The sequence below is a fragment of the Otolemur garnettii genome, unplaced genomic scaffold (assembly GCF_000181295.1).
Source record: "Otolemur garnettii isolate 467f Iridium unplaced genomic scaffold, OtoGar3 scaffold00081, whole genome shotgun sequence".
NCBI lineage: Eukaryota > Metazoa > Chordata > Mammalia > Primates > Galagidae > Otolemur > Otolemur garnettii.
Window position 1 is genome coordinate 4,972,071 of NW_003852476.1, and position 72,089 is coordinate 5,044,159.

Here is a 72,089-nt window from a genome sequence, read left to right on the forward strand (position 1 = left end):
CTATTCTTTTAAATTTGCAGAGGTTAGATTTGTGACCTAAAATGTGGTCGATTTTGGAGTAAGTTCTGCAGGCTGATGAGAAAAATGTGTATTCAGTTTTGTTAGGATGAAATGTTCTGTAGTGTCTGTTAAATCCAAATGCTGAATGGTTAAGTTTAAATCTAAAATTTCTTTGCTAAGCTTCCTATTGGAGGATCTATCCAAGACTGCCAAAGGAGTATTAAAATCTCCAACTATGATGGAGCTGGGAGAAATCAGGTTGCTCATGTCAATTAGAGTATCTCTTATAATTTGATGTGCATTCTGGTTGGGTGCATAAATATTGATGATTGAAATCTCATCATATTGAGTATTACCCTTGGCAAATATAAAGTGTTCATCCTTATCCTTGATTACGTTTGTTGGTTTAAAGCCTATTATATCTGTGAATAAAATTGCAACACCTGCTTTTTTTCTGCTTTCCATTTGCCTGGAATATAGATGACCATCCCTTCAGCCTGAGTCTATATTTGTCTTTTAAGGTAAGATGGGATTCTCGTATGTAGCAGATATCTTGCCTGAGTTTTTGTATCCAGTCAGCCAACCTGTGCCTCTTTAGAGGGCAGTTTAAGCCATTCACATTGATTGAGAATATTGATAAGCCTGGTTTAATTTTATGTATTGAGTTGTTTGAAAGTCCAGTGGACATCTTTAATTCTTTCACCGCTGTGGAAGTTGGAATTTGATCAAAATTTTCTGTGTGAGTTTACTTATGTGGTGGAGGATTGCACTGGTCATTATGGAGGATAGGTTTGAGAATATCCTGGAGGGCTGGTCTAGTTATAGCAAATTTCTTTAATATGTGAATGTCATTAAAGTATTTAATTTCTCCATCATAAATGAAACTCAGTTTCACTGGATACAGGATCCTGGGTTGAAAGTTATTTTGTTTTAGGAGATCAAAAGTCAATGACCACCCTTTTCTAGCCTGAAAGGTTTCAGCAGAGAGATCTGGAGTCATTCTAATATTCTTTCCCTTGTAGGTTATTGTTTTCTTACATCTAGCTGCTTTGAGATTTTTCTCTTTCATAGTAACTTTAGTGAAGTTAATTATGATGTGCCTGTGGGATATCTTGTTCGGGTTGAGTCGTGCTGGGGTTTGGAAACTACTATCTGAATTTCAGGATCTCTTGGCATGTCTGGAAAGTTCTCTTTCATAATTTCATGAAAAGCCTCTGTGAAGAGGCTTCATGAAGAGTTGCTGTGAAGCAACTTTGTCTCCTTCAGGGATTCCTATAACATGAATATTAGTATGCTTCGAATTATCCCAGAGTTCTCTGAGCCAGTGATCCATTTTTGCTCTCCATTTCTCTTCATCCTTGAGTGCTTGGGGATGCTCAGAAGCTTTGTCTTCAATGTCAGAGATCTTTTCTTCTGTCTGCTCCATTCTGTTACTGAGGGATTCTACCGTATTTTTCAGATCTTTGAGGGCTGCCACCGCTTGCCTCACTGTTTCAAAATCTTTGGTCATTTTATCTTTGAAATCATTGAATTCTTGAGACAGCTTTTGAATAGTTTGAAATTCTAAATTCCTCCTTTTCTCCAATCTGTTAATCTTACTAGCTATCCAGATTCTGAACTTGATTTCTGTCATCTCAGTCACGTGTTTATGGATGGGATCTTCAATTGCAATTGCATCTGCCCCATCCTTCCTTGGGGGAGTTGATCTACTCTGGTTGTTCAGGTTACCAGAATTTTTCCACTAATTTCATCCCATGTTGAATTTGCACCATTTGAAGACCATCCCAAAACTGTTCTGCCAGTGAGTGCCACTGGAGAAGATGCTGGCTTCCTCTGGTTGTCTGGAGAGACAGAGTGTGTCTGCCCAGAAAAGCCTCAGGGGTGTGAGCCTTATTGTTCCTGCTGCTGTGGCTGCTGCTCTTTAACTTGGGGTATCACCGCTCCAATGTGGTTCCCTCTCAACTGACTGTCCTCTCACAGATCTCAGCCGCTGGGCCTTGATTGCCGGGAACACGGCTGGATCAATCTTCAGTGCGCGCCATTCTGGTTTCCTGGCAGGCAGGGGAGCACCCAGCAGTCTTGTGGGGAACACAGGGCTGGGTCAGTCCTCTGTACACTCCACTGGGGTTTCTGGGGTTGTAGGTGGGGGCAACCAGCAGCCTCGCAGGGAACATAGGGCTGGGTCAGTCCTCTGTATGCTCCACTGTGGTTTCCAGGGGGGTGAGGGGCAACCAGAAGCCCTACAAGAAACGCAGTGCTGGGTCAGTCCTCATTGCACGCCTCCAGGGCTTACCGGCAGGTGGGAGAGCAAGCAGCAGCCCTGCAGGGCAGTTTTGAGGATGCAGAGCCAGGACAGGGCCCTTGGTCCCACAGGGGTGGGGGAACACTGGTCTTGGGTCTCCTCTCACTGTCTCTGCAGGCAAGGTGGGAAGGGTGGAAATTCCAGATGGCAGTGAGAACGTTAGTTCTATTTTTCTGCCTGGAGAGAGGTTGTTTGGAGTCCATGCAGGGTCCCTCCAGGGTCCCTCCAGGGGAGTAGACCCCATTGTCTGTAGCTCTCACACATGGGGTAAGATACTAGGTCCTCAGTTTATCACTCGTGGAGAGACAACAAAGAGAAAAGCACAACTTTCTTGGGGGAGGGGACAGACACTTTTCCTTTGGGATGTATTATGTATCTGTAGATTGCTTTCTAGGAGTCACAGCTTGCCTCAGCAGAGGTGTCCTGCAGATATCACTCATCTCTCTCGACTGGGCTCCTAGTCTTCAACTTTGTTGGGTGTTTTCTGGACTTTATCCTTCCCTCTGTATGGGAGCTTCTGTTGGAGGCTGGTATCTGTCGGCCATCTTGCCTCTGCCCCCCCTAGTAATTTTCAACTGTAAAATCACACATGAAGCATACGTAGCAATACTTTTCCTATAAAATCAGAAATCATCAATACTTATTTCTTTATTCAGAGAAACTAACAATATTTTCCAAATTATTTTCCGGATTATTATGAAAACTAAACTCCACTACACCTTTTTACTGGGCTGTGCATTAAATGTCTTAATGAGGCTTGGGGATGGGGGGAACATTTTATCAATCTTTTTGGCTTGTAATTTTTATTATTTAAATACAAATATCTTTAAAATAAAAATAAAAAAATAAAATACAATAAAAATAAAAATAAAATAATCTATAAAAATAACAGATATGATTGTTTTAAATATGTATTAATAGCGTAAGACTGTAAGTTAAAAAGTAAAATTCCCCATAAAACTCGAGTAAACCTTTTAAGGTCAAGGTTTATCATAGTTTCTTATGTATCATTCAGAAACAAGCATATAGAAAATATGCCCACACAGTTTTACATAAATAAAATCATGATATACAGACCATAATTTTTAAATTTTTTATTTAATTTGGACAAAGTTACATAAAAGTAGATATGACTCCTTTTTTTACCTGTTCCTTATTGAAGAATTTTTTTTTGCTATTACAAATGTTATAAATACATCTTTTCTTGTTTTTTCTTTATTTCAGGTTAATATAAGGGTACTAATACCCAAGTTACAATACTTGAGTTTGTTAGGCAGAATCCCTCTTGTAGTTATGTCCTGCACCCAAAAGGTGTGCCATACACCCCTACGCCATGCCCATGACTTAAGTATACTTAGATATCTGTAAAGTATTTTTCTAGAGATGAAATTTCTGTGTCAAGGGGAACTGCATTTTAAATTTTGTTAAATAAAGCCAAGCTATGTTTCAAAATGTTTCCCTCTAGTCTACCATAACACTTTTTGTTGTTGTTGATATATGTATTTACATATTTTATATATTTTTTTTTAATTTTTTTTTATAAAGTCCAGGTCTCACTCTGTCACCCATGCTGGATGTTGGAACTCCTGTGCTCAAACAATCTGCCCGTCTAAGCCTCCCAAGGAGCTGGGATTCCTGGCACCAGCTCCTCATGTTGCCCAGGCTGGTCTCAAACTCTTGGGCTCAAGTGATCAATCCACTTGACCTCACAAACTGCTGAGATTATAGACATGAGCCACTATGCTACTACTTAGATTTAAATAGTAAATTTAAATTTTATTTGCTAAATGTGGTTTTGTTTCTCCCAAATGACGAATGTACATAACCTCTGGTTTTTATGTTTTTATATACACTAGAACCTCCATAGTTGACCACTTCCCTACACTGACCACTTCCTTAACTTGACCTAATATTCATAGACTGAACAGGCACACATGTACGTATCAGTACAGTAGGCCTAGTTCCTTATGCTGACTAGACCCATGAGTTACTCAGCTTGGATGGTCAACTTAGAAAAGTTAACCTAAAGAGGTCATCACAATGTACACTATAAGAAGTAATTCTAACCAATTGTGGACTTTTCCATCCAGCAGTAATGGGGAAGATTCTAAGAGGTCATATAGATTTTCCTCCACCATTAAGCAAATGACACCTAACTGTTCCCTCCATCCTTACATAATTACAATTGTCCTACCAAACAGAAATTCTCTCAGTTAACTTGTTCATTGCACTTTTCTACACATTCATGTTATAAATAGAGAAACTGTCAGGCAAATGCCAGGAAAAGGGCATCTACTTGAGGCTACTAACTTCAGTTCTAGCTTTAGAATTAATGATGATAATAATAATAATGTATTATATCCTTGGTAGCACTGTCATAGAAGAATTAATGTTACAATCTTAATACAGGATGCTAGCATAGACTAGGAAGTCTACATAATCAACTATAAATTATATGTGCCAAAATAAAGGAGAACTGCATTTAATTCAGATGAATGTAACTTCATTTTTGTAGACAAAAATTGTAAATATGCCTGTGGCTACTTACAAAGTTTTGTTACTGTTAAAATTTGATCTTTCAATGAAGTTATATTCACAAATTTTTATAAAGTATAACATAATTAAAAAAATTAAACTTTAAATATTCCAGTTAATGACTTTTCAGGCTACCAAATTCGACTGTGTTCTCTTTTTATCTTTTTTTGAGATAGAGCCTTACTCTATTGCCCTGGGCAGATGGCCCTGGCATCACAGCTCACAGCAACCTCAAACTCTTGGGCTTATGGATCCTCAGCCTCCTGCCACCACCCCTAGCTATTTTTTTTTTTTTTTAAAGCAGTGACAGAATCTCACTCTTGCTCAGGCTCCTGAGTCCAACCAAACCACTGGCCTTGGCCTCTCAGAGAGCTGGGTATACAGGCATGAGCCAGTATCCTCTTTCTTAAACACCTGTGTTCAATTTTTAAACTATCCAAAGTTTCCAGTAATAATACTGTTCTAAAACAATATTAATTGAAAAAGCCCTAAAATTATCCATTGATTCTGCAAAGTTACTGTTGTGAAATAATTGTGAAATTTAAGAGTTATACAAGATTCAAAATTCTTGATTATAACTAAAATCTGAGAAAACTATTTTTTCGCCTTACATGCCCCAACAGTAAATACTGTAAATTTTTCAAAACTATAATTTAAAATATACTGTGTATTAAAATAAAGCTTAAGAACAACTAATGGCAAAGCTATGATTACATTATACATTGTTTGATGGAAGTTCTATTTATATATGTTTGTGGAATATGAAATTTTCCACATTACAGGAAGTCTCAAAAAGAAATTTTTGAAATGAACTATTGATCACTCAGTTTCAATATTCTCATAACTCAGTGTCACTCAACCAACATGCTATGAACATACTGAGACATTAAAATTGTCTACCCACCACATGCCCATTCACATGATCTTTGCTTTTATATGCATGTAATGATTTGCGACATAAAGCAATGAGACAGATTTCAACAAGCCATATAAGAAACTGATCATCTTATCTCACAGTCCTTTTCATCTTTTCTGATGGTTTTCTTCTTGTTCTAAACCTTGGCATTCTGTTTCAATCTTAGGATGCCAACTTTTTTTTTTTTTTTAAGTATAGAATACTCCCAAATCTCTGTCCTGACCTCTCTCCAAAGATTCAATCATTTATTTCTAAATGGACATATTCACCTAAATATCACACCACTCCCTCAAACATGTCCCAAAGTGGAATCATTATCTTTCTTCCACAATTATTCTTCTTCCTTTGCTATTTTTTTTTTTTTTTTGAGACAGAGTCTCACTATGTCACCCTTAGTAGAGTGCCATGGCATCACATCTCATAGCAACCTCAAACTCTTGGGTTTAAGTGATTCTCTTGCCTCAGCCTCCCAAGTAAGTGGGACTACAGGCACTGGTCCCAATGCCTGGCTAATTTTTGGTTCTAGTTTTCATTGTTTGCCAGCCCTGCACTAGATTCCAACCCGCCAGCTCCAGTGTATGTGGCTGGCACCCTAGCCACTGAGCTGCCTATACTAATTTATTTTTTAGGTACTTGAAACTTTGTGGCTACCAAGCCTGACTCCACCCATCATATTTGGTGTTATACCTCTGCATTATTTTCATAGCTTCCTGGCCAGTGGTCTCTGGGCAATGGGACAGAGTATAAGTTTTATGGTGTTTCTGCTTTTCTACTTTTTAGCAAAAGAAATAACTGAGGTATATGTAAAAATAAGCATTATCATTACACAAAAACATGCATGTCACGATAATGCCCAGCTAACCACTTTCTCTGACTGAAGCAGCAATTTCAAATTCTTCACAATCTCTTTCATTTTACATAAGTTATCAAGATAGAAAAAAAACAGATGAATCTTAGAGATACAGAGATATGGGCTTAACTCCAGATCTCATCATTTATTTTACTCTCTTGTATTTGAAGTGAGAATAACAATATGCTACATAATAAGGTTAAGATTAAACAACATACACGAAGCACCGTTTCTATATATGCTCTTAATGTGTGTTACGTAAATTAATGAATGTTCCCCTACCATAAATACCTCCTCTCCCAAATCTTCACCTAGCTAACTTCTATTTGTCCTTTGACTCTAGATTGCAGTCATCTTTAATTTCCCCAGAATCATCTGTGTCTCACTTCTGTTTCTATATAACACACAACACTACTTACTGACCTCCTTGTTGTCCAAGTTACGCCCTTGCTGCCCAAGTTATATTTTGGTAAATTCCTTAAGCACCATGTTTTATTTGACTTTATATCTGCAAATAAGAGCCACAACTCCATTCACTTTTTCAATAAATGCTGAATGAGTATTTTATATGCAGATCATAGTCAAAGGCCTGGTACCACGAACTTTTACTACTTTTATGCTAAGTGCAATGTTCACATATATTTTAAAAATAAAGAACCAAAAAACCAAATGCCAACAGGTTTTTCAACAACAAAAACACAAATTCTGTTTGGGTCACACATATTGCCCTGTAAAAAGAATGGGCATTATGAACACAGTCACTCTACATGAAGATAATGGTTCATCCTTGCTAAGCACTTAAGCTGTGCTAGTTTCCATGCTAAGCAATTTACACGTATGTAGATTTATTTCAATCTACATAACTCTCTTTGGGTTATGTTTTACTAAGCTGTGCTAGCTTCGGTGCTAAGCAATTTACAGCTATGTAGATTTATTTCAATCTACATAACTCTCTGTGGGTTATGTTTTACTATTAATCTTATTTTACAAGATAAGTAACTGAGCACAGGAAAAAATAGGTAACCTCAAGATTACACGAATTACCACAGGTGTGTCTGCACTTCCTAACTCTGGAGCCTCTACTCAAAACCACAGTACACTTGAGCTTCTGAGCAGTAACTGATGCTTCAGAGATGCTGAATATAGTACTCTGTGGACGGACCAAGAGCACATTTTCCCATAATCTAATTGCGCAGACACCCAACTATAAAGGTTCTATCTGCAAATTGTCACCCAATATGCACATCATTGATACTACACAGGGTTTTCTTCCACCTGCTTTCAATAAAGTACGCTTATCCTTATCCTCTGAATAGCACTATATATATTTCTAATAAAACCGTGGCTTTAACATTAAAACAAGAATTTTTTCCCATTATGATTTTAAAATCTAAATGCTTAAATATTAAGCCACTCTCATCAGTGAGAAGGAAAATATGGCTTTTTGCGGTAAGTAGACCCAAACGAGACCGTCCTCTAGCCACTTAGGAGAATACCAAGTGCGAAGAACTGCTAGGTTGCCAATCACACAGGAAAACAAACCTCTTCATCGGTCCAAGTTGATCCTGTTAAAGCTCTCACTGTCAACTAGCAATCGATAAGGCATCCAAAACTTAGGAAGAAAACCAAATTTCCAAGAAAATAGAGAAGGTGGGCACAGGGCATAAGGATGACTTCTTAAGTGGCATAATTCGGGTCTCTGTGGCCAGCCTGAGAAAAACTCTTCCATCTGAAATTAATACCACGCTAGTAACAGCCACTGCGTTTTTATGGAACACGAGAACTTGGTCTTATTTTATTAACCGACACATTTCTAAGATGGGCATGTTGGTTCCTTGCATGGAAAAGTGCAGCCACAATTCCACTCACGGAAAAAAATGCACTAAAGGGGCGGCAGGAAGCTCGTGTATGCAGCTCCAAATTCTCCAAGCCAAAGAGGGCGCAGGAAGAACCAATTAAAAACATTCATTACTGTGGCTGTCGGTAATGGTGGAAGGGAGAAGCTGAGCAGTTAAAACCCACCACACCCACAAGCCCGCCATCAAACCTCAGGTAACCGGACATTCGCAAAATGGCGGATACTCGAGCTCAGACCAGGGAGCTCGGGCCCTGTGGAAGAACGTCACGTTACCACGACAACGACGCTCTTACGCAAAGGGGTGCGGCCCGGGTGAAAGTTCAGGAACTGCGCTGCGAGGCCTTTCTCCGCAGCAGATGTGACTCCCAGTCTCGGGGGAGGAGCCAGAGAAGGAGGGACTCCCGCATCCCGTTGCCCGGCGAGCTTTGGCCCAGCCCAAGCGCTAACAAAGCGAACCTCTCGCCCCGCTCCTCCCTGCCCGTACGGTGGTACGGCGGGGCGCTGAGGCTGGGGGCGGAGCGAGCCGGGCGCCCGGCCCCATCTCCGAGCGCGTTCCGCTCAGCTCTGCCCGGAGTTGACGTTAGCCATGGAAACCCGGAGCGGGTTTGGGAGGAACCGCGGTGAGCTGGTGGTTCGACTGCCGCAGCTTCTCTGCCTTCGCGTTCTGGTCACAGCCAGCCTCCCTGCGTGAGCGCCCCACCCGGCTTCACCTGCAGAAATGCAGTTCCTGGGATGCCTTCGCATCTCCTCGTCCCTTGGGTGACTTGAGGTAGGTTCGATCCGCGGCGCCCACCGCCCACCGCCCGCCTGGGACTAATTCGGCGCCTTAATTTCCCAGCCGGTGCATAGCTTTCGTTGCCAATAGAAACGAATTTTTTGTTCTTCGTCATAAAATGTTTAAGTGCGACTATTGCATTTTTTTCTAAGACATAAAATGAATTCAGTCGTTGGAAGTAGTAATCCAGTGTGATTTTAACTTTCCTTCGAAGGACTACTTTAACCTGTTGAGTTGTAGTATTTTGTTTATGAAAAACCCTTACGAAATGGAAAACAGCCCTTTGACCCTTGATTAAGACATCAGTAAAAGATAATACTGTTATCAGGTTTACCTTTTAGATAGCACTGTACTGTTTCTCTCCGTGTCTCCAACTAACCCTCTTTGCCGCAAATTATTCAACTCGTGTCCCCTTGAACATGAATTACTCCTTCTCCACTGATCTACACCGTCTCTGCACAACCCCTTGTTGTCAAGGACCGGAATTTGCTTAAAGTCTTCCCAATTGTAAATTGTTTGTCTTCCCTTTAAATTGATTATTTGCTCTACACCCATTGTTTTACAATTATTTTTCACTATTATTAGATTTTTCGTTTTCTTCATTAAGGCATTCCTACAATTAGGGCAAAACTGTCCTAGCTAATAATATGCACTGCAACCCACGCTAAATTTCCAAATTTGTATTACAGCATACAGTTCACATAATGCCCATTTTAGTAATTTAACTGTTGGAACACCTATTGGCAACTCTTTTCACTGGCTTATTTCACTAGCATAGTTTTCAAGGCCCATCTATGTGGTATCTATCAGTATGTAATTCCTATTTATAACCCAGTAGTTAATTGTGTGTTTTATTTATCCATCTATTGATGGGCAATTGAATGATTTCCACTTTTTTGACTAATGATATTTCTGCTATGAAATTCATGTACTAATCTTTCTGTATACATATATTTGTTTCTCTTGAGTTTGTACCTAAGAGTGGAATTGCTGGATTCTATGATAACTCTGTGTTTATTTAGCCTTTGAGGAACTGCCACAGTGTTTTCCAGAGCCACTGCCCCATTTTCCATGTCCTTGAGAGTTCTGGTTTCTCCGTGACCTCACCAGTATGTTTTATTGTCGTCTTTATTTTAGCCAGTCAAGGGAGTTTGAAATGGTATCTCACTGTAGTTTTGATTTGTATTTTCCTAATGATTTACGAAGTTGAATATCATTTCTTGTTCCTGTGGGCCACTCATGTTTTTGCAAAAATTTCTGTTAGATCTTTTTCTTATCTTAAAAAACATTGGGTTCTTTGATTGTTGTTGTTGTAAGGGTTTGTTTTATATTGTAGATATAAATCTTTCATATATATGATTTACAAAAATGTTTTTCCATTCTCGAGGTTGTTTTCATTTTGATGGTGATAACCTTTTCTTTTAAATGCTTTCCCACTTACCTCATCAGAAAATACTAGGTACCAGTCCTTTCATGCTTTTTGTAGAGTCCTCTCAGAGTTACCTTTTCTTGAAGAACCTTTCTCTCAAATTATCTTTCTAGTTCTCCAGGCTCAAAATAAAATTCCCTTTCATTTGGCAATAGCTTGATATGATTCAAAAACTCATTCTACCACCAACCAACATTGTGTCTTGGTTAAGTCACTTAATGTCACTGTTTCTTAGTTGTTCTTTTTTTTCTGTGAAATAAATTTGTTTATTTCTACTAATGCATGTGAGTGGCAGACTTAATTCATCTTCTGCTTGGTTTTGAAAGAAACAGTTGTCAACCCAGAGGTGTGGAAAGGGTAATTTGGAATAGGAACAGAAGTATTGGCTGGCCCTGGCATACATTTATGATGCTTTGATGTAATCTTCAGCTATTTCCTGCAGTTTTAATTGTCTATGAGTGATGGAATGCTATCAATTCATAATCTAGTGTTGAACCAACAAGTCATCATTCTACTTGTGAAGCATTGCCAGTACCAGTGATAGATCCTTCAAGCTTCAGGCATACTTTCCAGCCTGTCATACTTTTGTCTACAAACCAATTCCTGTGAACTTAAATAAATACCTTTTTGTAGCTCCAAGATGTTAATGTGCTTATTAACACATAATGTGCTTCTTTTTAAGATTTTCTTTTCAGGTACTTGGGTAGATTTTCTTTTCACTGGTGGAAGGAGGAGTTTGCTTACTAAATAATTTGTAAACCAAATCATGAAATACTGTATATATTTTATGTGTAAGCATCAGATGTTGAAGGCTCAAAATTTAGTTGTTTGTTCATGGCATGGCATTTAGTTAAGATTCCATAGAGATTTTCAGAATTATAGTGGTAGGTATATTTATGTCTCTGGATTTCTACTGTTAACCCTCAATAATTAGCACTTGGCCATCAAAAAAGTTCATGTGTAACACTTTTTAGATCTGCTTTGGTAAGTGGTTTTTATCCAGAGCAACTCAGAACTTGTTTTATATCATGCTTTGTGAGTTCTTAGATTGCAGGCTAGTTGGTGTGCTTATTTTTAAAGAAAAGGTCTTAGTCTATTTCCCAGGGTGGAGTGCAATGGTATGATCATAGCTCACTGCAGCCTTGAATTCCTGGGCTCAGGCAATCCTCCTGTCTTAGCCTCTGGAGTAGCTTGGACTGTAGGCACCTGCCACCAGGCCTGAATAATCTTTTTTCTTTCTTTTCTTTCTTTTTTTTTTTTTTTGTAGAAATGGAGTTTTGCTATGTTGCCTAGGCAAAACTCTCAGCCTCAAGTGATCTCTGACCTCAGCCTCCCAAAGTGATGTGATTATAGATATGAGCCACTGCACCCAGCCTCAGTTAAAATATAAGCAGGAGTCAGTTTTTGACAAGTTTAATTGTGTTTAATTGTGTTTAATTTAAGTTTAGATTATTTATAAATTAACTTTCTATTATAAACTAACTTTCTGTTAATTTATAAATACAAGCAGGCCTTATATTTTCAGTAATGAAAATTAAAAGAATTCCAAAGTTGCTTCTACTGTAAACAGTTATTCGAGGGGAAAATGATCTTTACTGGATTGTTACCTCCCCTGAGTCAGAGAGTAGCCTTATTATAATCACCTAGCACATTGTTGGTTTTCAAAAGGTATTAAGTATTAAGTACTATTATCTATTTCTCTATAAAAGGAAGGAGATAAAACATTTGGCCTATATTAACAGCTATCAAAGTATAATCTTTAATCTTCACTAACATCTTTCAACATTGCCTTAAGAACAAGGTAACAGAGAAAAAAAGATTGTAACATGTCAAAGAGTTAATGCCTTTCACATACAAAAAATTGTTTCAAATTAATAAGACTAACAAGTCATCATTGAATGAATGATGAGTGATATAGTTTAGATGTTTGTCTTCTCCAAATCTAATGTTGAAATTCAATCTTTAGTGTTGGAGGTGGGGCCAGATGGGAGGTGTTTGGGTCTTGGGATAGATCCTTCATGAATGGTTTGGTGCCCTCCATAAAGTAATGAGTTAACTCTTCTTGTACTTATTCACACCAAAGGTGCTTGTTTAAAAAGAGCCTGGCACTCCTTCCTCTCCCTTGCTCCTTCTCTGGCCATGTGACAGACCTCTTGCCCCTTTGCCTTCTGCTTGACTCTTACCAGAAGCAAGTGCTGACACCATGCTTTGTGTATAATCTGCAGAATTCTGAGCCAAATAAGCCTCTTTACAAATTACCCAACTTTGGGTATTATTTTAGAGCAGTGTAAAAATGGACTAACATACCACTCTAATAGAAATATAGGCAAAGAACATGAAGAGGCAATTTATAAAAAATAACAGCATTGGGTGGTGCTTGTGGCTCAGTAGGGGGCTGGGTGAGGGTGGTGGGTTGGAATCCAGCCCTGGCCAAACTGCAACAAAAACATAGCCGGGCGTTGTGGTGGGCAACTGTACTCCCAGCTACTCGGGAGGCTTAGACAAGAGAATCACCTAAGCCCAAGAGCTGGAGATTGCTGTGAGCTGTGACAGCACAGCACTCTACCGAGAGCGACATAGTGAGACTCTGTCTCTAAAGAAAAAATAAATAATAAAAAAACAGCGTTTATCTACATACATAACACATACATGGAAAGAATATTAAAAGAGAGATCATAATATAATAATAGGATTCCATAAAAAGGAAATTCAGAGATTAAAGAAAAGCTCTCAGAAATTAACAATAGGAAAGATATAATAAATGTTGACAGGTAAATTAGAAGATAGTAAATCCCCTAAAAGTACAATAGAAATACAATTGAGGCAAATGCCTCAGTGCAGAAGCACTCAGTAACTGAGTGTGGCTTCAATATCATCTCACCTGTTAGGCTGGCTGTTATCCAAAAAAGAAAAAGTTTTGGCAAGGATGTAAAGATATTGGGACTTCTTTGTATTCTTGGTAGGAATACAAAATGGTATGGCACTATGTAAAACAGTGTGGAGGTTCTTAAAAAAAAATAGAACTGCCATATGATTTATCAATCCTACTTCTAGATATTTATTTAAAAGAATTGAATCATGATTTCAAAGCAATATTTGCCCTCCCATGATCATTGCAGCATCATTGGCAATAGCCAAGATGTGGAAACAACCTAAGTGTCCAGCAACAGATGAGTAGTTAAAGAAAATGTGGCTCTGGAAATTCTGCCATTTATGACATCATAGATGAGCGTTGAAGACATTGCCGTAAGGGAAGTAAACTGGTCACAGAAAGACAGATAACACTTGATTTCATTTATGAAAAGTATCCAAAATAGTCAAACTGACAGATGTAAAATGTAGAATACTTATGTTCAGGGGTTAGGGAAATGAGGATTCACAATTTAGTGGGGTGTAAAGTTTTAGTTATGGAAGATAACAAATTTCTAGAGAGACGTACAACATTGTGCTGGGGTTAATGGTACTGCTACCCCATTGTACTGTTAAAAATGTACCGGCTGTAAATCTCTTATTAGTGTTCTTACCACAATACAAAATAAATCAAAATCAAATGGAACAATGAATGAAATCAATCAATAAAAATGTGGTAGTTTAGTTTAAGTAATCTTTACTAAACAAAAATTAGATCAATGCTAAAACTTTTATTTCTAGGATTTTTGAGTTGTTGTTGAACTAAGAGAACTGTATATTTGATATACTTCCCCCAAATTACAATTTTTTGTTACTTCTGTTTGATTTTTTTTGCATGCTCATATACTTAACATTTATTAATTAGAAAACATAGCTGTTTTATTGAACCAAAAATTTTAAACTCATCTTATTTACCAAAGATGCACCCAAGTCACATAAATTTGAAAGATGCTTGTGCTAGTTTCTATATATTTGGGAATTTTAAGAATACTTGATATAAACTATGATTTGTCTCTAAGCCGATTTAAATAGAAGTTCCTTAAGAGATTTTATGAATTAACTTAGTAATCCAGAGGTAGGAAAGTCTCAAATATACATAACATATAAACATGGATAAACATAGTCATTGATGCTAACAGATATTTTATAGCTTTCATTTTAAAGATTAGCCATGTGTCAGTAGTCTCTGCTTTATATAGAAGAGTTGAATCCTCTTTACACTACTTTACATTTTTATCCAAAGTCTGTTTCTGTCAAAAAAGAAAGTAAATTTACTTGTTGAACTCGAGAGCTGAAGTTTTTGTGGAGAATACCTTTGATATTGCATTGTCCTGATGGATAATTCAATGGTGGCTATGGACTACATTCTAGACCGATGACTAAAGAGGTATCAAGCAGCTGTTTAAATGTCCCCAAAGGCCATTGGAATGGATAAAATGTCAGTATATCTTCAGTTATCCTTTTGTCTAGTAAGCCTCAGGAACTTTTTTTTTTATTAAATCATAAACCCATAGATCATGTATACTTTAATGCATTTATAGGGTACAATGTGCTGGTTTCATATAGAATTATGCTTACATTCTATGCTTAGAATTAGTGCTTATATCACACTGGTAAATATATTCCTCATCTCATTTACTTAGTTATTGTGTTAAGACATTTATACTCTATACCAAGGGTCCTCAGACTTTTTAAACAGGGGGCCAGTTCACTGTCCCTCAGACCATTGGAGGGCCGGACTGTGGGCCCCAGGACAAGTCAGCTGCTAAGCAGGACAGGCAGCAAAAACACTTGGCAGGCCAGATAAATGTCCTAGGTAGGCTGCATGTGGCCCACAGGCCATAGTTTGAGGATGCCTGCTCTATACTAATAGATCCAACATATACCCTTGCATTATGCACCATAGGTGTGATCCCACCATTTACCTTCCCATCCCCCCTCCTTCATCTTGGGCTATAGTTGTGAACTATTCTTCATATGGAAGTGTGAGTGATTGTAAATTGGTTTCATGATAGTACTGAGTACATGGGATATTTTTTCTTCCATTCTTGATACTTTACTAAGTAGGATATGTTCCAGCTCCACCCATGGAAATGCAAAAGAGGTAAAGTCTCCCATCTTTTTTAAGGCTGCATAATATTCCATGGGATACATATACCACAGTTTATTAATCCATTCATAGGTCGATGGGCACTTGGGCTTCTTCCATACTTCTGTTTGTTTTAAGGAATGTTTATGATTGCTAAATTGAAGTTTTGGGAACTAAAAATTCCCTCACATTAGATTGTTAAGTAGTTCTCTGTTTCTTATCCTTCTGAATAATGTGTAAGAAATATAACTTAACTTCCAAATAAAGCAAAATTTCTGTGGCTGTTTTATTGGTCCATTTCAAAGTAGCATATGAAGAAAACATAGGGTCTAAATTAGTGTTGTGATGCCATCTATATCCCTTAAATTCTCTCTTCACAGTTTTTTTTTTTTTTTCCACTGAGTCTTAAGCCATATTTTATTTCAAGTGTCAGTAGCAGCCATATACATGCATCAGTCCTTTGAGGAATTAACAGTCTTCCACAAGTGTATGTGAAATTCTCACTTACGGAGTAAGTTTTCATTATTTTGATTTTACTTCCTATGCTAGTAATTCAGGTTAGCATTTAAAAGATTTCTGTATGTAAATGTAACTGTTGCCTCCTACATAGAAAACGTTTTTAAGTTCTTAAATATTTTTAAATATTTCAAGATCTGCAATTAAACTTAAAACCCAAATGTACAAGTTTATTACAATTGTTTTTATAGTTCCTTAATGAATTGCTAATATCTATTACGTAATCCTCTTTTATCCTTAAAAAGAAATTAGAGAAAAACACACAAAATGCTTTAAGTCTGCCGTTAAGTCTAATACTTTCTACTTACCAGATTTCCCTTGTAATGTTTTCTTGTGTACCTTTTTTCGTGGCATTCCTTCTTGACTGCTATACCCTTTCAGTTCTCCTTGGCTAAGCTCAAATCTTTGAGGTCCTGATAGAAGGGAAGCCCAACCAATATTTCTGAAAGTAGTTTCTGTAAAATACTAGTTATGTGATCTGTTATTAGATATCATGGTAAAAAGGGGTTCCCTGGTCAAGTAAGTTTGGAAAACTTGAATGATACATTTTAATTAGGTTTGCAGTAGTGTTTTTTTTTTTTAATTCGAACGATGTCTCAGGTCTTTAGTTTGCTAATATCCATTGTGAATATTCCAGACCACAGTCTACTGTGTAATTTTTTTTTTTTTTTTTGAGACAGGAGCCTCACTGTGTAATTTTTTAAACTTCTTTGATCATAGACCTCTTTTCAAGAAATATTTTATGGAATAAGTGATCCTTTATCTGTTAGCCTTTTTAAATATCCCATTAAAATAACTCAAATTACTATCCTAGTGTCCGCTCATATGTTTCGTAGGCTTCTTGAGGGAATTTTCTCTTTCTACTTCTTCGTCTGCTCTAACCTAATACCTCATTGGTCCTGCTTTATTTTGTCTAATGCACCCTGCTCTTCAATCTCTGCCCTTCTCTAAGCTTGCTCCTCCTTTCCTGATGAGGAGGAGATTCAAGTATAGTATAGGACAGGAAACAAATTAAAATTGGGCTTCTGACATCTTAAAATTATCCATCCATTTCCTTTTCCATAAAAGAAACCCAGCTAGGGCCGGGCACAGTAGCTCCAGCTTGTAATCCTAACACTCTGGGAGGCCCAGGAGTTCAGAAATTAGCCAGACATGGTGGTGGGTGCCTGTGGTTCCAGTTACTTGGGAGGCTAAGGCAGTATGATTACTTATACCCAAGAGTTTGAGGTTGCTATGAGCTGTGGTGATGCCAAGCACTCTACTCAGGGCCATAGGGTGAGACTCTTGTCTCAAAAAAATAAGAAAGAAAGAAAGAAGAACCCGACCATATTTCTCCCTTAGGCTCATCTCAGCTTCTATATTGCTTTGGGACATACTACTCTAGGCCAGATCTTCCCTGAACATTAGATACCATTATTTTATTCCATAATACAAATAAATGAAGATACTTTCCAAACCATTTAAAACTGTGAATAAATGGTTTATGGACCTACTGTTGTGAGTACATCAGAATATACTGCAAGAAATTTTCAAAAATGGCAAATAGCCCACCTTCCGTTTAAACCAGAAATATGTCATGTTTTCTAGCTTTAATTGTTTTATTTAAGCTATCTCATTAATGTATTACATGTTCTCCATGCCAAGGTATTTCACTAAATAGAGGTCCCTATCCACAAATAACTTATTAGGAGAGAAAAGAAATAAATGCAATAAGATAACAGATAAAGAGGCAAACTGTACAAGAAGTTACTGTAAGAAATGCCCTCTGTTATATGTATTACACAGTGAGTACGGGTTGAATGAGTATCCCTTATTCAAAATCTTTGGAATCAGAAGTTTTCAGATTTTGGATTTTTTTGGTTTTTGGAATATTGGCATTATATCAGTTAAGTTTCCCAAATCTGAAAATGGGTAGTCTGGTATGGCCCAGTGAGCATCTCCTGTACTCCTGTAAGTGTGATGTTGACATTCAAAATGTTTCACAGTTTGGAGTATTTTGGATTTTTGGATTTGACTTGCTCAGTTTGTAGTATGTAGAACAAGCAGTATTTTTGCTATACAGAGAGAAGAGAGACTACAGTCCAAATTGCTCTTGGAAGTTGACTAAAATTACTAATTAGGGAAGGGAAGAGAGGGCATCCTAGGCAGAGGGAGAGGGCAAGAGCAAAAGCACCCGGGAGGAAAAGAACAGGATATAGTTACAGGGTATGAGATTGAAAGTTCTAGAGAACATTTGGTAATTTGAAGAGGTGTCAAATATTAAAATACACAGATCTTAGCATCCCTTCTGAAATCCCTTGCCTGAGACTGAAAGTTTGAGGTTGCTGTGAGCTATGACTGACATCATGGCACACTACCCAGGGTGTTAAAGTGAGACTCTGGATCAAAAAAAAAAAAAAAAAAAAAAAACATCTTCAGAATATTCCACTGTTTGGAATATGATCAGTGAGTATTTTATTAAATGGATGAGAATAAAAGCAAATTTTACGAAAGACTCAGAAGTACTTAAAGGGAAATGAGTATGGACAGTAACATGCGCCAGATAATCTGGTCTGTAAGGTATCTTCACTTTCTGGCTGCTTTCCCAGTGAGCCATGCTACCTTGTTTTTGAGTTGCCTAAGGCAAGAGGGGGTCAGCTTTTATCTAACTCCCCGGGAAATTTCAGATACATCCAGATGCTTCAAAACCCAGGTCACTGAGCCAAGTTCATTTTCCTGTCTGATGGCATTTTCTGTAGATAATTGACATCAGAATGCTTACCGCTAACCACAGGAATATGACCTTACTCTTTGACTTTTGGTCATTTTGTCTTTGAATTCCTTGAATTCTTGAGACAACTTTTGAAATGCTCCTTGAATTTCTAATTCTAACTTTACCTCCATTCTTTTAATCTTACTTGCAATCCAAATTCTGAATTCGATTTTTGACATCTCAGCCATTTGTTTATGAGTGGGATCTTTTATTGAGTCCTCCATGTTGTTCCTTGGGGGAGCTGATCTATCCTGGTTATTCATGTTACCGGAGGTTTTCTGCTGATTCTGCCCCATGATTATTTTACACCCTTTGGCTAGATGAACAGATAAGGTGAAGTTGGGTTGGGGGCTCCTGGAGTAGTGATTAACCAGCCCTTTGCCCAAGACCTGGGACTGGTGTCTGTACCTTTTCCCCAAGAGCTTTGCAAAGGACCTATACAGTGCTACGGCCTGAGACACTGGGGGTCTGCTTGGTGTGGTGGAGTTAAGTGGCTCTGTCTTGTTTTCAGCTCGTCTCTGTCCTACCCTAGTGAATCAGTTACTCTGGGTCAAAGTCTCAGCTATGGTGAAATACCAGCAATTAAGTCACCCTTCCTCCCCATGTTCAACTTCTGGAAATGGAAAATCAAACCCACAACCACACACCCAGGGTACCACTTCATTTTGTCACCCTCAATAGAATACTGTTGCGTCATAGCTCACAGCAACCTCAAACTCTTGGGCTTAAGTGATTCTCTTGCCTTAGCCTCCCAAGTAGCTGGGACTACAAGTGCCCAGCTATTTTTTGGTTGTAGTTGTCATTATTTGGTGGGCCTGGGCTAGATTCAAACTTGCCAGCTCTGGTATATGTGGCTAGTACCTAGCTGCTTGAGCTACAGGCGCTGAGCCCCAAATATTAATTTCTAGATAAATTTTTAAAAAAACATAGCTAATCATATTTTATTTTGTTTTAAAAAGCCAATAATGTAGTGCCAAGTATGTGTCAGGCAATGGGAAGTAAAGTTATAAATCCTGCCTTTGAAGGAGCTAAGGAGGGAATATAGAAATGTGGGGACTTTTTCACCAGGTTTTAAGTATGAAATTTTCAAATAATAGCCTTTTTCTTTTTCTTAGAAACTGCTGTGTTACAGAAGAGGATGTGACTTTTCAGAATAATCCTGAGCAAGAAGGATGAGTCCAGATGTGCCTCTGCTGAATGATTACAAACAGGACTTCTTTCTGAAGCGCTTTCCACAGACTATTCTTGGAGGCCCTCGACTCAAATTAGGCTATCGTGCCCCTCCATACATATATGTTAATCAGATTATCCTTTTTCTACTGCCATGGGCTTGGGGTGGAACAGCAACACTTTTATATCAACTAGGCATCCTGAAAGACCATTCTACAGCAGCACTTTCAGGTGGATTAATGCTCTTCACTGCACTTGTCATCCAGTTCACAAGCTTATATGCCAGAAGCAAATCTGTGACAGTACAAAGAATACGAACCACAGATATCTTAGCAGAAGAAGATGAGTATGAATTTACAAGTTGTGCTAATGCTGAGACCGTCAAATTTCTAATTCCTGGCAAGAAATACATAGCCAATATACTTTTTCATTCTGTTCTCGCTGGATTAGTGTGTGGTCTTGGAACATTGTATATGCTCCCAGATAGAATAACCTCCCTGTATGGCAATTTAGTAGGCACTGCTCCACTATTTGTCTTTGGATGGATGACATTATGTATAGGAGAATATTCATTAATTGTAAATACAGCTACAGAGACTGCAACTTTTCAAACTCAGGATACTTATGAAATTACTCCTCTTATGAGACCTCTTTATATTTTGTTCTTCATTTCTGTGGATCTTGCTGACAGGTAAAAACCTACCAAGTGCTTTATGATTTGCTTTGTTTTTAAGTGTACATGGTAGGAGAACTTAGTATTAAAAAAAAAATGAATGTGTGATTAAAAATCATCAAGACCAAACCATTGGGTAATAGGCTGTTAGTGATTAATCTTTTAGGACTGATCTCTATAAAACATTCATACTAAAGCAGTACTGAAATCTTATTGAAGAGTTTTAAAAAACCCACCCTTTTAAGGATAATTATATAAGGAGTTTTTCAATGCTGTGTTTCACTTGATATAAGAAGCTGTAAATCTACAAGATAGCCTGGCTGAAACCTGTGTAAAGAGGGTGAACTCTCCTAGGGGCAAAAAATTAAGAATTTAAAATTTATACATAGAACTACCTAACAAATGCAAACAGTGTAACTTAACTGTACCTTCATATTAATCTGAAATTTAAAAAAATAAAATAGGGGCTCAGCAAATACTTGCTAATTGATTGATTAAAAAATAAAATTTATGTGTATATTTGCATATAGAGTGAATTTAAGATGAAAAATTATTTCCACTTTTATGATAGCAACAATATTAGAAGGAATACTGATTTTTTTAACCAATTTGTTACAGAAGAGAAATAGAAAATAGTTTTAACAGATAATCATTTACCAAATTGTTTGATAACTCCTTTTCTTTGCCTTTTCTAAATTTGACTTTTATTTCTCTGTTTCTATGGATTGCAGCTTTCTCATCCCTGGTTAGTGTCAAGGTAGAAATGTAAAGGCATGTTATGAACTGAATGTTTGTATTTCTCCTAAATTTATATATTGAAGTCCTAAACCCCAATACGATGGTATTTGGAGTTGGGGTATTTTGGGAGGTACTTAGGTCATGAAGGTGGGACCCTGGTGTGATGGGGTTAGCCTCTGTGAGGAAAGATACCAAAGAGCTTGATCTCTCTCTGCCATGTAAGGACACAGCAAGAGGACAGCCGTCTGTTAACCACAAAGAGAGCTCTCAGCAGAACCTGACTGTGCTAGCAGCCTGATCTTGGACTTTCAGTTCCTCCAGAACTGTTTTCTGTTATCTGAGCTGCTCAGTCTGTAGTATTTTGTTATGGCAGCCCAAGCTAAGATTTTGGTACTGAGAAGCAGGATGCCTAAAAATGTAGAAGCAATTTTGTAACTGTTGGTGATGTGTGGCTGCTGGAAGAGTTTGAGGTACGTGCTACAGACTAAGGGGGATTCTGATGAAGTCTGAGATGGAAGGAACATGTTATTGGAAACTGGAGGAAAGGCAGTCCTTGTTATAAAGAGTCATAGAGTCTAGCTGAACCCTTTTCTGGTGTTTTGTGGAAGGTAGAACTTTTAAGTGTTTAAATTGCATATAAGGAAATTTCAAAGCAGAGTATTACAGGATTAGCTTCGTTTCTCCTGACTACTTGTAGTAAACTACAAAAGGTGATAGATGAATTGAAGAAATTTTTTAAAAAGAAACCAGAACTTGAAGGTACAGAAAATTCTCAGCCTATCCATAACATAAAACATGAGAAAGCATATTCTGAAGAGAACACCAAGGATGTGGGACCTGTCACTCACTAAAGAGCTCGTGGTGTTATATGAGCAGAAACACTGCCAGTTTGAATTGAAGGGGCTGGACACAGTGTGAAATGAAGGAAAGCTGTCAGAATTCTTGGGTTTGACAGGATGGGTTGATAGAACTATTCACCTGCCAACATGCACCATGCACACTAGTTATTCTTCAAGAAAAGAGGAAAATGCTAAAGGTGATTCAGAGATCATCAGGGCTACTACCTCAGCCAAGTAGATGGCTTCCTTCCAGAGTCTTAGGAGCAGGACCCCTGCCTAGATCTGGGTAAGGGAAGTTGATACTACCTGCCACCCAAGGGGCCTAGATGACAGAGTACAAGATCTAATAGAATTTGTCTTGCTAGGTTTTGGACTTCTGTCCCACCATAGTATTTTGGAAGCACATAACTTCTCTGTGCTATCACAGGTTCACAGCTGGATGGAGTTTTGCTTTAGTATGGATTATATTTAAATCTTACCCTTATTTAGATGATATTTAAGTGAGACTTTGTACTTCAGACTTTTAGCGTTAATTCTGCAATGAATTAACTCTTTGGAGGCTGTTGGGATGGAATTAATGTATTTTGCATGTGAAAAGGACATGAATTTGGGGGAGGTGGCCAAAGATGTGATATTACAGACTGATTGTGTTGCCCTAAAATGCTTATGTTGAAGCCCTAAGGCCCGATGTGAAGGTATTTGGAGGTGGCGCCTCTGGAAAGTAGTTAGGTTTTGAAGGTGGTCCCCACTGTGATGGATTAGTGCCTCAGAGCTTGCTATCTGCCTTCTCTTCTCTCTCTTTTCCCCTCTCCTTCTCACCACCCCATGCCATGTAAAGACACAGCAAGTAGGCAACCATCTATAAATCAGAAAGTGATCCTTTACCTCACTGTACTGACAGCCTAATCTTAGACTTTAGAAATTGTGGGCAAATAAATTTCTGTTGGTTAAGCCACCTACTCTATGGTATGTTGTTATGGCAGTCAAGCTGACCTAACATAAGGCATTTAAAAATTAGTTTGTGTAATGAATCTGACTTCTTCCTTCTCCAGTGGCTGTTTGCTGTTCCTTAACTCATAATCTCTTCTAATTGTGCCACATTTATAAACCAGAAGAAAATATAATATTCATGCAGTTCTTTACCTAATCATACATTAAAGAAGCATTACTAAGAAATTTATTATAAGTTGATTTCTTAATAGCACTACTACTTACCATAAAAAATATTACAGTTAAATGCTTGATTTTGAAAAGTTAGTAAAATTGAGTTTAAATGGTAGGTATACTTATTATGATCCCTTTTAAAAGATTTAAGCTTATAAGATTATTTTCAGGATACACATTCTTGAGTTCCTATCTGACTGTGCCATTTCTGAAATGAGACATTATATCCTTGCCTGAATACACTGTTGCATTTGAAATAATTTCCTAAGTTGTTTAAGTTTTTTTAATATCAGTTAATTTTTTTATATTTCATTTCATTTATTTATTTTTATTAAATCATAGCTGTGTACATTAATACAATCATGGATGCAATGTGCTAGCTTTATATACAAATAGAAATATTTTCATCAAACTGGTTAACGTAGCCTTCACCGCATTTTTGTAGTTATTGTGTTAAGACATTTATATTCTACACTTAGTAGATGTCACATGTACCCTTGTAAGCAGCACCGTAGGTGTGGTCCCACCAATTACCCTCCCTATACCAATCCTACCCCTCCCCTCCTGTCTCTCTCCCCTTTCCCCTTCTTCTTGGGCTATAATTGTATTATAGCTTTCTTAGTAGGGCTGAGTACATTGGATACTTTTTCTTCCATTCTTGGAATACTTTGCTAAGAAAAATATTCCAGCTCCATCCATGTAAACATGAAAGAGGTAAAGTCTCCATCTTTCTTTAAGGCTGCATAATATCCCATGGTGTACATATACCACAATTTATTAATCTATTCATGGGTCGATGGGCACTTGGGCTTCTTCCATGACTTAGCAATTACAAATTGGGCTGCAATAAACATTCTGGTACAAATATCTTTGTTATGATGTGACTTTTGGTCTTCTGGATATATACCTAGTAGAGGAATTGTAGGATCAAACAGCAGGTCTATTTTTAGATCACTAAGTATTCTCTAAACTTCTTTCCAAAGGGAACGTATTAGTTTGCATTCCCACCAGCAGGGTAGAAGTGTTCTCTCTTCTCCACATCCATGCCAACACCTCTAGTTTGGGGATTTAACAGACATCTACAGAACATTTCATCCTACCAAAATTGAATACACATTCTTCTCATTAGCCCATAGAACATCCTCCAAAATTAATCACATCTTAGGTCACAAGTCTAACCTCAGCAAATTTAAAAGAATAGAAATTATTCCTTGCATTTTCTCAGACCATCATGGAGTAAAAGTTGAACCCAGTAACAACAGGAATCTGCATACTCATACAAAAACATGGAAATATTCTCCCATTCTGAGGTTGTCTATTTGCTTTACTTACTGTGTTCTTGGCTATGCAGAAGCTTTTTAGTTTGATCAGGTCCCAGTAATGTATTTTTGGTGTTGCTTCAATTGCCTGGGGGTTCTCCTCATAAAATATTCACCCAGGCTAATTTCTTCAAGTGTTTTCCCCGCACTTTCTTCTAGTATTTTTACAGTTTCATGTCTAAACTTTAAATCTTTAATCCAGTGAGGGTCTATCTTAGTTAATGGTGAAAGGTGTGGGTCTAGTTTCAGTCTTCTACAGGTCACCAGCCAGTTCAACCAGCACCATTTGTTCAATAGAGAATCTTTCCCCCACTGAATGTTTTTAATTGGCTTCTCAAAGATCAAATAATGGTAAGTATCTGGGTTCATCTCTTGGTTCTCTATTCTGTTCCATACATCTACCTCTCTGTTTTTCTGCCAGTACCATGCAGTTCTGGTCACTGTCAATTCATAGTATAGTCTGAGGTCTGGTAGCATGATTCCTTCTGCTTTGTTTTTATTTCTGAGTAATATCTTGGCTATTCGAGGTTTTTTCTGATTCCATATAAAATGAAGTATTATTTTTTTGAGATCTTTAAAGTATGACAGTGGAGATTTAATAGGGATTGCATGGTAGGTAGGTAATATGAACATTTTAACAATGTTGATTCTTCCCAGCCATGAGCATGGTATGTTTTTCCATTTTTTAACATCTTCAGCTATTTCTTTTCTTAGAGTTTCGTAGTTCTCTTTATAGAGATCTTTCACATCCTCTGTTAAGTAAAGTCCCAAATATTTCATCTTCTTTGGCCCTGCTGTGAGTGGAATAGAATCCTTGACTTTTTTTCATCTTGACTATTGTTGGTATATATAAAGGCTACAGATTTATGAGTGTTGATTTTGTAACCTGAGATGCTGCTGTATTCCTTGATCACATCTAAGAGTTTTGTTATTGAATCCCTGTTGTTTTCCAGATATACAATCATATCATCTGCAAAGAGTGAAAGTTTGATCTCTTCTGACGGTATATAGATAATCTTGATCACCTTTTCTTCCCTAATTGTTAAATCCAATTGTTGAATGGTTAAGTTTAAGTCTAAAATTTCTTTGCTGAGTTTCTTATTGGAGGAACTATCCAACACTGCCAAAGGAGTGTTAAAATCTCCATCTATTATGGCACTGGAGGAAATCAAGTTGCTCATGTCTGTTAGAGTCTCTCATAAATTGAGTCTCATTCTGGTTGAGTGCACAAGTGTTAATAATTAAAATCTCATCATGTTGAGTATTACCCTTAACAAATATAAAGTGATCATCCTTATCTTTCCTTTTGTTGGTTTAAAGCCTATTGTGTCTGCAAATAATATTGTGACACCTGCTTTTTTCTGATTTCCATTTGCCTGAAATATAGATGACCATCCCTTCACCCTGAGTCTATATTTATCTATTAAGGTAAAATGAGATTCTTGTATGCAGCAGATATCTGGCCTGAGTTTTTGTATCCAGTCAGCCAACCATCCCTCTGTAGAGGGCAATTTAAGCCATTCACATTAATTGTAAATATTGATAAGCCTGGTAGAAAATTGGGGTATCAATTTTTTGAAACTCCAGTGGACATTTTTAATCCTTTCACCACTGTAGATGTTGGAATTTGATCAAAAGTTTCTGAGTGAGTTTACTTTTGTGTGGAGGATTGCATTTGTCCTTATGGAGGATAGGTCTGAGAATATCCTGGAAAGCTGGTTTAGTTATGGCAAGTTTCTTCAACATGTGAATGTCATTAAAGTATTTAATTTTTCCATCATAAATGATACTCAATTTAGCTGAATACAGGATCCTGGGTTGAAAGTTATTTTGTTTTAGGAGATTAAAAGTCGATGACTACCCTCTTCTAACTTGAAAGCTTTCAGCAGAGAGATCTGCAGTCATTCTAATATTCTTCCCCCTGTAGGTTATGATTTTCTTATGTCTGGCAGCTTTCAGAGTTTTCTCCATCATTTTTACTTTGGCAAAGTTAATTATAATGTGCGTAGGAGATGCCTTATTCGGGTTGAGTTGTACTCTTGGCATGTGTGGGAAGTCTCCTTCATTATCTCATGAAGAAGAGCATCTGTGTCTTTTGAAGCCACCTTGTCACCTTTAGGAATTCTTATAAGGCGAATATTAGTTTTTTTCAAATTATCCTACAGCTCTCTGAGAGAATGATCCATTTTGCTCTCCACTTCCCTTCCTCTTTCAGTGTTTGGAAGCATTCAAAAGCCTTGTCTTCAGTGTCAGAAATCCTTTCTTCTGGCTGCTCCATACTGTTAATGAGGGATTCTACTGTATTTATCAGATCTTTGAAGGCTGCAAGTTCTTATCTCAATGTGTCAAAATCTTTAGTGATTTTGTCTTTGAATTCCTTAAATTCTTGAGACAACTTTTGAAATGCTCCTTGAATTTCTAATTCTAACTTTACCTCCATTTTATTAATCTTATTTGCAATCCAAATTCTAAATTCGATTTCTGACATCTGAGCCATTTATTTATGAATGAGATCTTTTATTGTGTCTCCCATGTCATTCCTTGGGGGAGTTGATCTACCCTGGTTATTCATGTTACCAGAGGTTTTCTGCTGATTCCGCCCCATGATTATTTTACACCCTTTGGCTAGATGAGCAGATAAGGTGAAGTTGGGTTGGGGGCTCCTGGAGTAGTGATTAACCAGCCCTTTGCCCAAGACCTTGGACTGTACCAGGACCTGGGACTGTACCTTTTCCCCTAGAGCTTTCCCAAGGACCTGTACAGTGCTACAGCCTGAGATACTAGGGGTCTGCTTGGTGTGGTGGGGCTAAGTGGCTCTGTCTTGTTTTCAGCTAGTCTCTGTCCTACCCTAGTGAATCAGTTACTCTGGGTTGAAATCTCACCCTTCCTCCCCATGTTCAACTTCTGGAAATGGAAAATCAAACCTTCTCATAACCACACCCAGGGTACCACTTTGAATAGTTCTCGGGTGATTGGCCCAGTTCAAGAGATCCAAATCATTTGTCCCAGTCAGCACCTGTTCTCAAGTGAGGGAGTCAAAAGGTCTCTGGCAACTGGATAGCAGGGGTCTACTGGCAGTTCAAGTATGATTCACTCTGGTGCTTTGTGCAGTCAGCTGGACATTCCCCCCCCTCAGCAAATGAATTCGTCTGGGAAAGTTAATGCCTCCTTCTCCACCTTGCACTTCTGTCACACCCAGTCACTGGTAACCCCACAGGGCTATGACCTAGTTCCCTCCAATGAGATGCTCCAGGGGTTTGTGCCTGCCTGAGTCAGAGAGAGAGCTATGTCTCCTTGGTCAGGGCACCCTACTCTGCCACCATCCAGCAGGGGGAGCTGAGGCCTGACAACCTTGGGTGCTTAATGGAAGCTGGTGTGGTTCACTCAGTTCCAGCACTGCCCCTGATTGAGATGCTCACACGAAAATTTTTTGTAGAATTTGTGTTTCTGTCCTAGCTATATTCCCCTGAGGACCAGGTGCCGTTTGAGTTCACAGAAACTGCAACTCAGTTACGGTCTGTGCCGCTACCTGGAGCTGGCGTGTCTGTCTTCGCTGCACTCTGTGTCGGGGCAGACATGGTTAGAGCTCACACTTGGCTCCTAGTTCCTGCCTCTCCCTGCCTGCTTTTGTCTCAGCTATGATCCCCTGGGGGTGAGGTGCTTTTTAGGCTCACTAAAGCAGTCCTTCTGACTCAACCCTGCCCTGGGAGTATGCCATCTCTGCCTGTGTGTATTCTAGTCTCCATCCCTGCTGTGCCCCACCCTGGCAGGTTCCACCTCAGGCATACCCTTTGCTCACAGGGCCTGTGTTTCCATCTGTTCCTCCGGTGGCTGCCACCGGAGAAGATGCCCAGCTTCTCTGGTTGCCCAAAGAGGCAGGGAGTGTCTCTCTAAAATATCCCTAGGGATGAGCCTCTTGTTCCCCGACTGCTGCTGCTTTTCTGTGCCATAGGGTACCCCCTCTCCCATATGGTTCCCTCAGTGCACTATCTTCTTACACCTGTGCCGCAGAATCAGCACAGACCTGCAACAGCCCACACTTTGTCCACACCTCTTGAGAAAATGCAAAAGAATCTGGACTCCATGGGGGACAGGCTTCCAGACCTCGGGGGTGAGAGTGGAGGGGAGTGCTGGGAGTTCAGAATTGCAAGTAGACAATATATACAGTTTTATATAGTTTCATGCCTGGCAGGAGATTACTATGAGACACTAGTAGGGGAAGGAGTTCTGGTGTTTAGACAGTCTATCCTGTGGGATAAAATGGGAGGACATTTGAACTCTGCTTGCTTATTTGGAGAAAGTATACTGTGAGCTGTTCTTTTGGGGGAGGCAACTCCCATCCGCTTGGTGATGGATTTTGTACCTATTGTTTGTTTCCTTGGGGTTGCAGCTTGCCTCAGCAGGGTTGATGTGCATTCTTCAACCTTCTCTCTTGGCTCAGCTTAAAACCATCAGCTTATTTGCTAAACTTTTGTCCCTTAACTCTCCTTCTGGATGGGAGCCTCTGTGGAAAGCTGGCTCCAGTCAGCCATTTTGCCTCCGCCCTCTTAGTTAATTTTTAATTCAGTTTCTGCATTGTTTGTTTTGATGTAAAAGTGCATAAACATTTTTTAGTAAATTCTTACTGGATTTAATATACAGTTTTAATGTTTAAGTGAAAGTCTTTTACTATGATGAAAGATACAAAGGACATTCTCACATCTATTTTTAAAGAAGACAGTGACTACCTAAAAAAAATTATCTCCCATCTCACTTTTTGAAAATTTTAGCTTATGATTAACATATAATAAAGAACTAGAATAACGATTATATAGAGGTGTGATACTGCTGCCAAGTGATACAGGAAGTGCATGCACTCTTCAAATTTAAACAGTTGTTGGATCTATCAGATTGCTGCTTAGTTTTATTTCAGAGGATGTAAAAGAAAGATGAAGAAATGAGCCCCACTGTGTAGTAATCTTTTCTTTCCTCATTCTTTATACAGTGCAGTTGCGTAACAATTTAAAATGACTTTTTCTGTGTATTTTTGTAAGACAAACATTGCAATACTAAAAGATTCTCTGAGATTGTTTGAATGAATAATACAACATTTACATTATTTAAGCCAGTATAAAAAACATCTTTTTTCTTGGCATATGGATTTTAGTGGGCAGAATTTGAAATTTCTTTTTTTACCCGAAGACAAGGTCTTGTGTTGCCACCCAGGTTGGAGTACCGTGGCACAGTCACAGTACACTGCAACCTAGATTACCTGGGCTCAAGCATTCTTCCCACCACAGCCTCCTAAGCCTTGGCTACCATGCCCAGCTGAAATATTTTTAGACTTGTTTATCTCAAAGCATATATTTTTTTTCATAAGGAGTAATATTTTTTTAACCCTAGAAAATTCATGTTACATTATCAGAAACATTCAGATTTAAACATTTTTCCATATTAAAAAATTAACCACAATAAGCCTTTGTTTGGGGCTGAGTCTTATATATAGGATTATAATGACAGCATTTGGTCACTTCAGTTACATATGCTTATATTAATTTATGTATATCCTAGTATGTAAATACCATGACATAGCTAATTGTTTGACAAAAAGAAATTTTAGAGTCTAATTTGGGTAAAATTATCTCGTTCTTGAGTATGTTTGCAAAAGAGGTGTTATTTGAGGGTTTAAAAAAAAAGAATATACAAACCAGCAGGTTTTCTTTGACGTTCCTGTGGCTTTTTATGTGTGATTTGATTTCTTGATTTTTGTTACTTCTTCTCAGAATGAATGAAGTTAAGTTTTATTTGGAAATAAGTTGATAGAACATCACATTGTATTTTAGCATCACTTTGTAGACCTTGTGGTCATTTACTGTCTGCTTATAAAATTTGAGGGACATACATTATGAGGCAGAGAACGTTAGCTAGTTTAGTTCTAGGACTTGTGAACAAACACATTATGCCTTCACTGTATTATATCCACAGTTGCTATACATTTGCTCTTGGCTGTCAACACACGTGGAGAAGTGTAAGATTAAGATAGCTTACAGAAGTCTTTTTCCTCAGCTTTAACTAGCAGTTCAGTATTTAAGGCTACTTCTAAGTTCTAAGATTTAGTTGTCTCTTTGGAAAGTTACCTTTAGAATTCCGTAAGTACTCTGACCTTGTTCGTCTCTGGATACGGTGTCTGGTTACTCTCATTCAAAAGAAAATTAGCAATATATTGATAATTTTTATTCTTCTGTGCTTTCAAATTTTATTAAATTATTTGAAACAATTTAATGAGGTTGTATTTGACAGGTAAATACAATACCAGTTATCAGTTTCTCCACCTAAGGTAAAAGCATTCTCTACTTAATGAGGAGACCATATTGTACAGATTTGTGTTCTCAAATCCATTCCTTTGCTTGTAAAAACAGAATAGTATTATAAATGCTAGTTAATTCCTAAGTTTAGCCACAGAAATCAGTCATAACCTAAATAGCTCACTTCTGATAACACTGACTTCAAATTCTGGGTCTTGGGAGCAGGAAAATACAGGAGAGACTAGGGGGAAGAAGAGCTTTCTGTCTTGGCCAGATAATAACACGTGAATGTAAAGCTTTGACTTTCCAAAGTTACTTGCAATTTCAAATTACAAAATTTTACACTTTTTAAGAATCATTGTCTAACTCTACCCAATGTAGTTTAGACATTTAGGGGAGAAATACTTCTGCTCTGGCCTCAGTTCAGTTTTACATATCCCTGTGTTCAGTTTCTTACTATTCAATGATGTTTTTTAATTACTTCTTTGCACATTTGAATTCACGTATTCTCTGAATGTGAAGCTTGCACACAGTTGAGTAGGGGTAATTCCTGGTATAAGGGGAAGGACAGTGGTCACAATTTATATGTGTTGATCATTTATAAATAGGATTGGGTCCATTCTGTGTTTCCTTGTTTTGTTTTGGGGTGTGTGTTATTCTTCATTGTTTTGCTTTTCTAGAAAGATCCTTTTCTATATATTACTTTGTATGATTTAAATGTTTTCTTTTTCCTTATAGGTGTATGGTAAATATACCAGCTTTAAAACAGACGAATCAGATTCTACACGTCTTGTTTATATTTTTACCCTTTCTGTGGGCAGGTGGGATTCTGCCCCCACCTGATGCACTTTTCTTATGGGCAATGGAGCAAGTTTTAGAGTTTGGCCTTGGAGGCTCATCTATGTCAAACCACCTACGGTAATTATTTAAAAATGTTGATGTAATATGTAATTTATTCTTAAAGAACGTTTTAAAAGTAAATATTTTTTTCTCCTTTTCCCCTGCAGGTTATTGGTGATGTTCGTCATTTCTGCTGGAACAGCTGTAACATCATATTTCATTCCTAGCACCACTGGTGTGGTTCTTTTCATGGCTGGAGTTGGTTTCTTACTAAGTCTTAACCTAACTGACATGGCTTTTGCCTTCAAACGCAGTATGGCTAGACACAAAGTTAGAGTCAAACCTAAGACTTTAGAAAAACAGTTTATGCAGAAGGAATGCCTTTTCTATATCATAGTATTGATCTTGGCTCTCTTAGAAACTAGTTTGCTTCATCACTTTGCTGGTTTCTCACAGATTTCCAGAAGCAGTTCCCAGGTTATTTTTGGCTATATTTTGATGACTTTACTTATAATAGTGTGGATACTTAGAGAAATTCAAAGTGTGTATATCTTTGGAATTTTCCGAAACCCTTTCTATCCGAAGGATGTGCAAGCTGTCACTGTGTTCTTAAGGAAGCAAAAAAGGCTCCTGAAGATTGGTGTTGCCAGGAGGATTTTGCTGACTCTAGGTAGGAAGATAAAATCTACTAAACTTATCAATAATATCTATAAAGTGTTCAAAAATATTATGGGATTCCAATATTTGTGTAATACTTCACATAAGTGTTTTTTCTTTTGGTTTTTATTAGTTTTTTTAATTAAATGTGCTCAAAAGAAATATTTGCCAGATAAAATTTTTAGAAGGGATTACTTTGCCTTAATTAAATTTGTCTCCTTTTTTGTTTGTTTTTGTTTGTTTGTCTGTTTTAGTGTCACCTTTTGCTATGATAGCATTTCTTTCATTGGACAGTTCCTTACAAGGGCTCCACTCTGTGTCTGTCTCTATTGGATTCACAAGAGCTTTTAGAATGGTAATCCTAATATGTATTTAATAGTATTTTTCTTTTACTAAATTTAATTGTGATTTTGTTTAGTAGTTTGCTTAAATTATCAAATTCTGCCTAATTAAAGGGGATATTTGTATACTGCAGGTATGGCAGAATACAGAGAATGCTTTACTGGAGATAGTCGTTGTGTCAGTAGTGCACTTGATCTCTAGTGCAGACCTATGGTGGAACAGAAGCCTGGATACTGGAATCAGACTCTTACTGGTAAATGTGCTTTTTAAAAACTTATGGAAATAACATTTCACGTACCGTAAAATTGTATCCATTTAAAGTCTACCATTTAGTGGGATTTATTCAGAATTTTTCAATCATCACATGCCAATTTCAGAATAGTTTCAATATCCCCAAATGAAACCTGTGTACCTTAATAGTTATTCCTCACTCTTCTTCTCCATCCGACCTGCCACATAGTATAATCCCAGCAACCATTAATTTATTTTTTGTCTGTATGTGTTTGCCTATTCTAGACATTTCACATGAATGGAATTATGCAGTATGTGGTCTTTTGCATCTGGCTTCCTTCATTATATGTTTCTAAGGTTCATCCATGATATATCATATAGCATGTATCAGTATAGTCATGTGCTGAGAAATGATGTTCCAGTCAATGACAAACCACATATACAATGGGGGTCTCATGAGACAATAAATTATGCCCCCTAGTGATGTAGCCCTCATACACAAGTATCTGGTGATACGCATGTAAATGTACCTACTATACTGGCAGTCATATAAAAGTATAGCACATGCAGTTGTTTACAGTACATAATACTTCATAATGATAATACATGACTGTATTACTGCTTTATGTATTTTCTATACCATGCTTTTCATTTTTATTTTAGAGTATACTTCTACTTATTAAAAAAAAAAAAGTTAACTGTTAAATAGCCTAAAGCAGGTCCTTCAGGAGGTGTTCCAGAAGAAGGTGTTGTTCTATAGGAGATACTGACTTCAGGAGTACTGCCCCTGAAGCCCTTCCAGTGGGACAGGATGTGCAGGTGGAAGACAGTGATACAATGATCATGTGCAGGCCAAGGCTAATGTGTGTTTGTGTTTCAGTTTTGTTTCTTTTTTTTGAGACAGAGCCTCAAGCTATCACCCTGGGTAGAGTGCTGTGACATCACAGCTCACAGCAACCTCCAACTCCTGGGCTCAAGCGAGTCTCTTGCCTCCGCCTCCTAAGTAGCTGGGACCACAGGCAGCCGCCACAACACCTGGCTATTTTTTGGTTGCAGCTGTCACTGTTTGGCAGGCCCGGGCTGGATTTGAACCCTCCACCTTAGGTGTATGTGGCTGGCGCTTTAGCCACTTGAGTCACAGGTGCCAAGCCTGTGTTTCAGTTTTTAACAAAAAGTTAAAAGAATAAAAATTTTAAAAGTTACAAAGCTTATAAGGATATAAACAAATTATTTTTGTGCACCTGTACAATGTATTTACATTTTAAGCTAAGTGTCATTACAAAAAAGTCAAAAAGTTCTTTAAAATGAAAAGGTTTGTAAAGTAAAAAAGTTGTAGTAAAGTAACTTAATTAAGAAAGAAAAGTCATTTTTATAAATTTGGGGTCGTCTAAGTGTACAGTATTCATAAAAGTCTGCAGTTGTGCATGATAATGTCTTAGGCCTTCACATTGATGTTCACTCACCACTCCCTTAGTATCTTACCCAGAGCAACTTACAATCCTGAAAGCTCTATGCACAGTAAGTGCCATATTCAAATGTGGCATTCTTTATATTTTATATTTTTACTGTACCTTGTCTGCGTCTATATTTGTTTATAGACATAAATACTTACTGTTGTGTTACAGTTGCCTACATTATTCAGTACAGTAGCATGCTGCACAGATTTGTATCCTAGGAGCCATGGACCTAGGTGTGTAGCAGGCTATACTGTCTAGGTTTGTTTAAGTATACTCTATGATGTTTACACAATGATAAGATTGCCTAATGAGGCATTTCTTGGAACATATCCCCATCATTAAGTGATGCGTGACTGTACTTGATTCTTTTTTATTGCCAAATATCTCATTTTATAGATACGTGGTATCCACATGAACTTTATTTATCAGATGATAAATGTATATGTTTCCCTCCTTGACTATTAAGAAGATATATCTCTGTGAACATTTGTGTACACATTTAGGTATGATGATATATTTTCATTTCTCTTGGGTCTAAATAAGTAGGACTGGAATTTCTGGTCATGTAGGAACTCCATGTTTAGGGCTTCCGAGTACTCCAAAACTGTTTTCCAAAGTGGCTGCACCGTTTTACATTCTCAGCAGCAGCATAGAAAGATTCCCGTTTTTCCCTATCTTTGTAAGATTTATCACCTAGTGTTTTCATTATGGCCCTATTAGTGGGTATGACCTACCACTTCATTGTGATTTTGATTTGCATTTCTCTGCTTGCTAATGCTGCATCTTTTCATGCATATGTGGACCATTTATATATATATTTTTTTTGGACAAATGTCTGTTCAAATTTTTGCCCATTTTATTTTGAGTTATTTGCCTTTTTATTATTGAGTTGTGAAAGTTTTTTATTTTTAGACAGAATCTTACTTTGTTGCTCTCAGTAGGCAAGTGTAGAGTGCTGTAGCATCATAGCTCATAGCAACCTCAAACTCTTGGGCTCAAGTGATCCTCCTGCCTCAGCCTCCCAAGTAGCTGGGATTATAGGTGCCCACCACAACACCCAACTATTTTTAAAGACAGGTTCTTACTCTTGCTCAAGCTGGTCTTGAACTCGTGAGCTCAAGCAATCAACCTGCCTTGGCCTCCCAGAATGCTAGAATTACAGGCTAGTGTTTTGAGAGTTTTTTGTATTCTAGATAAAAGTCCCTTGATAGACATATAATATACACAAAATTTCTCCAATTCTGTAGGTTGTTTTTTTCTTTCTTGATAATGTCCTTAGAAACATAAAGGTGTTTAACTTCAGTGAAGTTTAATTTATTTTTTCTTTTGTTACTTGTGTTTTTGGTGTCATATCTGACAAACACTAGTTACTGTGTTTTCTTCTGAAAGTTTTATAGTTTTAGCTCTTATGTGGGGGTCTGTGGTCTGCCTTGAGTTAACTTTTGTATATGACGTGAGGTTCCATATTTATTCTTTGGGATATAAATGTACAGTTGTCTTAGCACCATTTACTGAAAAGAATGTTCTTCCCTGGTGACATTTCTTGGTACTTGTGTCAAAAATTAAATGACCAGAAATGTTAATGTTTACTTATAGATGATTGTGAGTTCTCTTTTATTCATTTGTGTGTGTGTCTTTATGCTGCTGCCATACTGTTTTGGTTACTATGACTTTATAGTAGGTTGTGAAGTAAGGTAGTGTAAATCCTCCAGCTCTGTTCTCCTTTTTCAAAAATATTTTGATTCTTCTAGGACCCTAAATTGCCCTATAAGTATTAGTTTGAGCTTGTCAGTTTATGCAAAAAAGGCCTCTGGGACTTTAATAGGTATACCTTGAATCTGCAGATCAATTTGGGAAATACTGCCATCTTAAAAATCCAATCCATGAACATGAGGTGTCTTTTCATTTATTTATTTATTTTTGTTTGGCAGGCCTGGGTCAGGTTTGAACCTACCAACCCCAGTGCACAGGGCTGTGATACAGGCACTCAACCGTTTTCATTTATTTAGATCTTTAATTTATTTCAACAATGTTTTGTTTTTTCAGTGTACAAGTCTTATACTTCCTTTATTAAATTATTCCTAAGTGTTTTATTCCTCTTGATTTTATAAATGGAGTTGTCTTTTTAGTTTTGTGATTTGGCTTATTTGTTGCTAAAGTATATAATATAATTTTTTATATTAATATGGTATCCTGAAACCTCACTGAACTCATTTATTTGTTCTAACGGATTCTATTAGAACCTAATAGTGGATTGTTAGGATGTTCTATATATTAAGATCATGTCATGATCTGCAAATAAGAGATAGTTTTACTTCTTTCTGTCCATTCTATATGCCTCTCCTTTCTTTCTTCCTGCCTAATTGCAACAGTGAGAACTGTAGTATAATGTTGAATGGAAGTGGTGAGAGGGACATCTTACGAGCAAAGCATTCAGTCCTTCTCTGTTAAAGATGTCAGTCTTTTTACCATTAAGTATGGTATCAGCTAAGGATTTTTTACCAGGTTGAAGAAGTTTCCTTTATTACTCAGTTAATTGTTTTTGTCATGAGGAGCATTGGATTTGTCAAATGCTTTTTCTGTGTCTATTAAAATCATGTAGTTTTGTGGAATGCTATTCATCCATAAGAAAAGATGGACACTTTACATCTTTTATGTTTATCTGGATTGAGTTGAAACACATTCCTCTCAGTAAATTTTCTCAAAAATGGAAAAAATATATCCAATGTACTCAATACTAGTATGAAGACAAATATGTAAACAATTACCCATATGAATGATAAAATACAAATGTAGTCTAGCAAGGGGAAGGGGAGAAGAGGGAGAACAGGGAAGGGCGATTGGCAGGATTTCACCTAATGTGCATAATGGGAAGGTGTTCAGCTCAACTGGAACTTGAACTTTACCTTGGAAATGAGAACAATGTAACCTAAAAATTTGCACCCTCATTTTAATTTGAAATTGAAAAAAAAAACATGTAGTTTTGTCCTTTAATGTATTAGCATATTAATATGTTGATTGATTTTTTATTATTAAACCAACTTTGTTGTCCTGGAATAAATCTCACTTGTTCATGGTATTTAACCATTTTTATTTGTTTTAGGGTTTGGTTGGCTAGTATTTTGTCTGTCTATATTCATAAAATGTGTATGTGTGTGTGTGTCTTTCTTTGTGATGTCGTTGTCTGGTTTAGGTATCCAGGTAGGGCCAGTATTATAAAATGAGTTAGAAACAATTCCATACTCTTCTATTTTCTGGAAGAGTTGGTGGAGGATTGGTATTGATTATTCTTAAATGTTTTGTACTGTTCAATGTATATCTTAATGTTTTATAGTTTGTAGTATTTCAAAGTCCTAAAGCCATCTGAGCCTCAGCTTTTCTTTGTGGGTAGTTTTTGAGTTACAAATTTAATCTCCTGTTACAGGTTTATTCAGATTTTTTATTTCTTCTTGAGTCAGTTTCAATAATGTATGCCTTTCTAGGAACTTGTTAGTTTCATCTACATCTAATTTGTTGTCATATAGGTCTGCCTTAAGGGTTCATACACTGTCAGTTCTCCTTAGTGTGACTTTTTCCTTTTCAAAGAAATCCCAGACTTTCAAATGTGGTCTTATTTATTGTGAAGTTGGAGAAAATTATAACCAAAAATATAAGGGCTTTTTCCTTAAAAATACTAGAATAATAAAATTAGTAGTTTTTCTTATGTGATCTTGAGAATTTGTGAAGTCTTTAAGAATAAATAAAATCCATTTTTATATCTCTGCAGGTTGGTATCATACGTGATCGTTTGACCCAATTCATCTCTAAATTGCAATTTGCAGTGACTTTACTTTTAACGTCATGGACAGAAAAAAAACAACGTCGAAAAGGAACTACGACTTTATGGGCACTCAACATTGTTTTTTCTCCACTTGTGTTGGCACTCATAGTTTTATCTGCACTACTCTCTTCTCCTTTATTACCCCTCTTCACCCTTCCTGTGTTCTTGGTGGGGTTTCCCCGGCCTATTCAGAGTTGGCCAGGAGCAGTGGGCGCCACCGCCTGTGTGTGTGCAGACACAGTGTACTATTACCAGATGATCCCTAGACTGACTGCTGCCCTGCATGCTGCAATGGCAGCTGGAAGTTTAGGTAAGTAAATGGGTTGTGCTTAAGAAATCCTCACTAATGTATTTCAAATAGAAAAAAAGAAAAGAACACACATAATAACTGTCTTTTCAACCAATCATAAAACAGCATAACAACCATAACACTTTGATGTATAGACTAAGAAAAACTAAGTAGGAAATAGAAATATATCTCCCATTCCTTGTTTTAAGGTAAATAAAGTTATAAAAATACTAAGGGAAAATTTCATTGAGGTGACTTGACAACTTTTTAAATGCATTTTCTTAAATAAAGTCAGATTATAGTCCTGCCATTGAAACGTGAAAACACCTTTCCCCAAGATATCCATGAATTTATAATGAGCTCATAGCAACTAGATCTATAATGAGTGAAAACTAGACTTACAAAATATCAAATTGGAAGAGTATATATGAAAGTTTTGTTCCTATCTCAGTAGTTACTGTATAGAGAGTTTAGCAGGCTGTTAAGGTTAAGGTTGCTGGGCAAGATAACATAAAAACTTTGCTCAGAAATCTGTAGGGTAGCCTCCCAGTGGGAGGTGCTATGCAAGTATTAGCAAGAATGCAGATTTTTGAAGGGAATGAACAAATTTTATGAGGTTAAATGCTTTTATTGCATACTACTGTCAAATTTCAACTGGCAATGTACTTCTCAGGGTTGATTTTAGATAAGGTACAAGCTGGTGACAATTGTGTGTCAGCTCCTACCATGGGCTTTACCCTGAAACTTATTTTGGAAATGGCAGATGATTTCCATGCAAACTGATTCTAGACTTAGTAGCAATTTAAGATTATAATTTTAATAAAATGCTTTCTTGGGTTGAACTTTTCTAATTACCTGTATTATGTGAGCTAATTTAGGGAAAAAAAATTTATAGTGAAAATTTTTCTTTCTTGAAGGAAATATTCTGTGTTTTTAGTAATTTTATCCGTACATCATATAATGCTGTACTACTTTTAAAAAAAAAAAAAACACCTGTGCAGTTAAACTCATATCAGGAAATGGTAATAAGGCAAAAATTATATATTATCAAATCAGTTGTACTCAACCAGTATATTGCTGTGAAGTATTTTCTGGTGGGGAAGAAAGGAAAGGAGGTAACATTACATTTGCATCTAATGGGCAAAAATGAAAAAAATTGACACTACGAATTTTGGCCAGGAAATAGGGGACAAGAACTTTCAAATTCTATTGGAAGGGAATATAAATTCATACAACCGCCTTGACAAAGTAAATAGGTGCTCTGTAGTAAAGATGTACATGGCTCTGGAATTTCAGTTTTCAATTCTATGATCCAGTGATTCCAATTCTAGAACAACTCTAGTACATGTTCTGATGGTCCTGAACATGTTCTGATGGTCCTAAAGACCACCCACAGGTTAGATGATTCCCTAGGAGGACTCACAGTTTAGATTTATTATAGCAAAAAATGCAGGGCAAAAGCAGGAAAGGGAAAAGTCACTTGGGGTAAAGGAGACCAGGCACAAGCTTCCAGGAGTCCTATGCCAGTGGAGTCACACAGAGCATGCTCCGTTCTCCAGCATCAAGTTGTGACATGTGTGATATGTTAACTGTCAGAGAAGCTCATTTGAGACTCTGTGTCCAGGGATTTTTTTATGGGCCAGTCATGTTGGCACTCTCTGCCTATCACATGCCAATATTCTAGTCTCCCCAAAAGAAAACACATGCTCAATATACTGTAATGTTTGCACAGACACAGTGAGAGGGTCTTAGCAGTTAGGGTAGTCCCCCAAACCAATCTTTTATGCAAGCCTTTCAAAAAATAGCAGTCCATCCTACTATGTTAACTCTTTTTCTGTATCACATGTTGTACATGTAGGCTTGTGCAAAGATAATTTCTGCAGCATTATTTATGATAGTGAAAACCAGAACATCTGAAATGTTCTCAACCAGGAAATAAATACTCAATTTCAACTGTATTTATACAGTGAATTTTTAACAGCAGTTACAATGAATTAACTTAGCTTTTTGCAGTAGATATGACCATTGTGTAGACAGACTATAGTATTGAAAGAAAAACTAAGTTTTAAAAGTATCTGACACTGTGATAGTATTTGTAAACTTTAAAACCATAAAACACTTATGTACATATATATAAAAAATCCAATTTTATATATAATTAATGTGAAATAGGCATTTATATAATTAATATATTTCCTAATATGTTTAACATGTATTTCAGATTTTATTCTGTACAAGTTTTTAATTTTTTTGTTTTTTCTAGAAAATACATTCTTGATTTTTTATGTATTATCACTTGTAGATGTCTCTTCTAACTGCCTTTTAAAATGCTTAATTCAATGCCTCTTGCTGTACAATGAATAGTTTTTCTGTTCTTGACCTAACAAGAGGGTAGAAGGAGTCATGAATCAATTCTAGTTGTGTTATCATTTTTGAAGATTCACATGGCAAAATTAAAGAAACTTGAAAAATTATTATCTTCTTTTTGTCTCTTAATTTGTTATAGGCCTTCTCTCACCTGGGTCTCATTACTTGGGACGTTTTCAGGATCGTTTAATATGGATAATGATTCTAGAACATGGCTATACTTACTGCTGTATTAACATCAAGGTCAGTGTGCATTGAAACCTCTCTTTTTATAGTACAAGCATAAAATGTTAACCGGTTACACCTGGAACACTTAATAGCTTTTTAAAAGTGTATTTCAATAAGCACATATTGATAAGTAGACTAATGTTGGTTATATAATAGAGCATGGTAACCAAATATATTCTCTTCTTTCCCTCTAGTCTTTTATCCCGATCTCAAAAGTGTGAATCAGTAATTTTTTTTTTTTTTGAGATAAGGTCTTACTCTGTTGTACAGTACAGTGGTGAAATACCATATGTAGTAGCTCATAGCAGCCTCGAACTTCTGGGTTCAAGTAATCCTTCTGCCTCAGCTTCTCAAAGTGTTGATTATAGGCATGAGCCACCATGCTTGCCTGAATCAGTATTATTTTTTAACTCCTATATGAAATAAACATCTCAATAAAAACTGTCTCTGATTCTATTGCTCCTACTGGCTATACCCTATTTCCCTCCTTCCCTGAAGAGGAAAATGCCTGATTAGAGATGGTTATTATCATATCTCCAATTTTATTTCTTCCATTCTATCTTCAACTTCAGTTTTTGACTCCACCAAACTGCTCTTGTTGAGGTTACCATGACCGCCATGTTGTTAAATCCAGCGATCAGTTCTCAGACCCACTCTTACTTGACCTGTCAACAGCATTTGACACAGTTGATGTCTTCACTTGTTTTTTTTGTTGTTGTTGTTGTTGACCTACTTTGGTGGTTGCTTATCTATTCTTTGACATCTTATCATTAGAGTGCCCCAAAGCCTAGTAGTCCTTAGTGATAACTATCCTTCTGGTTGCTCAGGCCAAGAATACTTGAGTCCTATTTGACATCTTTTTTGTTTATATATAGCACATCCAGTCTAATAAGAAGTCCTGTTGGTCCACCTTTCAATCATATTCTATATCCCATCATTTTTTACCACCCTGGTCTCAGTCATCTTTATCCCTTATCTGGGTAATTGCTTTAGTCCTAATTGATCTCCCTGTTTCCCCATATGCCCCCCTATACTCTGTTGTCAATCAGAATGATATTTAAAATCTATATTAGACTATATTACTTTTCTACTCAAAAACCTATAGTGGGTCTCTTATAAGGCCCTAAATGGTCAGGCTCCCTATTCTTTTCTGGCCTTCTCTGTTACTTTAACTCTCACTCTATTCTAGGCTACTGGCTATTCCCTCCGCTTGGAACTCTTCTTCCTTCGGATATCCATATAGCTAACTTCCTCACTACCTATGAGTCTTTGCGCAAATGTCACCTTTGTAATGAGATCACGTGTGGCCATCATTTTTAAAATTAGACTCCCACTCTTGTCCTAGCAATCTCAGTTCCCCCTTACCTTGCTTTACTGTACCTTTAGTTTTATCATTGATTGCCCATATTCCTCACTCTTTAATATAAATGTCACAAGCATCAGGATCTTTTTTTCTGTCAGAAGTATTTCCTGCATCAAAATAGGCCTTTAACAAATATTTGTTGAATGACTAGTGAATGAGTGATTTTTTTTGTCTTGGCACAGATTGAATAAAATTCTGGTGACTAAAAATATGTCCCTTTAGTCCAGTGTTTCTCAAAATGCAATCCCTAGACTAATACTATTACTGTCTCCTAGAAATTTGTTAAAATTCTTGAGCCCCACCCTGGACCTACTGAATCAGAAATTCTGGGGGTGGGCCCAGCAATCTGTGTTTCACATGATTCTGACCCCCTTCTGCTCTTGTCTAGCCATTACAAGTATGAGAATGACTAAGGACATTTTGGTAACTTTATTTTATTCTATTTAGAAAATGGTATGGTTTAATAATAACCAAATAATGTAGATCTTTTTATTGGCCTTTTGTGCTCTATGACATATGTGGTTTAAAAATACACTTTTTTTGGTGACTTTTTTTTTTTAAAGACAAGCAGGTAAGCTATGCCATCTGTTAAGATTTATATAACACTTTAAAGTTTACAGAACTTAGTCTAATCTTCCTAACCCTATGTGCTGGATTATTTTTCTTTGAAAGAGAGAGAAAATGAATTGCAGAGAGTAGATGACCTAGTCAAGGTATGTGCCAGTACCTGGTAGAAACACTCCTTAAAAATATGTTCTGAATGTGCAGATAGTCTTGCAAAAATATATAAATAAATAGCAATCATGTAGAAAACAGTGACCTGGTACATCCTCTTCAAGTTATTCTTTTTAAGGAGGTACTCAAAATGTGCTTAAAGAGTCATAGAAGAACCTATTTATAATATTCATTTATTCAACATGTATTTGTTGCATACCTAATGTGTGCCAGGTATTGGTATAGGCATTGGGTATATTGTAGTAAACAAGAAAAAACTGTTTTATTGAGTTTATATTGTAATTGGAGGACACAGACAATAATCAAATAAAATCTGTATTATTATGTTACCATAAAAGTATTAGAACAGAATGACAAATTGTGGCATCTTTGTACAATAGAATAATGCTATTAGTCTCATATAAAGTTGGGAAGGAAGGACACATAACATAGTGTGTAATTCCAATTTTACTTTTTTATTACAAAAAATTATAATTTAAAAGTTTTTTTTTTTTTTTTTTTTTTTTTGCAGTTTTTGGCCAGGGCTGGGTTTGAACCCACCACCTCTGGCATATGGGGCTGGCGCCCTACTCCTTGAGCCACAGGCACCACACAATTTAAAAGTTTTTAATATGTGCTTCAGCCTTGACTATAAATGTAGTCTTTTAAAATTATGTTCATACTTAATAAATGTTTGGCCAATTTCTAGTAATCTCTATTCTGTGTTTTAAAATAGTAATATTTTTTATTTATCTAATATCAAATGTGTTAAGTGCCATTACGTTTAAGTTAGGGTGTAGCTCTTGAGTTAAAGAAATTTTTTTGTCATTTTCCATACTTTTTAGGATGAGAGCCTATAAAAGACTAATTAGTGTACTCCGTGTAATGAATGATTATAAACTCAAGTACTATTTATTTTATCTTCAGGGGTTAGAATTGCAGGAAACATCCTGTCATACAGCAGAAGCTCACAGAGTTGATGAAGTTTTTGAGAGTGCTTTTGAACAAGAAGAATACACAAAAATATGTTCCTTTAATGAACACTTTGGAAATATCTTGACACCCTGTACTGTTTTGCCTGTGAAATTATATTCTGATGCCAGGAATGTTCTATCTGGCATAATTGATTCTCATGAAAACTTAATAGAATTTAAAGGTGACCTTGTTAAAGTACTTGTATGGATACTCATTCAATATTGCTCCAAAAGGCCTACCATGCAGGAGGATGTTCACGAAACTGAAAATAAAGGGAAAGAACCCCTAACAATATTGCCTGCTTTGAATACTTCACCTCATCCCCAGTCCCTAGAAGATTTAGATAGTGTACGTTCAGAAACTTTTGATGACTGGTCTGAAGATAGTATTTTTGATGATACGCCAACTATCGAAAAAGAAAAAGAAGAAAAAGATCAGTTGAAAGATTTTCCATGTACAAATTTGCCTATTCCAGGATCAGTCGTAGAATCACAGCAAGTTGATGATCATTGTACAGGCACAGATCCTGAGCATAGTTGCTACAAGGCAATTAAATTAGGATACCCTGCTGTCGACAAAGGAAAACAAGGAGACATGGCATATATTCCTCTCATGGAGTTCAGCTGTTCACAGTCTCACTTAATAAGCTTACCTAAAGAGTGGAGATCTACCTGTATGCCTAATTCCAAAGTGAAGGAGATGAGCTCATTATTTCCAGAAGACTGGTACCAATTTGTTTTAAGGCAGTTGGAATGTTTTCATTCAACAGAAAAGGCCTCAAATGTACTAGAAGAAATTACAAAGGACAAAACTTTAAGAGATTTTTATATTCATACCATAATGACTTGTTATTTTAGTTTACTTGGAATAGACAATATGACGCCTAGTCCTGGTCTTATATTAAGTGTTTACAGTGGTGTTTTACCTTGGTCTGTTACCTTGGATTGGCTCACAGAAAAACCAGAACTATTCCAACTAGCACTGAAAGCATTCAGGTAACTCATTTTGATTATGTATAGGTTGTAAAATTGGCAGGAAAATGTTGATTTTTGTTTTAATCACCTAAAACAGTGGTTCTCAACCTTCCTAATGCCATGGCCCTTTAATACAGTTCCTGTGGATCACAACTCACAGGTTGAGAACCGCTGATCTAGAAGAAGGTAGTCCATTTCTGATTTTTTTTACATTACTTTCTTAAAAATGAAAGAAGTGCTTAGTATGTATTGAGATTATATTAGGAGTTCACTTGTTTATATGTAAAACCTGTTTTTCATATGACTTACTGGATTTGCCCACTGTAACTTCATCATTCTCCCTCAGCATTTTACCGGAATTATGTATAATTTTGTTAAAAATTATTTATGTTAAAAATTTATTGAACAAAGTCTGTTTCATCTATAAAGCTGATAAAAACTCTAAAATTCTTTGCTTCTCCATTTTATAGGTATACTCTGAAACTTATGATTGATAAAGCAAGTTTAGGTCCAATAGAAGACTTTAAGGAGCTGATTAACTGCCTTGAAAAATATGAAAGTGACTGGTACATTGGTTTGGTATCTGATGAAAAGTGGAATGAAGCAGTTTTACAAGAAAAACCATACTTGTTTTCTCTGGGGTATGATCCTTCTATGGTAAGGTTAAAAATGTATTTATCATTTTCATCTACCAACCTTAAAGAATAGAAATAAGTTATGAAGTATTTGAACTAGGTGATAAATCATAGAACATTCTGGTTGATATATTAATTATAGTTAATTAAGGCATTTTATAATTGTGACTTTATGGCCAAGATAGTCCAACTCCAGAATAGCTTTTTACTTTTTGTTTTTTACTTTAACATTTACTTTTGCCAACTGAATAGGAGTCAATTAAAACCATTATGTAGCCATTGTACAATAACTGACCTGTAAGAAACCCACACCTGTGTAACTTGCTATAGCATATTTGACTAAATGGATTGTATTCCTATGCCCAATTTAAGTGTATGAACTATGATGTGTATGAATTATGACTCTGGATTTGATTTCTAGAAGAGAAATTAATTTGTAAGTGCTAAAGTACTTCTTTTGCTGACATCTGTACTTTATTAAAGCAAATATAACCTGTGAAAATCCAAAGAGAGACTTAAGATAGGTGATGCCATTTCTAAAGATTTAGTACTTATTCTTATTTCATTGAAAATGTAAGCCAGGTATACAATATGAAAGATTCAATGTTACAAGCCTGTTGTGGGTTCTAGGTCTGTTTCACATTATAGTTTGAAGAGCTCTACAAATGTACTCCCTAAGAAAAGTGATGAAAAAATTATTTTTTAAAAAAGTTTGTCACAACATATGCTTACTTCATGTGTTTGTGTCATATTTTGGTAATTCTCACAATATTTCAAAACTTTTCATTATTATATCACCTATGGTTATCGTGCTCAGCAATCTTTAATGTTATTGTAATTGTTTTGGGGTGCCACAAATTGTGTCCATATAAATGGAAAACTTAACTGATAAAAATAAACAAAAAATAATAACAATAAGTAGTCATTTAAACCTTGGAAATGGTCTTAAAGGCATACAGCAAATGAAACATTTATTCAAGAAAATCTACTAAAACTCAGAAGAACAAAAAGAGACTGCAATATTTGAGCCAAGACCTACTTAGCAAGATGGGAAACTCCAAAGTGGTATAACCAATAACATGAGACTCACTCTTAGTTGGGTCATTGTTTTTTCAGGAAGGACAGGAGTCATTCTGTCCCCCCAGCTACCTGTTGCTCAGGCTAGATTCCAGACATGTAAATGAGAAGTGAGAACACCCTCTGACCAATTATACTCATGGAATGACGGCTGTATCTTGGGCAAAGTGCCACTGAGAATACAGAGACCCTAATCACCCTTGCCCATTTATAAGATATTTCTATGCTGGGAGAGGAACGCTGAAAAGATTTGAGGATACTCCTCCCCTCACCAAGCAGTTATCTCCTAAAGCAGAAGTTTCACTCAGTGAGAAGCATGCTGTTATCCCACCTATCAGATCTAGAACTCTAGCTCAAAGATTTTGCCCAACTGGAGAATCATATCATTTAAAAAAAAATTCTTTTTCAAATCTGTTCTAAAAGGAATGGATTCATTTGCAACAGAATGTGTACACAGCAAAGCTTAAGATTGCTCTCAAAAACTGTGGAAGGTATGGCAAAAAGTAATTACAAGGAGATTGGGCCACTCATTGGAGATATAACTTAAACTATAAACTGGCTAGATTAACAGAGAAAACCAGGGGGAAAAAAATAGCAGAAAAGAACCCTTCAGAAGTCAGAACAAATCTCAGAGGTTGACTTCAAAAGCTATGCCTTTGAAGGAGCCCAAATTTATTTTTTATTTATTTTTTATTTTGTTGTTGTTGTAGTTTTGCTGGGGCTGAGTTCAAACCCCCTACCCTCAGTATATGAGGCAGGCACCCTACTCATTGAGCCACAGGCACCACCTAAGGACCCCAAATGTAATTGGATCAGTAATTGGATCAATTTATGCTCCAGGCCATTGTTGAAAACATAAGAGCCACATTTTTCAACCTTTTTTTAATCTCACACCACACTTGAACCTATAGTTAAACTTTGGAGCACACTTAAATTATATTGATCAAACAAATAAATAAATAAAAGAGTAAGAAATACCTACTGTGATTTGAACTTCTTTTAAAAAAAATTTCATTAATGATCTTTAAAATTTTTCACAGCACACCTGAGATCCTCTCATGGTACACCAGTTGAAAGTTACTAACCTAGAACAACCAGCTGACAATCACTGGAGTTTAACATCTGGTTGTGGAACACTTAACAGACAAGATAGCCCTGACAAGGTAACTGTGGGCATTCACACGGCTTCATTCCTTGAAGGGCAATATCTGAGATTTTAAACAGGACAAGGCCTATGGAGAACTCTGGTATTGACTTCACTAAAGTAATCCATCCATTTATTTAACAATCAAGCATATAACAATAACAAGCCCTAAGGTAGGGTATGGGGAGAACCAGTACCCACAGTTTCTACAGTGTTACTAAAATGTCCAATTTTCAACAAAAAGTATGAGATGTACAAGGAAAAATATAACCACTAGGGTAAAAAGAAGACAACAAATTGTCTGTGGGAGTGACCAGACATCAGATTTAACAAAGTTTTCAAAGTAGCCAGTATAAATATGTTCAAAGAACTAAATGAAACCATAATTAAAGAAACAAAGGAACATATGATGACAATGTCACATCAAATAGAAAATGTCAATAGAGATAGAAGGTATAAAAAAGAACCAAGTGAAAAATTCACTTAGAGGGGCTCAACAGTAATTTGAAATTTCAGAAGAAAGAATCAGAAATGTGTAGATTGTATATCAATAGAGATTATGTAATCTAAATATATAGTGAGAGAGAAAAGAAGGAAAATTAAGAGAGCCCCAGAGAAATCCAGGACTCCATTAACAGCACTGACATACATAGAATGAATACCAGAAGAAGAGGGGAGAATGGAAAAGGAGAAAAAAAAATTAGTTGAAGAAATAAAAGCTGAAAACTTCTCAAATGTATTGAAAACATTTATCTATACATCCCAAAAGTTCAGTGACCTTTCAGTAGGATTAATGGAGAGAAATCGACAGGCAAACACATCATAGTAAAAATACTGAAAGCCAAAAACCCAAGAAGCAATTACTGCTTCAAAAATGACTTGTAAATTTTAAGGAAACAGAAAAGATTATAGCTAACTGTCAGAAACAATGGAGCATATAATGACATTTTCAAAGTGTGCAAAAATAACAACAAAATGGTTGACCAAGAATTATATATCTAGCAAAGCATTCTTTCAAAAATGAAAACAACGGTATTCCCAGGTAAAATAACCTGAGAGAATTTGTTGCTGCCAGAACCTTAAATGAAATAGCAGACAATAATTTGAATCTACACCAAAAACCAAATAGCACCAGTAAAGGTGACTATAATTATAAAAGCAGTATAAATGTATATTTCTTAGGTGATCTGAAATGCAGTTGTATAAAACAATATATAAGGTATTTGGGAGCCTATAACATATAGAAATGTAATATATTTGCCAATATTTGCACAAAGGAGGCCATTGGTGGCAAAACTGTACTAGAAAAAAAGAAATGACTCCAGATGATAACATGGATCTATAGGAATAAAGGAAGAGAACCAAAAATTATAAAAAAAAAAAAAGTTAATTCCAGAGAGCAATAAATACATACTTGTTCCCTTTTCCCCCAACTTCTTTAAGTCATAAAATTATATAAAGTATTAATAATAATGAATTTTGGGTTTGTAACATTTGTGATGTAACATATATGAAACAATAACACAAAAAAAGGAGGAAAAGGGAATAAAACTTTATAAGAATAACATTTCTATGTCTCATCAGAATTAAGTTGGTATAATTCTGCATCTGCCTCTGATGAGACAGATTTGATAAGCTTTAGGTAACCAGTGAGGAACTAAGTGGGGGAAAAAAGTGAAAGCCATCATTAAAGATATGAAAATGCTGTGTTACAGAATAGTCAATGCAAAAGAAAGTAAAGGAAAAATAGAAGGATAAAAAAGACTTTAGACATAGAAGACAAAAAGGAAAATGATAGACAAAATTCAACTAAATAATAACATTAAATGGGGGTGATTAATCTAAATAAAAGGAAGAGATTGTCAGACTGGAATTAAAGATCCAACTATATACACTGTATAGAAAACACACTGTGGATTCAAAGACAAAAGAAAACTGAAAATATAAGAATTGAGAAAGATATATTATGCGATCAGCACCCACAAGAAAGCTGGAGTACCTATATTAATAACAAAAATAGACTTAAAACAAAAGTTACTGGAGATTAAGGACATTTTATAATGTTAAAAGGATCAGTCCATCGAAGATAAAACAGTTCTATATATAGCTAACAACAGAAGAACAAAATACATGAAGAAAAAACTGACAAAAATAGAGAAATAGACATTTCAACAATAATAGCTGGAGACTTCAATATCCTACTTTAGATCACGGATGGAACAACTAGGCTGATCGACAGTGAAATAGAAGATTTGAACAACACTACAAACCAGCTATACCTAAGAGGCATCTACAGAATACTCCATGCAACAACACCATACACATTCTTTTCAAATGCACATGGAACATTCTCCAGGATGAATTATATACTAGGACATAAAATTTCAATAAATTTAAAAGGATTGATAGAATACAAAGTATGTCCCCTAACCACAATGAAATGAAACTAGAAATTATTAAAAGAAAATTAGCAAATCTACAGACATGTGGAAATTAAACAAAATACTCCTAAGTGATAAATGGGTCAAAGAAAAGAAAGGAGAAATCACAAAATACAGTAGTGACTTCCTATCTGTAGTTTTGCTTTCTACAGTTTCTAATCTCTAGTAACCTTTTTTTTAGCCCATAGTCAACTATGGTCCAAAAACATCAAATAGAATATTCCAGAAATAAACAATTTCTAAGTTTTACATCCTACGAAAAGAATCATACACCACAATCAAGTAGAATGCAAGGTTGGTTTAACATACAAAAATAAATTAACATACTATCTCAGGAGAATAAAGAAACAAAAAAACACATCATCTCAATAGACACAGAAAAACCATAATAAAGACAGCTGGGAATAGAAAAAAACATCTTCAACTGGAGCATCTGTGAAAATTCCATAGCTAATGTCATAATTATTGATGAAAGACTAGATGCTAAGATCAGGAGGACAAGGATATCCGCTCTTCCCACTGTTACTGAACGTTGTACTAGATGTTACTAGCCAGGTTTAATGAACTGAATGTTTACATCCCCCTCAAATTTATATGTTGAATTCCTAAACCCCAATGTGATGTTATTGACAGATGGGGCCTTTGAGAAGTATGTAGGCTTAGATGAGAACATGAGGGTAGAGCTCCATGAGGGGATTTATGCTGTTAAAAGAAGAGGAAGAGATACAGAACTTCCTATATCTCTGGCATAGGACAGAACAAGAAGATAGCTATCCACAAGCCAGGAAGATATCCCTCATCAGAACTTGACCATGCTGCACCCTGATCTCATATTCCTCCCAAAAGAAATGAAAACAGATCCACATAAAAACTTGTACATGGGGCAGCGCCTGTGGCTCAAGGAGTAGGGGCTGGCCCCATATACCAGAGGTGGTGGTTTCAAACCCGGCCCCAGCCAAAAAACTGCAAAAACTTGCACATGGATATTTATAGCAGCATTATTCATAATTGCTAAAAGGTGGAAACAACCCAGCTGTATACCAACTGATGAATGGATAAACAAATTTTAGTATGTCCATATAGTGGAATATTATTCATCCATAAAAAGGAATAAAGTACTGATACATGCTGCAACACAGATGCTAAGTGAAAGAAACCAGTCATAAGAGACCACATATATGAATAATTTCATGTGGAATTTCCAGAATAAGCAAATTTATAGAGATAAAAAGCACAGTAGTTGTTGTTTCAGGCAGGGAGAATAAGAGGATAGGACTGTGATGGCTAAAGAGTAAGGATTCTTTTTGAGGTCATGGTAATGTTCTAAAATTAACTTTGATTTAACTAGTTTGATGAAAATATTTCAAATTGTATATAAAACTAGCACATTGTACCCCATGATTGCATTAATGTACACAGCTATGATTTAATAAAATAAATAAAATTAACTTTAGTAATAGGTGCACATATCTGCAAATATTCGAAAAAACACTGAAATGTACACATTAAATGAATAAATTATATGGAATGTGAATTATATCTCAATAAAGCTGTTTATTAAAAAGAGCTTATTGTATGATTCTCCACTGACTAGATTTATGATTTATGCATTGCTGAGGTGAGGGATCAGAGAAGGAAAATGAACAGTAAGTAGATTTTGCTGTTTGGGTGATTAAGCAGAATGGATGCCAGAGAGTATTTCTTGTGGTACTTATTCAAAAACCTAAGGAAATAAAGGTGGGTTTTGACTCTGAATTTGAGTTTTCATCTTGGGAGAAAGTTTTCCTAAATGCAATGATATTTTTCTTTAAATTTGTAAAATAAAGGCCTTAATGTAATCTCTTTTATCTCCCCTCCTGTCTTTTCATACTATAAAAGGGAGTTTACACTGGAAGAGTACTTACCCTTCAAGAATTATTGATATACGTTGGAAAGTTAAATGCTGAAGCTGTTAGAGGTCAGTGGGCCAATCTCTCATGGGAACTGCTTTATGCCACAAATGATGATGAGGAACGTTACAGTATACAAGCTCATCCACTACTTTTAAGAAACCTTACTATACAAGCAGCAGATCCTCCGCTCGGATATCCAATTTATTCTTCAAAACCTCTCCACATACATCTGTATTAGAGCCTGTTTTGACTTGTGATATAATGTCATCAAATGAGGTGTTTATATTTTTCATTGTACAAAAGTTAGCAGTGTGATTCCTATGACTTAAATGGACTTTTCCCTAACCCCTTCAAATGCCTGAGAAGAGCTAAGCTCCTTAAAATTGATTCTTTTTGCCATCTTAATGGTTTAAATGACATCTTTGTCTAATGTGAAAGTTAGAACTAGTTGGCCAATATTTGTGCCCTCTGGATTGTAATATGCTTTGGGAAATATGATAAAACATTTGTATAATATTAAACAATGATTTTTAATGCCTTCTTAAATGTGTGATAAGTGAGTTACCTTACAAAAGTCAACAGCTGTGTAATTTTTACATACTAAAAAGATACATATGTCCATGTTTTAATGATAATGGATCCTATTGAAAGCTAATGTATATATATTTATTTGAAATGTAATTAATTTTTATGGTATTTTCAAATGTGCTGTTTTGTTTTAACATTTAACAATGGCAACATTTATTTTCATATACTTAATTCAGACACCTTAAACATTTTTAATGAAATCTTTTCCCTCCTTTCCAAACATGTTTTTGATATATATGAAAGGAGCAAGGTTCATCCCATTTATCATGTGAATACTCACAGGAAGAGCAAAGTTAGGATAATGAGTGTGAGTACTAGAGGCTATTCCATAAACTTGATTCATTCTGCATTTCTTTCAACTGAATATACTGTTTCTAAAGAATAATTTACCCTCAAGACTATCAGCTACTACTGTCTTAAGGTATAAGAACTAAAGTCAGAAGGTGATGGGAGGAAAATTTTTATAATGTGATCAGAATTTTATTTTCATTCCATTCCTACGTGGGAACTTTTTACAGGTACATACAAGTGGGATGAGTAATGAATCTCCATCAGTTGGAAGATAAATTTCTTCTGCTCCTTAATTTCCAGCTAAATCTGTCGGAGCCCCCTAGATTGGTAATACACTAATGCATTCTCTTCAAAAATGACTGAAATTATTTGAAATGTACCAATTAGATTTTTATTATCCCTCCATTTAGTATGTAGACCATTTCACTCCACCAGTATTAAAGGATAACACTAGGGACTAAGTATCAGTTAAGAAATCAATGATATTTGTATGTTAATCCTTTGGGGAAGAGGCAGTGTAGTATACTTATTAAGATAGTTTTATATCTGAGTTCAGATTTCAGGTTTGTGATTTCAATAATTGCTATGTAGTAGCTACAGTTTTATATCTTTTTTCTCATGTAGGAAATTTTTCTTGTGTCATTAAAAATATGTTCTAATTATCAATTTTTAGTGACTTCATAACATTCCATTGACATGATTTATTGGACTATCCTCCCAAATAATGGTAATTTGAAGTCGTTTAGAGATACTCACTATATAATAATGTCAAGCCATGCTTTCCCTTAACTTTACATCCTCCTCAAACTGCTCTCATATTTCATTCATAGCCAAGTTTCCTCTTTCATTCACTTATCAAACCATTCCAGTCTGGAATCTATCTTTCTACTATTCTTTAAAGTTAAAAAAAAAAAAATTACTAAGGTCACAATTGACCTTCTTCATATTGTCAAACCAGCTGGTCACTTTTTTTTTTTTTGGAAACAGAGTTTCACTATGTCACCCTTGGTAGAGTACTATGGCATCACAGCTCACAGCAACCACTAACTCCTGGACTTAAGCGACTCTCTTGCCTCAACTTCCCAGTAGCTGGGACTACAGGTACCTGCCACAAGACTAGGGCAATTTTTTGTTGCAGTTGTCATTGTTGTCTAGCTGGCCCAGGCTGGCTTCGAACCCACCAGCCTCAGGGTACGTGCCTGATGCTGTAACCACTGTGCTACAGGTGCCAAGCCACCAGCTGGTCACTTTTATGTCCTTTTCGTACTTGTCCTCTAAATACCACTGGGCACATTTGACCACTCTTCAAATCTCCTTTTGTTTTTCCTTTGGGCTTTCCTGACATCACACTGCTTTATTTTCTTCTTATCATCCTATCATCTCCTCAGTCATCATTGCTGCTTTTCCTCTTCTGCCTGACCTCTACATCCCCACCCCCCTCTTCTAGTCAGTTCACCATAGATAGTCACATCTCTCAGGACTTAAAATATCAATATGTTGATGATGATCAGATATAAGTACCTAACAGCCTGTCTTCTTATGCTGAAGCTATCTATCTCTTTAACTTACTTGATATTTCCACTTGATATATTAAAAACTGAACTTAACTGTGTTTCCCCTAAAAACTACTCTTCTACTTCTAATAGTAACACATAAGTAATTTACAGCAACTGTTTAATGAAGAACTAGGAAAACTGGCAAAATAGTATTTTTAAGTCTGCTTAAAGGCATTAGAGAATCAGGAGGCAGTGTGAAGAATCACATCACCAAGATCCAAGGCAGAATGATAGAGCTGAGTTTACATTTGGGCTTTTCTTTTCTTCTTGGTACATGCTAATTCAGGCAAAAAGTGGTTGAGAGTCTGGGAAGCTAAAGTAGCCCTTTTGCCAGCGCTACTCCAAGTTAGAAAGACAAAAACTGGAGTTCAGGACTCTTTACGAAAGTTGAGTGGTGAGAGAACCCTGACCACACATTGAGTAGTGAACCTCAAGAACTACCTCATATTTTTAAAGATGCACAAAAAAATAAATGTGGTTTGAATCTTCTCACTTTCCAAAACTAGAAGGTGACCCTGGATTTCTGTTGTACCTAGCCACTACCCAGAGCAAATGTAAGTCTTCTCTAGACCAATCTTTTATTTGTATAGTTGTTCATATTTAATGTTGGACAGTTAAAAGGCATCTGAGGAAACAAGACATCAAAATCCCCGAGAAGCTGTAACAGACACTAGAAGCAGGCCCACAGGGACCCCTATAATGAATCCCCTCTGTCTTACTAGAGAGAGGCTCTAAAATTATTACATTTAGTAGATGTAAAAATCTAAAACAAGAGATTGAGAATTCAACCAGAAACTCCATTAAAGAATCAATTGGCAATCCCAAACGGAAAATACAATAATCAAGAACTCAGTGAACGGATTCAATAGCAACTGGATAAGCTGAAGTAAGAGTTAGTGAACAAGAAGTTAGTTCAGAAGCAAACATCTGATGTGAAAAATGAAGGGACAAAATAGGTGGAAGATAGATACACTTAAGATAAAAGACATGGTATTAACATGAGACGATAAAAACAGGCTGTAATTGAAATACTGGAAGGAGAGAAAGAATGTGGCAGAGAACACTTGAGATGATAACAGATTTTTCCAAACTTTTTAGGGATATTAGACCCTGCAAGATTCAAGCAAGATAAATAAAAACAAAACTACATGTCAGTACGTCATGAGAAAAACTAAAACACAAAGAGGAAATCATTATAGCCAGAAAGACATAAAAGACATTAATTTTAAAGAACCAACCATTTTTTTAAAACTGACAGCTAACTTCTCAACAGAAAATACAGCAACCAGAAATCAACAGAATGAACTTTCAGGTTGCTGAAAGAAAATCACTGCAAATTTAGAATGCAATACCCAACCTTTCCTCAAAAACAATTCTTCAAGAATGAAGGCAAAGATATTTTAAACACTGTAAATCCAATAGCAGATTCCCATTAAAAGAGTGAAGAGTACTCTTCAAACAGAATGAAAATGATTCCAGATAGGCTGGGTGCCTGTGGCTCAAGTGGCTAAGGCGCCAGCCACATACACCTGAGCTGGTGGGTTCAAATCCAGCCCGGGCCTGCCAAACAACAATGACAGCTGCAACCAAAAAACAGCCAAGTGTTGTGGCAGGCGCCTGTAGTCCCAGCTACTTGGGAGGCAGAGGCAGGAGACTCGCTTGAACCCAGGAGTTGGAGGTTGCTGTGAGCTGTGATGCCACAGCACTTTACCCAAGGTGACAGCTTGAGGCTTGTCTCAAAAAAAAGAAAAGAAAAAGATTCCAGATAAAAAGCTTAAGGATAAAGGAACAAACACTAATTTTATAAAAAGGTAAACATATGGTTAAGTCTAAATATAGATTGATTATGTAAAATAGTTTTAGTGATAATGCTAAAATACATAATTGGTGTAGGAATTCTAAGGTTCTTGACTATCAGAAAAAAGTTAAAAACACCAAGTAATATTTGACTTCACTGTGTTATCTATAAGGTAACTACTAAAAGAATAGCCAAAAAAAAAAAAAAAAAAAAAGCATGTATCACTGCTAAGAGGGGAAATGGAGAAAAATAAGGCTAAAAAATAATATAAAACAGGACAAATGGAAATCAAATAGGAGATTTAAATCTAAATATTAATGGTGAAAGAACTGAATGCTTCAACTAAATGCAGATAATATCAAACTAAAAAGAAACAAAATCCACAAAGTACCTTTTATAAGAGATATACCTTCAACATAATGATATAGAAGGGTATAAGTAAAAGAAGAGAAAGAGTTGTACAAAAAAAAAGAAAAAAAGAAAAAAATGGGTAGGAGGACTTTTGTAGCTATAGCAACATTATTCAATGTAGACCTTAAGGTAAAAAGTATTATAAAGAGAGACACTTAATAAGAGAATTCATTCACCAAAAAAGTATAATAGTTCTAGTTTTTTATGATCTAATAATATAGCCTCAAATATTTAAGCAAAAATGAACAGAAAAGGAGAAAAGACAAGCCTGCATTCATAGTAGATTTTAACATACATAGCTTAGTAACTGATAGAAAACATACACAAATAAGTACATATATGAAGACAAGAGTAAGATTTTCAAATTTAATTGGTATATATGGAACAATATATGTTCCATATATATGTTCCAATGTATGTTCCTAACATATATTGTTAGGTATTATAGAACATAATACTATACACTTCTCAAATGTACATGGAATATTTACCAAAATTGACCATCATCCGGGTCATAAAAGGAGTGTATTCTTTGGCCATGTGCCATTCAGCTAGAAACCAATAATTATAAAATAGAAAATCTCTACACGTTCAGAAATTAAGAAATGTATTTATTGATTAAACAACAAATTATAATGAAAATCAGATATTTGTTTTAGTTATTTGGTATCTTTTTTTTTTTTATTGTTTGGGATTCGTGGAGGGTACAAAGAATTAGGTTATACTGATTCCATTTGTTAGGTAAAGTCCTTCTTTTAACTGCGTCCTGCCCCCCAGAGGTGTGTCATACACCTTAACATCCCACTCCCCTCTCCTCCCCTCCCTGCTCCTTCATTCCGCTGCCCCCCACCATGTATTAGGTCATCTTTGTCTTCATATTAGAGTTGAGTACATTGGATTCTTGCTTCTCCAATCTTGTGATGCTTTACTAATGAGTTCGACCTCCCATTTGAACTGACTAATGTTAAGTGCCATATCAACACTTACAGTATACATCTAAAGCCACACTTAGAAGGAAATTTATGGTCTTTTTTTAGAAACCAGGTCTCTCTGTCACCCAGGCCAGAGCACAGTGGTACAATCATAGCTCACTAGAATCTTGAATTCCTGGGTTCAAGTGATTCTCCCGCCTCAGCCTCCTGAGTAGCTGGGACTATAGGCACATCCAGCTAGTTTTCTGCATATGTGTGAGCTTAGAAAAGTAACACCTAGTTGCTTTAGGTATGTCTTTATTCATCTGTAACAGATAATACAACCTATCTTAATGGGCTGCTACTAAGAAAACATTTATTAACTAATACTAAGCACCTCAGTACAGCAAATACCATACAACAGGTATTTAATAAGGGAGAGCTGTTAAGGAGTCCTACCTACTGCTTCAAATTACAGTTATTTGTATCTGTCAGCTTTAAGAGAGTATAAGCACCTTGGAGTTAAAATAATTTCAAATACCTTTTTTTTTTTTTTTTAGAGACAAGAGTCTCACATTGTTGCCCTTGGTAGAGTGCCATGGCATCACAGCTCACAGCAACCTCCAACTCCTGGGCTTAGGCAATTCTCTTGCCTCAACCTCCCAAGTGGCTGGGACTATACGTGCCCACCACAAGGCCCGGCTATTTTTTGTTGTTCTTGCAATTTGGCCAGGGCTGGGTTTGAACCCGCCACCCTTGGTATATGGGGCTGGTGCCTTACTCATTGAGCCACAGACACCGCCTCTCAAATACCTCTTTTTATCTGCTCAGTACCCAGTGCTTTGCTTTGTATGAAGTATTTCAGACATTTATATTGTGATGTTTTTGTCCCTTCCAAAATTAACATTGAAATTTAATCTCTAAAGCAACAATATTAAGAGGTGTGGCCTTTAAGAGGCGATTGAGTCATGAATTGTGATTAGGTATTCAAAAGGGTCTAAAGGAGGGAATTCACCCTTTTTGCCCTTCTGTTCCATCTCCCCTGTCAGAATGCAGCCTTCTTGCCTTTGGGAGAGTGCAGCAACAAGGCTCCATCTGAAAAGCAGAGATCAACCCTCGCCAGATACCAAACCTCTCAGCACCTTGATCGTGGAATTCCCAGCTTCAAAAACCATGAGAAATAAATTTCTACTGTTTATGAATTACCAAGTCTGTAGTACTACATTTTAGCAGCATAAACAGACTAAGACATATGATAAATGGGTTACTATAATTCTTCGGTTAGATCTGTTTTAACCTGAATTATAAGCAGATATGCTAAAGTATTTTAAAATGTTATTTTATCCAATTTATCCATATTTTAATTCCTTTTTTGCAAGATTCATGACAATATTTTATTTATTTATTATGTGTTGAAAGGAAAATTGTATCTATTAAAAAGTAAAATCACAAATGAGTCTTCACGTAGTCTTAGTGCATGAGAAGATTGCTGTCTCAATATTTTACATTTCTCCATCCTGTGACTTAAAAAATGTAAATTCTCCTTTCAGTCATGTTTTGCCTTCAAGTTTTTAAAATAAGAGTCTGCATCCTGTAAAAGAGTGACAGAAATATGAATCAGTACCTCCTGCTTACTTAGTTTTTGACAATTAAATCCTTCTGTTTTGAGGAGATTTATCATTATGATTCACTGTTAAGAGTCCTAACAAAGTGTAGGCAATGTTTAAATAAGGATAAAAATGATAAACAAAATTCTAGATATACATGAAAGTACGTCTCGTATTCCTACTATTTCCTTATCTCCCCTAGCTGGTACAATTAGCATTGGTTAGCATCTGCTCATGCCATTTCTTAAATGCTGAATTCTCTAATAGTACTCTTCTGGATCAGCATTTTATCCGTATACTGACTTGCCTTAATAAATACCAATGGTAGGTCAGAGTATGTAGAACTGAAATATTTGGGAGATAGACTCAAAGTATTTATGAACTTTTAGTATATTAAGAATAAAATGAGGCAACTTGGTAATCTCTAAGATGTCAAGTTTCATTTGGGAAGATATGTATTTACTAATTCCAAAAATTTGTACTAAGAAAGAAATAACAATAATACAAAATTCAATGTAACCATTGCTCTTGATCCCTAGAAATGAAATATTCATAAAACAACGTTGTAGATTTACTGTTCCTAGCCTGAAGGATAGAAGCAAATTCAAGTGTTATCAACAAGTACAGTTAGCATGGAATAAACTATATTGGCATTCTCTTAGATGTTTACTAACATGTCAATAAGGAAATTAATACATATGATAGAAAATACTGGGGGGAGGAGAGGAGTAAAGAGGCAGGAAAGAGTAGAAAATAGGAGAAACAATTTGTTAAAGTTTTTACAGTTTTGTGTAAAGAATAAGGCATTATCTCCCAAAACTAGTACTGGGAAATGAGAATATGTACAGTTCATTAGTAAAAAAAAAACACTAAAGCAGTAAGAGACCACATAATAAGCAATATTTTAAAGATGGTTTTAGCAAGAAGATCATCATTTTTAAGAAAAGGCTGGATGTAATCAAATGCTAGATATTTGGTAAACAAAATAACCTACATGTGGATATTTCTGAAGAACAGGTACTATAATAGGACTGAAATTCTCTAGTCCCTGGACCCTCTTTTTCCCTCTGAAAAAATTATTTCTGTTACTATATTCTTTCTCTGCCCTATTCATTGAGAATGTGAATTAATACAAACATTATGGGAAAAAATATAGATGTTCCTCAAATAATTAAAAGTAGAATTACAATATAATCTAGCAATTCCACTAATCAGTATATATTCAAAGGAAACAAAATCAGTACCTTGAAGAGATGTTCAGCTCAGCATCATTCACAATAGCCAAGATACAGCAACATTACATCTATATGCAACAGGTGTTTTACATATAAAATTATAGAATGATTTATTATGTATAATAGCATATTATGCAGCCATAAAAAAGATGGCAGTGTTGCCATTTGTGACAACAGGGTGAACGTGCAAGATTTCATGCTAAGTGAAATAAGCAAGATACAGAAAGACAACTACTGTTATGATTTCACTTATGTAAACTCTAAAAAAAGTCAAACTCGTGAAAGCAGAGAGCCCTTGGTTGGCAAGGGCTGAAAGATAGGGAAAATGAGATGTTGGTACAAACTTTCAGTTTGTAAAATGAATAACTTACATTAACATTACATTGTAAGGATCTAACATAATAGCATGGTGATTATGACTAGTATTCTACTGTATATTTGAAATTTGATAAGAGAGTAGGTTTTAAGTGTTCTTACCACACACAGAAAGGTAGATATGGAAGGTGTTGAGTGTGCTGATTGTCGTAATCATTCTATAATGTATATGGACATAAAAATCATCATGCTATACTCCTTAAATATACACAATTTACGAAGTATAAGAAAATCTTCGATCTTTACGTAATCAATCATCTTGCTACTATCTAACTCAGGATGAAAAAGGGAAAAAAGGCACAATAGCTCATGCTCTATCCGCATAACAATCCTATGACTAGGTACCACCATAATCGTTACTCTCCATTTTATAGAAAAGGAGATTGCATAATAAAGAAATAACCTGTTTAGGTCATAGAGCAGGCATGGGGGAGAGCTGGAGTTTAAACCCACGCAGTCGTGTACCAGGCTCCATGCCCTTCACCAGGAGGCTGTGCTAGTGAGGTGGACTTTCCCTCCCAACTCTAAACCTGGCACAAAGCCACTGTATCAACTGTCCACCACATTTAAAACTCAGTTATAATCTTTACTGAAGCACTGCCTTTACTGAACCATCCCACACAACCAAGTGCCAATATTACCAAAACACTTATAAGGGATTTGGTCCAAAACAAACTGGTCCACAGTCCAACCTGGTAGCAAATGAAAAGCCCCTTTCTTGAGTTTTCAAGCTCTAGACATTATTGTGTATCATGAAACAGTATGATAACCATTTAAGTCTCTTTAGCCATTTTGTTGTGTTTTGTTTTTTGCTTTTTTCCCCAATTCATTTTCACTGTCCTACAAAAAGTTGGAACAAAGTTAAGTGTCTAACAATTAGTGGATTGCTTAAATATATACGTTATATAATGATATATATAGTAAGATCCTGTTTTATAATTCTTTTTTATGTTTCAATCCTTATTGACCAATTTATAAAAAGGGTGGTAATAACAAAGTTGCAAAGGTTAACAACCTTTCTTTGCATAACCATAAACTATAATTTTTGGTTTACAACTCATTACATTTCCTGTGTTGTTTATACATTAATCTCTTGATGGTTATAATTTTCTCAGAAATAGTTAATAATTCCCCTCTAACTTGTATAAGAATGAGCACTGAGAGAATGATTCATCAACATTATCTTTCTAGACATGGAGATAAGCACACCTTAGACATGCAGAGTACTTCAGGAATGAGGTAAAAGCAACCAGTACTATACAGTGTACTCATTCATCTGTTTTAAGAGCACAATATGGGCTTCTACAGGGAAGCAGAGGGACTGAGGTGCACCTAGTCCTGGGGGAAAGTGGGAGGAAAGGCCAGGGGCCAATTCAAGATGATGATACCTGCACAGAGACTGGTGGGATGAGCAGGAGGTGGAGGGGAGAAACAGTAGGGAAATGGTGTCTTACCATGTACACTGTTCAAACAGCAAGTGCGGAAGAAAAGATGGCAATCTATGATTTGATTTTACCTTGTAGAAAACCACTCTAAAACTAGTAATAATTTACATGAAACCATCAGATAATACATAGGAACAGAATATTTCTTAGGTTTTTTTTTTTGAATTTATACTGTGAGATTGGTGTAGGCCTAGTAAGAAATTTTTAAAGCACTGGAAAATTTCGTACTTTCCCAGAAGACTGATAGATATTATTAAGATATATATAAATTGCTCTTACCACACCACTCTTAAAGTTCTCAATCCTTTTCTTCCCTAACTTGCTGGTTATCCAGGAGGCGCAGGTTGGCATGTACTGCCACAAGTAAGCCATTAACAAAAAAGGCTGTTCTGCGATCCAGACTTCTTTCAAATCATTGGCCATGCTGACTAACATCAGCCGCGCACAACGACTGGTTGCCATCTTGTGGGACTGGTCTCCACTACTGCCTACAGACTAAGAAAATTTAAAAATTAGGTGAATTCTGAGTATTTTTCCAAGCTATTTCACACAATTTTCAAGCTGGAAAGGACGCAGAGGGAGTGGCTCCTTTCATCAGGCCTCATGCCCTGTAGGAGCCCCCACAGGTCCTAATGGGGGTTTATAAATTATTTATAGTATCTCAAGAAGCCTAAGAAAAATCATACACTTACCAGATAAGATCGTGCAAGCTACCAGATGAAGGTTCTTTGCTTTTAATTAGAATTGCATCATCTTAATGTGTTTAATGATAATTATACAGAAAACCACCATAGCTGACCACCTCCCTATACCGACCAACTCTTTAAGTTGACCTAATTTTTATAAACTAGACATGCACCACATGTCCACATCAGTACAGTAAGTCTAGTTCCTTGTGTTGACTAGTTTGCTACAGTCCCTTGGGTGTTCAATTGCAGAGGCTCTACTGCAGCAGTTCTCAACCTGTGGGTCATGACCCACAAGAACTGTATTAAAGGCTCATGCATTAAGAAGGCTGAGAACCACTGCTCTACTGTATTATTACTTTAGTAATAAAAATCAAATTATTAAGACATTCAGTTAGCAAATGAAATGTCATAAAACATGTATTCCCTGAGGATTAAATAGAGGAAGAAGATAAAGTGTTTCTCAGTAGTGAAAAAAATTCTCTTACATAGTAGTGGTCACATAACAGTGGAATACTTAATAAGTGGTATCTCAGCACTTGTATTAGCCTTTATTTAAACAGGATTCAAAGCACTATCAGCTTTAACAATTTTCATAATGCCATGAGTTAAGTTTTGTGAATAAGTCACACAAAAGCAGTTCTAACACAAAAACTCTGCTATGTCCTGGGTTACAAACAAGATAGGTTCTATAGATTTGTTAAGTTGAATTTGTATGTAAGTTGGATCAGGTACATTTGCCTATTACCTGTAAGTAATCTGAGTATTTTTCCAAGCTACTTCGTACAATTTTCAAGCTGGAAAGGACACAGAGAGAGTGGCTCCTTTCTAAGTGCAAGTTGTACCTCAGTCAGATGGTACTTACTGTAATAGCCTCTGTTCGTAAGTGTGAGTTGTATGTAAGTCTGATGTTTGTAACTCAGAGACTGCCTGTATATAACTAGTAATGCATTCATATTGTAGCCAGCCAGAAATGTTTACCTTTGTGACTTCCTCAGTTAGGGCATTCTTCACAATATCTGACTGCACAGGTCCCGGGCAGATGTTAGAGACTGTTATACCTGGGCATGTGGCATAAAGTTCAGTCCCAAGGCCATTGAAAAAACCCTAATGGGCCAAAATAAAGAAAAAGAAAAACCAGACAGAATTAAATACAAACACATACCTCATGAGTTACCAAAATACATTCTAAAATGCCTGAGCAAAGGATGGGTAATGTAACTGTGTGACTGGAGGTGACCTAGAGTAGACACTCTCAGCTCTTCCCAGGTACAAATGGCTCGTATGTTAGTAGTGGTGACCCTTTGCCACCAGTGATTTTTATGAGAAGCACAGACTAGATAGATAGGTGGAAAAACATAAAGGTTCTGATACACCCTCCCACCCTCCTCATACCAGTCTTCACATCCCTGCTCCAAGAAGAGTATGTGTTTTCCACTGAAAATCACAGAAGGTGGGTTCCCTTTATTCCCCAAAGTGGTCTAAAGTGCCTGAGTTTGGGGCAAAGGGAAGCAAAAGTGGACTGGTACTTTCCGGAAATTGTCATAGACAAAGAATCAACTTTTTCCATTTATATTATTTTAACAGAATGAATCAGTTTCAGCTAACATCTTTTTTGGGTCATAAGAGGGCACGTGTCTAATTTAAAATGTGATATGATTTCTCACTGAATGACTTTTGTAAAACCAACTAGACCCTAGAGACTTAAACAGAAATCTATTTCCCCTAAATCTTCTTTTCCTAAATTAGGAAGTGTTCCAAGCCTGCACTGTTATAAGGCTGGGTAACCCACAATACATCTGTACGTGATCTGGCAGTATCAAACTGCTCCCAGCCCTTAAATGCTGACCCCGAACAAACGTCAAGCCTATGAGGGCTGACACACTGTGGAGATGGACTCAATAAAATACTTGCTTACTAAATGAATAGAAAACTCCCTCACATTTAACCCGTGCCCCTCTACAGCAAACAGGGAGAGAGGACACCCAGCAAGCCCACATATCAGACACAGAAGGAAACACGCTGTTCAAAAAGAACATCGTGGTCTCCAGTTCAGTTACTGGTATAACTAGAGTTTCAACCTGCAACATCTATCAGAGGATCAAATATAGTAATAAGACTGATTCTAACAGAACAGGCCGCCAGACAGCTCATTTGTTTTATTAGAAACATCTCACAGGTCTCACAAGATTCTTGGCACCAAACAGCTGGGGTGACTTTTCTCCATCTGCCTGACTAATGCTTGCCCTTTGCTCCACAGGATGTGACTGGTAAGCCAGTTCTAAAAATGAGGAAATCATTAGTTTAACGTTCGACTTCCCCACTCTCTGCAACTGTGTGCTCTTCAGAGCAGCAAGAGCATGTCCTAAAGAACCAGAGCTTTAGGTTTTCAAGGGTGTGATGACCATCAGCTATTGCATCTCATTATTCCAATGGTGAAACATTCTACTTTAACTTATAAATTACATTACATATAAATTCTGTGCCTCTTTCAATCATTCTTCTCCTGTTGGCTTTGATTTCTGCATATCTACTCTTAATTAAAAATTCATTCATTTCTCATATTTAATACCTCATAACTTATGCAGCCCAAATCAAGCTTTTCTCATAGCCTCTGCCTTGACTAGACTTCCTTCTTCCAGTGAAACCAGAGTGAACCGAGTCAAAGGTTTTCTCAGTAGGGGTATAAGGCCCAGGGCTAATCATTCTGAGGGAATACCTACTTCTGACATGTACATATAATTACACCAGTTAAAAAAATGCCAAGGACAAGGGGGAAGGAAAAGAAGTCACAGAAATAGAGGAAAGGTACATCAGGAAGTACATGTGGAAGGAAGGAGGAGTAACCCCCCAATTTGCCATAAAGATGCAGTTGGGATAAGGATAAGCTAATGGGTGACACATTAACTGGACAATACACGAGAGAGCACAGAACACATCTTACTGTCTTTATGTCCCCGAGATCTGTTGTAGGGCAAGGTGCAACTGCTCAATACATGTTTGCTGAGTGAGTCTGAAGTATGTGTGGCTCAAGTCCTTTTTAGCATCTCCTGGCGATGGTCTCTACCAAAGGTCTCCTTGTGTATGCCCACATTACCACTCAATTCCAGTGACCTTGCACAGTGACAGCCACACCCTCACACACAACCAGTTCTCTCGGAGCTGAGTCTGAGCAGCCTTACCCGAAGAGCATGCTTGCTGGCACAGTATCCACTGGACAGGGGCGCAGACATGAAGCCCATGAAGCTGTTCACAGTGACAATCTTCCCTTGCTTCCTCTCGATCATGTGAGGCAGGACACACTTTGTCAAGGACACTGTCCCTAAGTAGTTAAGCTCTATTAGTTCCTTGTAGACATCCAGGCTCGTATCCACACACAAAGAACGCTGGGATCTTCCACCATTGTTGACCAGAATGTCGATCTAGTTAAATAAAATCAGAAAAGGGGGACTCTGGGATATCCTAGATTAACAGATCACAGACTTTTGTGGATAGATTGATAGAATTCCTAAGGATAGCTGGTTATCAACAGATAATGGCACATTTCTAAAAGTCAGCAATTAAAGAAGATGTAAAAATAAAAGTAACCGTAATTTTTAGCTTCTGTTGTTCCAAATAGAGGAATTAGTACTCATTAAGGTATAAAAAGTACCAATTACATGAAATCAAAAGCTCAGAGATTAAGAGGCCAAATTCAGGGGCCTGATCTCACTGTGTGGGCTCCATCTGCCTAAATGCCTTTCAATGACAGCACTTTAGATAGGAACCTCTTTTGCAGTTACCATAGCAATTTAAAATGTTACTTACCTTCCCAAACTCCTGGAGAACAGCTTTGGTAGCCACTTCATGGGAACTTCTATCAGTCAGGTCAAGGGGCAAAACAAGTATATCTTTTCCTTTTAAATTTCCATTCTCTGAATAAACACAAAAATTAGCCATAGTTCAATCAAGTTCCTGATATTCCCATTAAAACCCACACTACATCAGGAGTTATCAAGAAGCGTTTCTGCACAACCCTGTGTAAATTCCTCCCAATGATCAGGAAGAAGGCTAGCAGAAATACAGAAACATCTTATGAGACAGAAATCCAGCTGGCTTCACAGGAAGGGGAATGGCATGCTTCAACTTCCAAATATACAGTCTAACGTTAGAACAGATTCTAGTCGAAATCAAGATTATACTATAAGCTAAGTGTCATAGACGAAGACAGAGCCTCAAGCTGTCACCCTGGGTAGAGTGCCGTAGCATCACAGCTCAAAGCAACCTCCAACTCCTGGGCTTAAGGGAGTCTCCTTCCTCTGCCTCCCAAGTAGCTGGGACTATAGGCACCTACCACAACGCCTGGCTATTTTCTGGTTGCAGCCATCATTGTTGTTTTGGCGGGCTGGGGCTGGATTCGAACCCGCCAGCTCAGGTGTATGTGGCTGGTGCCTTAGCCACTTGAGCCACAGGCATCAAGCCCAAAAAAAACTACAAGTTTAAAAGTGATTTCTTTAGAAGTGCAGAGGTATATTTGTTTTGCATTAAGCTCACAAAGGGTTGCTCTTAAACACACAACAGCAGACAACAATTTGTACTTAAAATCAGTTAAGAAACTCAGGGCCTACAGCCAAATGACTTCTCTCCAGAGGCTAAGGATTCCAGGAGGTAAGCAAAGAAAAGGGCACACTCCTGAAACTCCCAAACAAATCACATACTGACCTGTAATGGGCCCTTCCTAGTTCTGTTTGCCAAAAGACTGAAACTAATTTTCCTGGGCTCTAAACCTAAAATACAACAAGTAATACCAGCAATAAAAACAAGCAAATATAGAAAATATAATAGGTATAAAGGTTTCATAGACAGGAATTAATTGTGAAACATCAAACAGATTAAAACAAAGGGGAAAGTTTACACTAATGATCTGAAAGATAAAAGGAAAGCAAGCAGCCTCACTGCCAGGTAGCAAAAGTCCACATGGTTCATTTACTGTGCCAGTGCAGTGCAAGTCACAGCAGTAAAGAAACAGCTACCAGAAGACGTGGCCAGTGCAAAAACACAAGAGGCCTTTGAAAACAGTATCCTGGAAGAGGTCTTGTTGCCCTGCTGAGCGCTGTTACAACTCACTCATTTCTGAGTGTTTAGCTCAATCAGTTCAAGAAAATTTTTTTAAATGACAGGTAGCGACACAACTCCCCCAAAAGGCTCTTTCAGAAAATACAAAGTTATCTCAGTTTAGGTACTACATGTCCCATGAGAAATAATAACTTTATTACTTGAGGTTGCTTTCACTGTGAACATTGCACAAAACCTTGAAAATATTAACACTGTTGCCTTTTATAAGAATATGACAGATACTGACTCAAGATGCAGTTTTTAAACCTAATTCCTAATTCCTAATTCTGGTTTTTTGTGGGTGTGTATTTTTTTAAATTTCAGAATATTAAGGGTACACATGTTTTGCTTACATACTTTGTTTTTGTACAGATTGAGTCAAAATTATATAATTTCATTGAGATTCACTTCTCTGTGTGCTTAATTGCTGATTGATTAGTTCCAATTTGGTATTGAGTACATATGTTTGTTTCTCCATTCTTTTGATGTTACACTTAGAAGAATGTGTTTCTAGTTCCATCCAGGTTGTCACAAAAGATGAGATAGCCACTTTTTATGGCTGAGTAGTACTCCACGGCATTGCATATACCACATTTTATTAATCCGTTCATGGTGAGCACTTGGGTTGTTTCCATAGATGTCCTTTTTATAAAATGATTGCTTTTCCTTTGGTCATAAATCCAGCAATGGGATTGCTAGATCAAATGGTAGGTTTACTTTAAGTTCTTTGAGGTATCTCCATACAACTTTTTCCAGCACGATGGCAGTTGTGCTGGTTTGCAGTCCTACCAACAGTGTAGACGTGTTCCTTTCTCCACTAGCATCTGTTGTTCTGGGAGTTCTCCCTGGAGTCAGGCAATAACTCATTGTGGTTTTGATTTGCATTTCCCTAATGATTAGAGATTTTTAGTATTTTCTTATGTGTTTATTGGCAATTAAACCATCTCCATTCGAAAAGTTTTTGTTTGTGTCTTTTGCCCACTTTATAAGGGGATTGCTTGATTTTTTTCTTGCTGATTGCTTGAGTTCTTTGTACATTCCAGTTATCAGTCCTTTATCGAACGTATAGCATGTATTACTTTCTCCCATTCTATGTGCTTTCTATCCATTGTGTCCTTGGCTATGCAGAAACCTTTTAATTTGATCAGGTCCCACTTGTTCATTTTTTCATTCCTGTTCTTTTATCCTATGTAACAAAAATTCTTATTCCATCTGACTTTAACATCTGACATTTAACAAAATTAGTAAGGATCCTTCCTGGGGTTTGGGGGGGGGGGGTTTGGAGCCATTGGTAGAGTGCTATGGCCTCATAGCTCACAGCAACCTCAAACTCTTCAGCTCAAGTGATTCTCTTGCCTCACCCTCCCAAGTAGCTCGGACTATAGGCACCAACCACAATGCCCTGCTAGTTTTAGAGACAAGGTCTCGCTCTGGCTCAGGCTGGTCTCAAATTCCACCCACCTTGGCCTCCCAGAATGCTAGGATTACAGGCATGAGCCACCACTCTGGGAAATAAGGGTCCTTCCTAATTAAAATTCTTTGGTCAGATATAACCTGTTCTTTCTCTAAGACAAAAATATAAGTCAGCTGGTCACTAAAAATCCACCAGCATGTGAGATAATTGGTGTTTACACCCTAATGCCAAAAGTTAGGGCAAGAAGAGAGCCGAAAGGTATCAGGAAAGGAGAAGAAAAAGGCAACAGCAGCTAATTAAGAGAAGACAGGAAGAGGTGGCTCTGAGGCAAAGTGCCTGAAATGCCGAGAGCCAGGATGCACCCCACTCTTCCCTCCATGAGTCCCAAGTTATATGTGAGCTCGGAATCTGCTTCATTTCTAGGAAGCACCACTGCTATTTTGTATTTACTCACCTAGGCATCTTCTTTTCACCCTTTCTAGCTCAGACACTCTCCGGGCAGACAGTACAAGAGAAACTCCTAGTTTAGACAACTGGTAAGCCAGCTCCTCACCAATTCCGCTTGAGGCCCCAGTCACCCACACCACCATATCCGTCAGCTCCCATTCTGTTGAGGAAGGGGCGGGAGAGAGAGGAAAAAGCACACTACATCAAAGTTTGGCTAAATTAAGCCAAATCAAAAGATTAGCCAAACAACAACAACAAAAGCTTTAAACAATACCACTGAATATAAAGACAATATGTGGAGCCCAAAATTTTAAATATCCTAAGGAAACATCTCTACTTACTTTTTTTTTAAAGCACGAGTACAAACCATATTAGTAACAACTATCAAAACAGTATTTTTGTGTTCTAGAAGCTTGGTGAGTTTGCTATACTTTATTTTAAAGATAAGCCTCATAACTCCATGGTATCATGCCAAGGCTCCATTTATCTATGTATTTGATAAAGAAAAGTAAGGCTAAGGGAATTGGAAATCACTGTCCAGACTCACTTTCCTTCTCCATAAAATGAGGGAGTCAGATTAGGTTAGATGACACTAAAGGTTCCATACAATTTTCACTTTCTTTTTTTAAATAGGGTCTCACTCTGTCACCCTGGATGGAGGGCAGTGGTGCCATCATAGCTCACTGCAACCTCAAACTCCTCAGTCTCCCAAGTAGCTGTGACTACAGCCACCTGCCACCATGCTCGGCTAATTTTTCTATTTTCAGTAGAGATGGGGACTTGCTCTTGCTCTTGGTCTTTTCTCACCTGGTCTACCAAAGTGCTAGGATTACAGACATGAGCCACTGCACCAGCCAGGATTTTTAAAGGGAAATTTTCTCCATTTGCCAATCTCATCTACTATCTGTCAGCTAAAGGTCATCTTGTGAAAGTGCTTCCCAAAGGCCTGACTTGCATTAGGAGAATAGAGTAATTTACACACGAGGAAATGCTGTGGTCTGCTTGTTCAAGTATGTTCCTGTCGAAAACTATAAAAATGTAACAGCACCAAAGCAATGACAAGTGGCTTGTTCTACTTTTGTCTAACAAAAACCTTATTTGCACTGCAAGAGATGATATCTACTGTCTATCCAAACCAAAGTCACTGTTGTGCAAAGTTCCTATGTGCCTTTATATTAAAATAGATGTTATTTATCAAAAATTGCAAAATATCCCTATACATGACACTTATGATTTTAGATCAGAAAAGTTAGAATCAGTAAATAATTATACTGTTTTAGTCCAACAGTTCTAAATCCTAACTGTGGTATTAACAATTATGAGCTCTGCCAAGGTTCAAATTCTGGCTCCAGCACACACAGCACTGAATGTTCCCACATGAGAACTCAATGCCTTGATTTCCCATAACTGGAAATGTGATAATAAAACATCCCTCATAGGACTATTGAGAGAAATGAATTAATAACATGGAAAGCACTCAGAGAAGTATCTGGCATATAATCAGCACTTAACAAACATCAAATATAATAATTTCTAAAATTCTTTTATAGATGGACTTTATGGCAGCAAAACATAGAATATTCACTTAATAGCTTGTGTGTTCTAATTTCTCTAGCCAGAGAAATGGAGTTACTAATTCTAATGGGTTAACATCTTTCATTACTTC

The 72,089-nt window shown here is 36.7% G+C and overlaps 2 protein-coding genes across 4 annotated transcripts in view; one reads left to right on the plus strand and one right to left on the minus strand.

Moving 5' to 3' along the window:
- Nucleotides 1-8,974: 8,974 nt before the first annotated feature.
- Nucleotides 8,975-53,106, plus strand: PCNX4 (pecanex homolog 4). 3 transcript variants are annotated; one of them, XR_002774496.1, is made up of 12 exons: nt 8,975-9,230; nt 20,048-20,793; nt 31,858-32,037; nt 32,127-32,629; nt 32,871-32,971; nt 33,092-33,211; nt 38,413-38,776; nt 41,262-41,365; nt 44,355-45,397; nt 45,847-46,033; nt 48,129-48,251; nt 52,552-52,614. XR_002774496.1 is itself a non-coding variant. In XM_023515862.1 (11 exons), exons 2-11 carry the CDS (start codon nt 20,105-20,107, stop codon nt 47,200-47,202), a joined length of 3,366 nt encoding a protein of 1,121 aa, XP_023371630.1. In that variant the 5' UTR covers nt 8,975-9,230; nt 20,048-20,104; the 3' UTR covers nt 47,203-47,342. The 3 variants fall into 3 exon arrangements, 2 of the variants coding, with proteins under 2 accessions (XP_023371630.1, XP_012663439.1); XM_023515862.1 differs by lacking the exons at nt 48,129-48,251; nt 52,552-52,614 and adding an exon at nt 47,128-47,342; XM_012807985.2 differs by lacking the exon at nt 48,129-48,251 and having other exon boundaries at nt 8,976-9,230; nt 52,552-53,106.
- Nucleotides 53,107-59,488: 6,382 nt separating this feature from the next.
- The window catches only part of DHRS7 (dehydrogenase/reductase 7), a 16,945-nt gene continuing 4,344 nt past the window's right edge, over nt 59,489-72,089 (minus strand). The window contains exons 2-7 of the mRNA XM_003794422.1: nt 70,431-70,583; nt 67,276-67,382; nt 66,651-66,890; nt 64,450-64,575; nt 63,062-63,277; nt 59,489-59,711 (exon numbers count right to left, since the gene is read on the minus strand). Coding sequence (XP_003794470.1) covers nt 59,667-59,711; nt 63,062-63,277; nt 64,450-64,575; nt 66,651-66,890; nt 67,276-67,382; nt 70,431-70,583 — 887 coding nt within the window. The 3' untranslated portion in view covers nt 59,489-59,666. The remainder of the gene's footprint in view (nt 59,712-63,061; nt 63,278-64,449; nt 64,576-66,650; nt 66,891-67,275; nt 67,383-70,430; nt 70,584-72,089) is intronic.

What these genes read in the sequence shown, in the direction of transcription:
- PCNX4 (XM_012807985.2), top strand. Translation starts at nt 20,105, where the DNA reads ATGAGTCCAGATGTGCCTCTGCTGAATGATTACAAACAGGACTTCTTT. An exon ending in TCTGTGGATCTTGCTGACAG is followed by an intron (nt 20,794 to 31,857) that starts GTAAAAACCTAC and finishes TTTTCCTTATAG; the next exon opens with GTGTATGGTAAATATACCAG. An exon ending in TCTATGTCAAACCACCTACG is followed by an intron (nt 32,038 to 32,126) that starts GTAATTATTTAA and finishes TTTCCCCTGCAG; the next exon opens with GTTATTGGTGATGTTCGTCA.